Here is a 63,452-nt window from a genome sequence, read left to right on the forward strand (position 1 = left end):
GATCTGTCCTGGAGAAAGTTCTGTGTGCACTTGAGAAGAAAGTGTAATCTGCTGTTTTTGGATGGAATGTCCTATAAATATCAATTAAATCTATCTGGTCTGTTGTGTCATTTAAAGCTTGTGTTTCCTTAATAATTTTCTGTCTGGATGATCTGTCCATTGGTGTAACTGAGGTGTTAAAGTCCCCCACTATTATTGTGTTACTGTTCACTTCCTCTTTTATAGCTGTTAGCAGTTACCTTATGTATTGAAGTGCTCCTATGTTGGGTGCATATATATTTATAATTGTTATATCTTCTCCTTGGATTGGTCCCTTGATCATTATGTAGTGTACTTCCTTGTTTCTTGTAACATTCTTTATTTTAAAGTCTATTTTATCTGATACGAGTATTACTACTCCAGCTTTCTTTTGATTTCCATTTGCATGGAATATCTTTTTCCATTCCCCTCACTTTCAGTATGTATGTGTCCCTAGATCTGAAGTGGGTCTCTTGTAGACAGCGTATACATAGGTCTTGTTTTTGTGTCCATTCAGCAAGCCTGTGGCTTTTGGTTGGAGCATGTAATCCATTCATATTTAAGGTAATTATTGATATGTATGTTCCTATTACCATTTTCTTAATTGTTATGGGTTTGTTTTTGTAGGTCCTTTTCTTCTCTTGTGTTCCCCACTTAGAGAAGTTCCTTTAGCATTTGTTGTAGAGCTGGTTTGATGGTGCTGAATTCTCTTAGCTTTTGCTTGTCTGTAAAGTTTTCGACTTCTGCGTCAAATCTGAACGAGATACTTGCAGGGTAGAGTAATCTTGGTTGTAGGTTCTTCCCTTTCATCACTTTAAATTTATCATGCCACTCCCTTCTGGCTTGTAGAGTTTCTGTTGAGAAATCAGCTGTTAACCTTATGGGAGCTCCCTTGTATGTTATTTGTCATTTTTACCTTGTTGCTTTCAATAATTTTTCTTTGTCTTTAATTTTTGTCAGTTTGATTACTATGAGTCTTGGCATGTTTCTCCTTGGGTTTATCCTGCCTGGGACTCTCTGCGCTTCCTGGTGCAGGAACTTCCTGATGAGTTCCAGTGTCTTCCTGTCGATGATTGTTCAGCAGTTAGTTGTGATTCTGGTGCTCTCACAAGAAGAAGGGAGCACACGTCCTTCTACCCTGACATCTTGAACCAATCTCCTATTTTCCTTTATTTCTAAATATTCTGACTTCTCTAGTTAACTTTATTCTTTGGGACTTGGGGAAGGCCTAGGAGGTTAAAGTTTTTCTACAAACAAGAAGCGGGTGGAGGACATGGGAGGGCCTGTCCTGGGAGGGCCCCCGTGGGTCCTGCCTGGTTACATTAGTCAAACTGGAGACTGGATGCTGCTTTCTTCTCACCACTGGACACACCCCGAGGTGAAGATTTTATTTCGCTCATGACAAAGTACCACTTGTAGGGGACTGGGCTTATCACACATTTCTGGACCCAAAGTAAGTTTATGCCTAAACTGGGAACCTTGAGACCTGTCAATTCTGTCCAAGAGTCTTAGCTCTATAGTTTTCCTGAGGCCACTTAGCTGGCTTCATGCTCTTATCCCATAACTGCTCTACCTTCTGCCCTACCCTGTGGCTCCTCTCTCAGCCCTTTCCCTTGTGCCATTTGAAATTCCAAAGTAAAGAGATTGCCTGAAATCCTCTACCCCCTCACACAGGAAACTTGGCTCCTCTTCTCCCTCCCTTCTCAAGACACTGCTTTTCTTGCTCTTTCTTCAAATGCCCCTATCCCCTTATAGGACAAGAATCAAGAGAAAAAGCTTGAGGGACTTCCCTGTGGTCCACTGGCTAAGACTCCACACTCCCAGCGCAGGGGGCCCGGTTTGACCCCTGGTCAGGGAACTAGATCGCACATGCTGCAACTAAAGACCCTGCATGCCGCAACTAAATATTCTGTGTGTTGCAACTAAGAGCCGGCACAGCCAAATAAATAATTTTAAAAAAAGAGAGAGAGAGAAAGTTTGAATATTTTCCTTGTTCCTCACTGCCTTTTCCAGCCTGTTATGTTTCCACTCTCCTGCACGAAACCTTTGTGGAGATGCTGTTGTCATCTTATGTTGCATCCCCTTGGTCCATCTATGGCTTCAGCTGCAGCTGTGTGGTCACTTCTGATGCACACTGATGCCATCCCACATCAAAAACCTGCTGCTGAAGCCTTTTCTGCTTCAGTTTGCAGATGGGAACAACTTTGAATGGGTAGGAGAGGGTAGAGAGTGAATGTTCCCAGAGGCAGCCCTCTACTAATGGGAGAGGAGTTAGTGGATCATGGCCCAGCCTTCTGTCAGTCAGAGGATTCATTTCTGAAATGCATTCTACATGGTTCCTCAGAGGGCCTCCAAAGAGATTGACCCAGGTGCCCAGAGCAGTTACTCACTTAACACTGCACTCTTCACTGGCTCTCTCCTTCCCTCTCTTACTCCCCCAGCTCCCTCATTTTGGCTTGATAGGATCAATTCCCCAATAAGCTGCCAGTTCCTAGGTCCTCTCCTCTGGCTTTCTCCCCTTCTTCTTTTGAGGTTTTGTGTATGATGTAAACAAGAGATTCAATTTCATTTTTCTATATGACATTTTTTCCAAGCTCCACATTTTTAACAGTCTTTCCTTTCCTCACTCTTCTGACATGCCCCCTGTATTATATACCAAAGTTTCATATGTGTAAAGGTCTAACTAATGGGGTATGATTGTTTCACCAGTTAATTTTTCCATCCCTACATCAATACCACATCATCTTTATTTTTTTCTCTTTTTTAAAATTGAGGTATAGTTGATTTACAATATTATATAAATTTCAGGTATGCAACATAGTGATTCACAATTTTTAAAGATTTTACTCCATTTATAGTTATTATAAAATATTGGCTGGGGCTTCCCTGGTGGCGCAGTGGTTAAGAATCCGTCTGCCGATGCAGGGGAAACGGGTTCGAGCCCTGGTCCGGGAAGATCCCATATGCCGCAGAGCAACTAAGCCCATATGCCACAACTACTGAAGCCTGAATGCCACAACTACTGAAGCCTGAATGCCACAACTACTGAAGCCCATGCACCTAGAGCCTGTGCTCCGCAACAAGAGAAGCCACCGCAGTGAGAAACCTGCACACCGCAACAAAGAGTAGCTCCCGTTTGCTGCAACTAGAGAAAGCCCACGTGCAACAAAGACCCAACTCAACCAAAAATAAATAAATAAATAAATAAATAAATACATTTACAAAGAAAAAATAAAATATTGGCTATCGTCTCTTGAATTCCTTTTTTAAAAAAATATTTATTTATTTTGGTTGCTCCAGGTCTTAGTTGTGGCATGCGCGATCTTTAGTTGCGGCATCTGGACTCTTAGTTGCGGGATGCATGTGGGATCTAGGTCCCTGATCAGGAATCCAACCCAGGCCCCCTGCATTGGGAACATGGAGTCTTACCCACTGGACCACCAGGGAAGTCCCAGCTCTCCATTTATTTATTTTTAAATATCTCAATGTTTTATAATTTCCTCTATGTAGGTCACATTTTCTTTGGGTTAGATTTTTGTTGAATATACTCTGATACTATGTTAGGTGGTATCTTTTTTTTAAATTGAGATATAGTTGATTTGCAATAATATGTTAGCTTCAGGTGTACAACATAGTAATTCAATATTTTTATAGATTATACTCTAAAGTCTTTTTTAAGCTATGTTTTTAGTTAATTGTTGGGGATACAAATGTTTGTTTATTAATATTATCTGTTTATATATATATACACAGATTTTATATATATTAATATATATTTATATATATTAATCTTATATGTTTCATTGCTAAATTCTCCTATTATTCATTTTTTTTTTTTTTTTTTTTTTTGTGGTATGCGGTCTCTCACTGTTGTGGCCTCTCCCGTTGCAGAGCACAGGCTCCGGACGCACAGGCTCAGTGGCCATGGCTCACAGGCCCAGCCGCTCCGCAGCATGTGGGATCTTCCCGGACTGGGGCACGAACCTGTGTCCCCTGCATCGGCAGGCGGACTCTCAACCACTGCGCCACCGGGGAAGCCCTCTCCTATTATTCTTAATCATTTGTTTATATTCTTTTGTTATGGTATTGTGAAAAATCATGTCATCTGCCAACAATTACAGCTTTAGTTCCTCTTTTTTTCTTCTGTAATCCTCTAATTTGTTTTCCTTATTGGACTGCACTGGACAAGGCTCTGTATGATACAACATGGAATAGAAGTGGGGATATTGGGTATTCCTCTCAATTCTTAATTTGGAAATGAATCTGCTATTTCCCCATTTAGGATAATATTTGCTGAAGGATTTTAATAGTTAATATTTATCAGGTTAAAGAATTTCCTTCTAATTCCAATTTACAAAGAATTTTTATCCTAAATAGGTATGGGATTTTATTCAATGCTTTTTCTGCTTCTATTGAGTTGTTCATGTAGTTTTTCTCTGAATCTGTTTATGTGGTAAATTACATTTGTAGATTTTCTAATATTAAACCATTGTTATATAACTGGTGTTGGGCTACACCCTGCAGGCCTGAACACCTTGTAGTTGCCCAGTTAGTGACCAAAGAAAGAGCCTGGAGACAGGGACAGAGACATCAATGGTTTATTGGACAGGGGATCATCCACAAAGTGTCCTGGAGCGACACCCCACTGTGTGTGGCAGATGGCCTGGAAAGACATAGTGGCTGTTGCTCTGGGGGGCGTGGTGGTGGGAATTGATGTCAGTTGGGCTCAGTTACCAGGGGCTAATTAAGCCTTATGATTAATTGGATAGTAATGTGAGTGAAGCAGTGACTGGTTGAGCAGGAGATGTACAGAGAGCAAGAGAACAACCATCTTGAATGGCCTGACGATACAACTGGATAAATCCTGTTTGGTAGTGGTCCCTTCCATCCTCCTTCCCTCTGTATTTTCTTCCTTCCTTCCTTCCTTTCTTTCTTCCTTTCTCCCTCCTTCCTTTCTCCCTTCTTTCCTTCCTTCCTTCCTTCCTTTCTTTCCTTCTTTCTTTCTAATTTTTCCCTCTATTTTCATTAGTGAAATAGGCTTGAAATTTCTTTGTTACAGTATCTGATTTTTGTATTGGCATTATGCTGACCTCAATGAAAAAGTTAAGTAGTATTTTACTTCTTCAATACTCTGGAAGAATTTAACTTTTTCTGGTATGGTAAGTCATTTGCCACTCATTCACTGGTTTTTCAGCTTCTAAACTTTTGTTCTATTTCCTATCTGCTGTTATGTTCACATTCTCCTTATCTTTTATGGGTATATGCCATTTTAGTAGGGTTTCAGGAGTGAAAGGGGATAAATATCATGTGTGTATTCAGTTTGTCATACCAAATCTGGTATCTCTATTTCCTTTCTCATTTATGCATTTATCTGTAAAGTTGGACTAGCTGAGAGTTGATTGTATAAAGAGTAGATTCAGATCTGAGCTTGCATATTTAACTTTAAGTTATTCATTTTTTATTTATTTATTTTTTTTGCGGTACGCGGGCCTTTCACTGTTGTGGCCTCTCCCGTTGCGGAGCGCAGGCTCAGCGGCCACGGCTCACGGGCCCAGCCACTCCGCAGCATGTGGGATCTTCCCAGACTGGGGCATGAACCCATGTCCCCTGCATCGGCAGGCGGACTCTCAACCACTGTGCCACCAGGGAAGCCCTAAATTATTCATTTTAATGGAAGAACTAAGAAGCCTATGTAACATAAAACAGTACCTAGTTAAAAAAATAATTTACCAATTCAGTAGCAATGAGCACCCCCAAAGCCCAGATAAGTAGGCCTCAGATACTATTTCCCATTAAAAGTAATCAAGGAGGGCTTCCCTGGTGGTGCAGTGGTTAAGAATCCACTTGCCAATGCAGGGGAAACGGGTTCGAGTCCTGGCCCAGGAAGATCCCACATGACATGGAGCAACTAAGCCCGTGTGCCACAACTACTGAGCCTGCGCTCTAGAGTTCGCATGCCACAACTACTCGGCCCGCGTGCCACAACTGCTGAAGCCCGCATGCCTAGAGCCTATGCTCTGCAACAAGAGAAGCCACCACAATCAGAAGCCCGCGCACCGCAACGAAGAGTAGCCCCCACTCGCCACAACCAGAGAAAGCCCGTGCACAGCAACAAAGACCCAATGCAGCCCAAAATAAAAATAAAAAAAATTATTAAAAAAAAAGTAATCAAGGATACCTGAAGAATTGTGGATGATTTCAGACATGGGGCAAGAAGTAGACAAGATGAAGCTGCAACATCTTGTCACATGTGTCAAAAAGGCTGTCATGTGAGGAATTACCTTGATGTTATGATGGCCTCTTAATATACTATATAACAAACAATCCCAGAGATCACAGAGCAGAATGGTTCACAGGCAAAATTAATACCCTTGATTCATTTGGTTTATTAAATCAATTAAAACATTTAGTGATTAGCAATGGGAAAGAGATGTGGAAGGTTAATCCCTCTGGGGTAGGGTATAAACCGGTGGAAGACCCACTGGGTGTGAATCCTGTCTACGTAATGTTCATCAGCCCTACCTTTCTCTCTGCTGCAAGGACTGGGATTGTGGATGAACAGGGAGGCTCTGCAGATGATGGTGGCTGGATTGCCTCTTGCTCCCATCAAGGGGCTCAGGACACACTACCCCAAAAGATGGCACCTTGGCATATTGAATATTTTAAGCTGAAGGACTTGGAGAAAACAGCAGCAGCAGGAAGCTCACTCTCACCTTCCCCCCTTGCCCTTCTACCCTGAAACATGTAGGTCATAAATCCTCATGTGATAGGTGCCCTACCTATGCCTGGAGGAAAAGAACATTCTTATCTCCAAAGACAGAGGAACTCAGAGAAGAATCTGTCCTTGTTAAATTTCCCCCAGTGTAGTACAATGACCTCATACTCCTCAAACTATTATTCCACCACAATGGTCCACTCTTCAGCAAGCCCAGCATAAAATACTCAGGTGTGTTTCTCTGAGTCTTCATTTCCTTATGAAGTCTCCCATGTCCTGCAAAATTACATTAAATCAATGTGTAGGTTTTCCTCCTGTTAACCTTTCTTTGTCAGTTTAATTTTCAGACCCAGCCAGGGACCCTAAGAGGGTCAAGGAAGACTTTCCCCTCTCCTATACTCTGTTGTAGGAACACAAGGGCAACAATTCCAGGCTACAGCTGTAGCTTGTCAATTACTGTGATAGGCAGTTATGGGTTTTACCTGCGTATGTCAGGCAGAGTACACAGAGTGCCACAATACGTGTCACAAGCAAATGACTGATGTAAGATTTTACGAATATTGAGCGTGTCAGAAATATCTGGTGTTTCATGTGCCTTGTGTAGATTAGTATCCACCTACTTAGTCTGTCCACTGCTTCCTATATCAACAGATATCTGCTTTATTCATTAAGGCTTGCTCTACCTCACAAGCTACTCACTTCTACACTTAATTTCTTCTATCCTCTTTATTTGTTTCCTTCTCTTATTTTCCATAGCAGACCTGAATATTCTTTTTTCTTTTTTTTTGGCCGCACTGTGTAGCTTGCGGAAGCTTAGTTCCCGGGTCAGGGACTAAACCCGGGCTGGGCCCTGGCAGTGAGACAGTGAAAGCACCAAGTCCTAACCACTGGGCCACCAGGGAATTCCCAGACCTGAATATTCCTAAATAACATAGCAAACACACCTTACAAGGATTCAAGAGCCAATCTGAAGAGGCTCCCACCAGCTAATGATGGGATCATTCGAGAATCAATAAGTATATTATCTGTAATGTTTGCAATGCATCAAATATGTTTAATGCCATGAGTTTATAATGACACCACAAACAAACAAACACACAAAGAAAATCTTTAAATGGTAACAATTGGACGATACTAGTGAACCAGGTTGTTGTGTTCAAAACTAGTCTTTCCTGTATGAACTATCCCACTGGGTAACCATTTAGCAGATGAGGGAGTTTCTCTTCCTAGAAGTAGCCTAGCTAGTAAATGAAGCAGGAATGATAGAATTAGAACATCATAGTTTATAATGCTTAATGAATGAATGAATGGTTCTAGGCACTGAGCATTGAAGACTGCTAACAGAACCAAAAAAGATGACATTATGTACCTCTTGGAGGAAGAATAGGATACCACATGTGAGGTAGTCTTACAAAAAATCAACTCTGATTCTGATTGAGGCTCAGTCAGGTCTACAGCATGACTCTCAGGTGTGGTCAATCATCACCTGACAACTTGTTAGGAATGCAAAATTTCAGGACTTGCCTCGGACCAGAAACAGAAACTCTTGAAAGTGGGGCCCCGCAATCTGTTTCAACAAACCATTCAGAAGAGACTCTGATGCCCACTAAAGATTGAGAACCATTGCTCTAAATCCAATTTATAGGAAATACAGAGGAACATATTACACGACATAATAATGTAGGCAAGAAGTCCAGACTGTGGAAATATCCAGAGACAAATGACTCAGTTTCTTTAAATGTAAATTTGAAGGAAATGAAAAAGTGATGAAGAGGAAGCTATAGATTAAAAGAGACTTAGGAAACATATGGACCAATTGCAAATTTTGCACCTTATTTGGACCCTAATTCAAATATGTAAACTGTATCCTTTTGAATTATGGTTTTCTCAGGACACATGTACCCCAATGTGCACTGCAGCACTATTTATAATAGCCAAGACATGGAAACAACCTAAATGTCCAACAACAGATGAATGGATAAAGAAGATGTGGTACATATATACAACATGGCTGAATATTACTCAGCCATAAAGAGGAACGAAATTGGGTCATTTGTAGAGATGTGGATGGACTTAGAGTCTGTCACACAGAGTGAAGTAAGCCAGAAGAGAAAAACAAATATCGTATATTAACACATATACGTGGAATCTAGGAAAATGGTACAGATGAACCTATTTGTAGGGCAGGAATAGAGACGTAGACGTACAGAATGGACATGTGGGCACAGGGAGGGAAGAGGAGGGTTGGACGAATTGGGAGATTAGGTTTGACATAAATTCACTACCATGTGTAAAATACATAGCTAGTGGGAACCTGCTATTTAGCACAGGGAGCTCAGCTCAGTGCTCTGTGATGACCTAGATGGGTGGGATGGGGGGGGTGGGAGGGAGGTCCAAGAGGGAGGGGATATATGTATACATATAGCTGATTCACTTCATCGTACAGCAGAAACTAGCACAACATTGTAAAGCAACTTTACTCCAATTAAAAAAAATAAAACAATAATAAAACACAAATATGTAAACTGTAAAAAACATAACATTTATGAGATAAGTGGAAATTTTAACACTGGATAGTTGATATTTAGGAAATGTTAATTCTTTTTTTTTTGCGGTATGCGGGCCTCTCACTGTTGTGGCCTCTCCCGTTGTGGAGCACAGGCTCCAGACGCGCAGGCTCAGCGGCCATGGCTCACGGGCCTAGCTGCTCCGTGGCATGTGGGATCTTCCCGGACCGGGGCACGAACCCGTGTCCCCTGCATCGGCAGGCAGACGCTCAACCACTGCGCCACCAGGGAAGCCCTAGGAAATGTTAATTCTTTTTAGGTGTGACAATGACATTGAAGTTATATTTATGGGTGAAATGATTTTTTTCCATTTGTTCAAAATAAGATTGGATGGATAGGTGAAGGTATAAGTGGAAAAAAGTTGACCGTGAGTTGCTGATAATCGGGGCTGAGTGATAAGTCCCTAGGGGTCATTATACCATTTTGTATACTTTTGTATATGTTTGAAATTCTCTATAGTAAAATGGTAAAAAAAAAAAATTGCCTTTGACTTTGTGGGGCTTTGTGAGAACCCATGGGAAGAGCTTTGGTTTTAAATACAGAACCCCCAGAATGGGCCATAGTTCTTCCATTTATTTTGTAGTGGGAGTGAGCTGGATAGCTGGGCAAATCGCTTCGCATTATCCTCCTCATTTTCTTCATCTTTAAAAAAGAATAGTCATAATTAAAGGAGGTAATGTCTTCAAATGCTTTGCAAAGAGCTTTGCAGATGGAAGCTTCTAGTATCAAGTATCTGTGAATTCCTTAAAGCCCAATATGGCATCTTCTAATATTTCTTCAGCACAGTGTGGGGCATATATCAGTTGCTCCTTAAGTGTTTAGTCTCAGTTTTCTTATTCAATCAAATCATTATTTATTAAATAAATGAATGGATGAGTACATTCCAAATTCTAGGTTTCAGACCTCTAGGTTGAATCATCCATTCAGTAATTAAGACCTAGAATAAATGAATAAAAGTAGGAGACACATCCTGACAATTATGATTTAATACATTACATTGTACATATTCAAATAGAATCTATTATATATATTATAGATTATATTTGCTCCCCTCCTTTCATGATGGCTACTAGGCTGAAAACAGTGGAAGGTGGAAAACTCTTGTTAAGTGTAGATTTTTCAATTATGGAGAGGATCTTTACTGAGATATAAAAATAAGCAAAGTTAAAGCTGGGACTTGGTTTTAGGTCTTCACCCTTGGAGCTTTTTTGGGTTCCACCAGAGGGCACTCCATACCTCATGGCTTCGCTGAGGTGTGGGAGCCCAGCATGGAGCCCACAGGAGCCTATCTGGTAGGTATGCAGTCACTCCTTTAGCAAATGTACATTGAACCTCTACTATGTGCCTAGCATGTTTAGGTGCTGAGGACACAGAGGTGAAAAGACCTGGACACTGCCCTCAAAGGACTCAGTCTAGAGTGGAGACAGACGTGTAAACAAGTAATGATGGCATAGTGCAGCAAGGGCCATAATAAAGGTGTCACAAGGTGTAAGGAACTATTAACTCTGGCTCCAGGGCTCAGGGAAGGCTTCATAGAATGTGAGCTTAATTTTGAAAAGCAAATAAGAATTCATCAGATGGACAAAGTAGACAGAATAGCATGTACAGATATATACGTGAAGGTAAGAACACACATGTGGTTAGTTTGACATGGCCAAGAGTGAGTTTCAAGGAGCCTGGAAAACGTGGAAGTGGGGCTGGATAGTTGGTGGGGCCGGATCATGAAGGGCCTTATTCCGTGAAAAGAGAAGAGCCTCTGAGTGTTTTTTTTTCCTTCTTTCTTTTGGCCCTGCCACTCGGCATGTGGGATCCTAGTTCCCAGATCAGGGGTCAAACCCTCACCCCCTGCATTTAAAGGGTGGAGCCTTATCCACTGGACCTGCAGGGAAGCTCCCCTGTTCGTGTCTATATCCAACTCAGTAACCACAGGAGCGATCTTAAGCTCTAGGTGGGATTATCCTCTCATCATAGTTACCCACAAAAGAGTTTTTTAGTTTTTTGTCTTTGAAAGGCTCCTCAGGGAGCATGTACACACTGCACAAGATCTTCATTCTCCCGATTTTATAATCAGTGGTGTTTGGTTACTCACTTTCTCACACTTTTTGGATTTGATCTATGTGACTTTTAGATGTGTCGGAGAATCAAACTAGCTCTCAAAAGCGTGAAGATTTGTCATCGTTAAGGATCTCAAAAAAAATTTTTTTTTTGGTTCAAGATGCTAAGGCCGTTCCAGAAGAGTCATTCTAGAAACGTTTGGAATAATGTCAGCATCATTACAGTAAGAGCTTGCACTCAGGGTGACAGCTTTAAATGATCATTTTTTGCTCTGTCTTTGAAAGCCTCATTTCCTCTGCTTACTGCTAGTGTAGCCCAGCAGACACCGACACTCAGAGGGTGTATAACATGGGGGCAGGCTGGAAGAAAACAGCAACGTTGCTGAGAATTTTCCCTGTCTTCCCCTTTCAGGAGCTGGAAGCTGGGGAGGGGGAGGGGAAGCCCCCAGGGGGCTGGGCAGGAGTGCTTTCTCTATCTGGCTCTGACTCACCAGGGAAGACACATCCTGTTTGCCTGGACAAGCAGCCGGGCTGCCCTTTCCACCCAGAAATGCTTCTGAGCCGACAAGTCCAACCTGCTTGTTCCCTTGCAGGCAACAGGCCTCGATGGGAAATGGAGGGGAGTGCAGAGAGGCTGAAATGCCTTAGCTAACTCAGCACCTTTGCTGCTTCTCAGCATTCAATGGACCTGTGATGAAAAAGAGTGGTTCTGAGGCCTTGCGACATCTGAGGTTTTCTGAGTAAGACTGAATTTTGAGGATGAAGCACGTTAAATCAGAATAGTAGACTCTTCGATGGTTAAGACTAGAAGGGTCCTTAGAAGTCAGTTGGTCCAACCCCCTCACTTTATTAATGTGGAAACTGAGGACCCGAGAGTTTAAAGTAGGGTGACCCTACATCCCAGTGTCCCTGGGAAAGCCCTGTTTTATTTTTCCAGTGTAAATATCAATAATGCCACTTCCAGTCTCAAAACAGTTCCAGTTTGAAGTGAACTAAGTCAGACAGAAAAAGAAAAATATCATGATATTATTGCTTATATGCAGAATCTAAAAAAAAATGATACAAATGAACTTAATTTACAAAACAGAAACAGACTCACAGACTTAGAGAATGAATTTATGGTTGTGGGGGTTGGGGGGAGGGATGAATTGGGAGTTTGGGATTGACTTGTACACACTGCTATATTTAATATAAAATGTCTTTCCATGAAAAACAAAACCAAAACCAAAAATCAACTGTTCCGGTTTGGACAGTAAATTATATGGTCACCCACCCCCACCCTAAGAGAAAAAGAAGGCTGTGAATAGGTGGGGAGCAGTAAAGAATGTTAAAGGAAAGAAACAGTTTGAGAAAGGTATAGAGAAGAAAATAAGAATGAACTTAGGATGGTAGAACTCTTTTTCGGTGATTCTGCTAAAGTACATCTTCTTTCATAAAGGTTTTGCTTCTCAAGATAAAATAGAGAGGAATAAACATTAAAGTTTGGGTAATCTGCTCTTTATTACTAGTATCATGGTTAAATTCTCTTTGGCTGTTACAAATTACTACAAATCATTCATATAAAAATACCAAAGAAATAAACTAGATTAGGGGAAAAACTCAAAATGGTAGACTTTTTTTGGTGAAAGAACACCTTGAGTTGACTTTGGTTTTATGAAGAAGAAAGAATTTTTAGTTAAAACTTATGCTTTCCCCATTATCCCAAAAGTACTTATTTCTCAGTAGAACTCAGTTAACACTTTTTGTGAACAAGTTGGAATTGTCACGTTACCGTGTATTTGATTTGCTTTAAGATGAACGATGAATTTAATTTGAATAAAAAAGTGCTTGTTTCTGCCAACCCGAGACCAGCTTACTCAATCACCAGTGTTTACTGAACACCTACAGTGTGCTAAGTACTGTGTCTGATCAATGAGACAGAGCATTTTTTCCAAGGAACAGGTAAACTTTTTTTTTATTGAAGTGTATTTGATTTACAATATTGTTTTAGTTTTGGGTGTATAGCATAGTGATTTGTTTTTTGTTTTTGCAGATTATATTCCATTATAGGTTATTATTAACTTATTAAGATATGGGGTATAACTCCCTGTTCTATACAGTAAATCCTTGTTGCTTATCTATTTTATTTATAGTAGTTTGTGTCTGTTAATCCCATACTCCTAATTTGTCTCTCCCCACCTCCGTGTCCCATTTGGTAACCATCAGTTTGTTTTCTATGGCTGTGAGTCTGTTTCTGTTTTGTATATAGATTCATTTGTATTAACTTTTAGATTCCACATAAAAGTGATATCATATGATACTTGTCTTTCTCTGAGTTACTTCACTTAGTATGATAACCTCTAGGTCCATCCACGTTGATGCAAATGACAATAGTTGACTTTTATATAGTTGAGTAATATTCATATATATATATATATATATATATATATATATATATACACCCCACATCTTTATCCATTCATCTTTTTTTTTTTTTTTTTTTTTGCGGTATGCGGCCCTCTCACTGTTGTGGCCTCTCCCATTGCGGAGCACAGGCTCCGGATGCGCGGGCTCAGCGGCCATGGCTCATGGGCCCAGCCGCTCCGCGGCATGTGGGATCTTCCCGGACCGGGACACGAACCCGTGTCCCCTGCATCGGCAGGTGGACTCTCAACCACTGCGCCACCAGGGAAGCCCCCATCAAATCTTTTCTTTTAGGAGAGATGCAGAGAAGAGGATGCCTAATGTTTATTTCATTTACTTGTGCTTCAGAAGTCTCAGAATGGTGGCAGTGGTAGTGATGGGGAGGGAAGGAAGGCACCACTGGTCAGAGAGTGGCCTGCATATACAATGGAGGGCTGACTGTAGACATGCTTGATACATTCTTTTTTTTTTATTTTGGCCGTGCTGCGCAGCTTGCAGGATCTTGGTTCCCCAACCAGGGATTGAACCCGGGCTCTGACAGTAGAAGCGCCGAGTCCTAACCTCTGGACCACCAGGGAAGTCCCATTTGATACATTGTAATGAGAAGGGGCAACTGGTATTGTAGGAAGAGTTCAAATTGGCTCTGGAGTTGACTTGAGAGCTGGGCAGGCCTGGTTTTGAATTCTGACCATGTCACTAGGTAGGTGACCTTGGGAATGCTACTTGACTTTGGCCAATTTCTCCTCTCATTCCTGTCACCAACTGTGTCAGACCTCCTCTCCCTTTCCGACTTCTGCTCCTCTGTCTCCTTGCCTCATCCTAGGACAGTGACCTCTCTTCCCTAGTACACAAATGAAGTAGGAACCACTAGATGAGAATTCTTTCAGGAGGTGAAAAAATCTTTATAAACACACACACACACACACACACAGATGAAAACTTCAATTTTTGGTCCCAACACTTTCACTTTCAAAGTTAGCCAAGTCTGTGCGCAGCCTGGGCTTCCCCCTTATCTAGGTTGACCACATAAATTATCTTCCACACTGTCACAGTGTGAAAGGGGTACTATTTTTTAATTTTAATTTTTTATTTTTTGGATACCCTGCACGGCATGTGGGATCCTAGTTTCCCACCCAGGGAGCGAAACTGTGTCCCCTGCATTGGAAGCGTGGAGTCTTAACCACTGGACCACCAGGGAAGTCCTCCGAAAGGGGTACTATTAACGATTACAGGAGGACAACAGGTATAAAGCAGGACTGTCCTAAGTGTCCCCTGAGCATTTAAAAAAAAATATTTATTTATTTATTTTTACTTGTTTTTGGCTGCGTTGCGTCTCCGTTGTTGTGTGCAGTCTTTCTCTAGTTGCAGCGAGCAGGGGCTAGTCTTCGTTGCGATGCATAGGCTTCTCATTGTGGTGGCTTCTCTTGTTGCAGAGCACGGGCTCTAGGCACGCAGGCTTCAGTAGCTGTGGCACGAGGGCTCAGTAGTTGTGGCGCACGGGCTTAGTTGCTCCGAGGCATGTGGGATCTTCTCAGACCAGGGCTTGAACCCGTGTCCCCTGCATTGGCAGGCAGATTCTTAACTACCAGGGAGGTCTCTGAACATTCTTAAACTCTTGTTAACAATGAGGGAGGTACACTTCCTCCTGTTTGCTGGCTCATTCCAGGAAACATTTTAACATGCTAATACTTTCCTTTCTTAAAACCAACAAATGAGCCAAAAGCTAAAAAACTTCTTTCTACCACATTGCCTTCCAGCTACCGCCTCTTCTGCTCTTCTTCATAAGCTCTGACCATAAGTAAACCCCTTCCTCACTCCTATTTACCCCTCCATCGACTGCAAAACGACCTCCACCTTTACTACTTTTCAGGTGAAAGTGCTTCCACCAAGGTCACCAGTTGGGTGATCTAGTGAATACTTTCAGTCCTTATTTTACTTGACTCTCAGTAGCATTTGATATTTTGTATCAAAATACAAAATTTTTTTTGGAAACCCCCCCTTTTTTTTTTTGGAAACCCCCCTCTTCCTTTAGCTTTGGGACACCACTCCAGTTATTTTCTTCTCTCTCTCTTGCATTTACCCACTCTCTTCAGAGATTCTCCTTTTCTCTTGTTCCTTAGGTGATGTTCAGCCTGTAGATTCTGTCCTAGGACCACGTCCTTTCTCACTCTACAGTGGCCCCACAATTGCCTTCTGGAAGGGCTGGAGACCTCAGTCTGGCATCTCTAGCCCGGAGCTCTCTTTGGAGCTCAGATCCATTTATCCCATTTTGTACTGAACATCTCTGCTTGGCTGTCCCACAGGAACAGCAAACCTGACAACTCCTCATCCTCTCCATTTCAGAGAAGGGCAGCCACTGTCCACCAAGTTACCTATGCTAAAAATTTGAGAATTATCCTCCAACACTTTCCCTCACTTCCACTTCCAATCATGTACGAATCTCCATCCATTCTGCCTCCTTCATAGCTCTCAAATCCCTACTTCTCTCCATTCCCTCTGCCATTGTTTCAGTTCCTGTCAAATCATCTGCCTGTTGATTACTGTTCCCAGAAGCAGCTTCTTGTTTTCGGTCTTGTTCCTCTCCATTGTCTCTCTCCAAATTGTAGTTGCGTGATCTTTTATTTTAATTTACTGATTTATTTTTAAAACTTTGGCTGTGCTGGGTCTTCGTTGCAGCACACAGGCTCTTCGTTGTGGTGTGGGGGGCTTAGTTGCTCTGCGGCATGGGGGAATCTTAGTTTCCTGACCAGGGATCGAACCTGTGTCCCCCACATTGGAAGGCAGATTCTTAACCACTGGACCACCAGGGAAGTCCCACGTGATGTTTAAATATACAAATCTGATCAGATCACTTTCTGCTGAAGAGTTTTCAATGTCTCCCCATTGCCCTCCAGATAAAGTCCAAACTCCTTAACCCTTATCAAGGGCCTTTAGGGTCTAGCCCCTGATTAGATTTTCAGCCTCATCTCTGGTCATTCATTCTCCTTCTCCCCCTTTTCTCTCCACCCACAAGGGCTCAATAGGTATTAGAATGAATGAGTCTCTTTGTGCCTCAATTTCCTCATCTATAAAACGGAGACCTCTGCTTATCTTGCTATTACGAGGATCAGACATAATATCTGTGACATGCCTGTGGTGGTTCTGGGAACATAGTAGGCACTTGATAAATTGTAATTTTTAAATTAATGGTAATTTTTATTTGTTAAAATTGACCAATATTCTAAGGAATGATGTCTAAACTAGAATGATGTAAAATAATGACTCTCAAACATTTTATTTCTAAGTTTGGTGTTGTCGTTTACTGAATGCTAAGGAAACTTGGTAAAGGAGGAAGCAGATTTTTGCCAACATTTTATAATGAAAAGCTTCAAACATGCAGAAAAATTGAGAGGATTTTACAGTGAACACCTATATTCCCTGCTTAGGTTCTTCAGCTAACATTTTACTATATATTAATACATGATTTATATCATATAGCTATTCATTTCTCTTTTCATCCCTTTATCCACCTATCCATTAATATCTTATTTTTTGTATGCATTTTACAATTTCAGACATCAGGACACATCCTCCTACATACTTCAGCATTAATGAGAGTTCAATATTCATTTATAATTCCTTTTAAGAATACATTGAAATAAAATTTGCAGACAATGAAACACACAAGACTTAAGCACATACCATTCAAAGAACTTGGCAAATGCCTAAGCCTCTATAACCCAAACCCATGTCAAGATGCAGAACATTAATATCACTCCAGAAGTGTTCCTCATGCCTCTCCAGTCTATTCCTTCCCCCACTCACTCCCCCAAGGGCAAACACTGTTATGATTTTTTCCCACCAAACATTAGTTTTGCCTGTTCTAGAACTTCAAATAAGTGGAATCAAAGAGTAAGTACTGGGACTTCCCTGGTGACACAGTGGTTAAGAATCCACCTGCCAATGAAGGGGACGCGGGTTTGATCCCTGGTCTGGGGAGATCCCACGTGCCACGGAGCAACTAAGCCCGTGCACCACAACTACTGAGTCTGAGCTCTAGAGCCTGTGAGCCATAACTATTGAGCCCACGTGCCACAACTACTGAAGCCCACGCACCTAGAGCCCATGCTCCACAACAAGAGAAGCCACTTCAATGAGAAGTCCGTGCATCGCATCGAAGACTAGTCCCTGCTCACCGCAACTAGAGAAAGCCCACACGCAGCAACGAAGACCCAGTGTAGCGTAGCCAAAAATAAATAAATAAATTAAAATCTTCAGAAAAGTTGAAAAAAAAAAAGAGCAAGTACTACTTTATGTCTGGCTAATTTTGTTCAACATAATATATTTGAGATTCATGCCTGTGGTTGTATGTATCAGTAGTCTGTTCCTTTTTATTCCTGAGTAGTAACCCATCATATGAGTATTCTATGGAGTATTTATCTATTTTTCTGTTGATGGACCCCTGGGCTGTTTCCAATTTGGGGTATTATGAATAAAACTTCTCCAAATAGTCTCATACAAGTAATTTTGTGGATATATAACTTCATTTCTCTTGGATAAATACCTAGGAGTGAAATTGCTAAGGTGGTTAGCTTTATATGAAACTTAGCTTTACAAGAAACTGCTAGACCTTTTCCCAGTGGTCATGGGAACAGTTTTCAATATGTTAACTAAGTATAACCACAAACAACTAAATTTACTGAGTGCTTTCTATGGGCACTGCACAAAGAGCTTTTTAAATACAGCATTTCACTTGATTCTTATACTAAGTCTATGGGGCAGATAGTATTAATTAATTAATTAATTAATTAATGGCTGTGTTGGGTCTTCGTTGCTGCGCATGGGTTTTCTCTAGTTGCAGCGAGCGGGGGCTACTCTTCGTTGCATTGTGCGGGCTTTTCATTATCGTGGCTTCTCCTGTTGCAGAGCACAGGCTGTAGGCGCACAGGCTTCAGTAGTTGTGGCACGCAGGCTCAGTAGTTGTGGCTCACAGACTCCAGAGCACAGGCTCAGTAGTTGTGGTGCACGGGCTTAGTTGCTCTGCGGCATGTGAGATCTTCCCGGGCCAGGGCTCGAACCCGTGTCCCCTGCATTGGCAGGCAGATTCTTAACCACTGTGCCACCAGGGGAGACCTATGGGGCAGATATTATTCTCATTTCACGTGTAAGATAATTGAGGCACAGAGAATTAAATAACTGCCCAAGGTCACACTGCTAACTAAGTGGCCAAGCTTGGATTTGGATCTAAGCAGGTTGGACTCCAGTTCCTATGCCTCATGCTTCCTAATATTTACTAGCAAAAAAAAAAAAAAAAAAAAAAAAAAAGAAGAAGAAAAAGAAGTATAAGAAGAGGCTATTTCTTTTCTCAGGAAATGAAATAATTTCCTAAGAATGAAAATTAGTCATGGTAACCAGAAGGTACCACATTCATCAATAAGCACTATGTAAATGTAAATTCTCACCCAGTATTTAGATGTAGTGCCTATGGTAAACAGGGAGATAGACAAATGTCTCCATTAAAGTCTCTTTATCCTCCTGGGAGACTCTTCAAGTTTATCTTTAAAGACACCCTCTCTCTCCAACCCTGTGCAAATCCATCTAACTTCTCTTTAGAATATGAAAGGTTAAACTTCAGAGTCTCTTCCTTGGGTTGTTTAATAAGATTATGACGCCTCTCCTCTATAATTAAGAAAGGAGTCTGAGGCTTTACTGGAGAAGTGTACATATAAGCTGCCAAGAGGTGGGGAGGTAGAAGAGCATTCCTACCCATGGTTTTACTAAGCCATTAGAGCTCAGTCTCAGATCCAGACTTGCCCTGGACTATCTGTAGGAACCTTGAGGCAAGGAGGAGGACCCAAGGGAACACACCTCTTCCTTGGGCTGAGAACCCACCTCTCATCTGGGACTCTGACATTCTCTCTCATCTTTGAAAAGGTCTCTAAACCAGAGGGAGTTAGAAAAAAAACAAAGGAGCTATAGATTGGAATTGTTGGTTAGGGAAGGCTAGGAGTCTGAGTCTTCTGAAAACACATAATAAGTTTATATATTCATTCTGGCTCCTAGGCCAGGGGCCTTATGAGACAGTTGGTTGAGTATGTGGTGGTTGATGTCTCAAGGCCTTCCCTCCTTATTTGTTTTTATTTATTTATTTTTGGCTGCGTTGGGTCTTTGTTGCTGTGCGTGGGCTTTCTCCAGTTGCGGCGAGTGGGGGCTACTCTTCATTGTGGTGCACTGGCTTCTCATCGCGGTGGCTTCTCTTGTTGCAGCGCATGGGCTCTAGGCACATGGGTTTCAGGAGTTGTGGCACGTGGGCTCAGTAGTTGTGGCTCACAGGCTCTAGAGCGCAGGCTCAGTAGTTGTAGTGCACGGGTTTAGCTGCTCTGCGGCATGCAGGATCTTCCTGGACCAGGGCTTGAACCCATGTCCTCTGCACTGGCAGGCGGATTCTTAACCACTGCGCCACCAGGGAAGTCCCTCCTTATTTGTTTTTTAACCATTAAAAAAAAATTCAAGTATAGTTAATTTACATGTTCAAGTGTACAGCAAAGTGATTCAGTTATACCTTGTTATTTTTTATGGTTCTGGGAAATACCAAATTCTCTCCTCTGGTCACATGTTAGCTACTCCCAACGGATATATTTGTCAGGATCAAGTCCATACACCTTCAGATGGCGAATGAGGACCCTCAACAACCTCTCTCCAGTCTCCCGAACTGCCACTCCTCCCTATGCACTAGATTTGAGGAATTGTTTGCAGGTTCCTGTGGATACCACATTCCACCCATCTGTTTCTCTTCTCTCCTCTCTATTCAGCCTTTTAGGACTGGTTCAAAAGTCACAAATTCGGTAACTACTTGCTTACGTACACACCCCACCTCCCAATCCTCTTTAGACTGATTTTTCCTCCCAGGCAGAAATGTCTTATTCTACTTTTAAAAAAAAAAAAAATTTATTTATTTATTTAAGAAGTCCTTCTTATTCTACTTTTTATTTCTAGCCTAGCATATAACAAAAATTTCATAAAGCTTTTCTAGTAAGAAAGACATATGGACCAAAACTTTTGAGTAACTAAATACTTTATTTGAACCACCCCAAGAGCTGAATTATTTGTTTTCCTTGCTTCACAGAATGCTATTTTCATCTTGTGGTGAAAAAAAACATTTTTGCCTAGGATGCTAAGAAAACAATTTTTACAAATATTGATACAGGCCAGTTGTCCTCTTTGTCTTCTGAGCCCCCAGTGAGTTTCCTACTGACCAAGGTCTCAGTATCCATCAGAAATATTTTTAGGAAATGTGTAGGGGAAGGGACAGATGAGGTGCTTTCAAAACTTAGTATGCCACGAATTTTAATGACAATCAGAATTTTTCTCTGGAAAAGTTTAGAGGAAAAGTAATGTCTCTGAAAACTTCACTTTCCTTCTCTTTAAACTCCAGAACTCCTCTTCCTTTTCTCTCATTTGCCCAGATACAAACTGAACTGTAACTTAGGCCTTACCCAGATGCCTCCAGCTCTGGTCAGACTCCTGCTGATTGGCATCCTGGGGACTCTTAGGGACAAACGTCCTTTTTCTTTAGTGTTTTCTCTACTTAGCAAGTCCAGCCCTTGGCCTCTCCCCTCCCCACCCAGGGAGGAGAACCGGGTGACTCTCCTGCTAACTGGAAGGAATTGGGTGTTGCCGGGCACACAGCCAGGAACTTGAACTCTGCTGAGGAATGGGGTCTGGGCAGCGGCTGACTCCCCAGAGCAGTGCTGGCAGCCAGCTCACAGGGCTTCTGGCTACCTGGGAGGGGGGAATCTTCTCCTCCTGACAAAGGAGCAGTTTGTTCAGTCCTTCCCGCCCCGATTCCTCTCATGCTGCTGTTCACTGCATCCCTGAGCCTTTTGGTAACCCTACCTCTGACCAAAGTTTGCAATTTGTGGTAGACTTCAAAACCTCAGGCTTTACCTCTCCAGAGCTGCACTGCCCTGCAATTTGAAAGCCAACAAAGAGGCTCAAGTTTCCTTAACTCCTTTTCTTTCAGGCTCCTGGAGCTGAACTCTTTGGACCTACATACCAGAAAAGCTCTTTTATCCTATCACCATTTGAAATGTTTCCCCAGCATTTCCGACCTAGAAGCTGACAAAGGAGCTAAACATTCTGTGTTCAGAAACACTCTTCCCAGGACACTCACGCTGGGACACCGCTGATCTTCATTTGGGGAGCCCCTGTTTCCTCAGTTCTAATGGGGACTGATTTTTGCTGTTGTTTACCTTTCTTTGCTCCATCATCATGACATCTTTCTCCTGCTGCTTTTCTCTCCTCTTTTGCTTTTCTTCTTCTTCCGTAATCTGCCTCTCTCTTGGTGGAATTTTCTCTTTGCTTCCCTCTTTATGCTGTTTTATTTTTTCTAGTTAGCTTGCCCCTTCCTCCCCGTCCTGGAAACTTCTTTGTTCCAGGGTCTCACTAGGAGACTTTATGAATCACTAAAGAGTTTCTAGATTGCTAATCCAGGCATAAGGGCAATTTGTTTCTTCTGTTCTAGGTTAGATTCCTGGTCAAGCCTACTTCTTAACTGTGTGTGTAATCTTCATCCCCCTCCTACTGCTGTTTCCACGCTGCTTCATTAACCTGTAACAATTACCCATCGTCCTTCCAGACAAGGAGGCACCTTTGCTCATTTAAAGTCCTCAACTCTTTAGATTTCTCAGACAGATGGCTGCCCCCAAAATGGCAGATAAAATCAGAGGTACAAAAAAGTTATTAGGAAAAACTTTTCCTTGAGAGTCCTCTGTCTGATTGTTCACATTAGCTATTATTTTGTGGAAAGAGAACTAGATTTAAGAGTCAAAAAGGGGACTTAAGCTCTGCATTTCCATTGCAGAGGACATGGGTTGGATCCCTCCCTGGTTGGGGAACTAAGATCCCACATGCCGTGCAGCCAAAAAAAAAAAAAAAAAGTCAAAAAAGTTCCAGTTCCGCTACCTGCTGGCCGTGCAAATCACTTCTCTGGGCTCTCAGCGTCTTCACTGGCGAAATGGGAATGCCTCATGGCAGTGTTGTGTAGATAAAAGCACTTTGCAAACTGTCTTGAGATAGGGTAAATGAGCTAGGATGATGTCCTGATTCCTCTTTAAATCCTTCAAACGTAAAGGGTCATTAAACACTGAGATTTGTTTTGGTCAGTCTATTTTAGGTGGGTCTCAGGGAAAGCTAGCAGCTAGAAAAGGTACGGCAATCCTTGTGGTAACATTTGGTTAAAATTGAGGGTATAAACTGTAGGACTTCTTGAGCACAGAGGGTCCTAAGGAATTCTGATTACTTTGGATTTGGAAACCCAGTTTCCGCTGCTGTGGCCGAAGGGAGGTGCTTTGATAAGTGGAATCACTGCAGGTAGGTTCAGCATTCACTTCTCAGACGAGCCTGAAACCTGTTTTTAAAAAAACGTGTGTGTGTGGGCCAGAACCAAAGCAGCCTGGGACATTTCAGACGGGCACCACCTCCTCTGGCTGTTTTCAAGGCCATCCAGAGGCCAGGGTCCAGATAAACTGAAAAGTTAAGACAGGACTGCACAGGACTTTCTGCAGACGCGCTTGTAGCACAGAGGGTGGGAGGGAGGAAAGGAAGGAGGGAAGGAGGGCGTTGGGAGCTGAGGCCCCACCTTTCATTCCAGCACCGGCAGAGCAGGAATGACTCACAGGCACGGGTGCTCAGGTTCCCATAGGTGAGGGACTGACTCCCCTCTCCGGAAAAACGCCGTGCGCTTTCCTCCTGGAGTGGCCTTGGCGGGGTGCTGGAACGCTCTGTCTGCCCGGTCTGGTCTCTGGGGCCAGGGCTGGGTTTCCCTCATGTATGGCAAGAGCTCTATGCGTGCTGTGCTTTTTCTCCTCGGCATACAGCTCACAGGTAAGAGCTCGCGGGCTTCTCTGAGCCTACCTCCTTCACTGCCTACCCTATAAAGTTAGCTAATTGCTGAAGAAGTTGCAAGAGCTTTGGAGCTCTTTGGAGCCTGAGCCACAGTTGCATTTCATTTTAGTTTTGACTTTAGTGAAACTGAAGTGGTGGGTTGTTTTGGGGGAGTTGCTTTTGGAAAAACAGGTTTAGGTGTGTTCTCAGGTGCCAGTGATTCAGGCACAGAGAGAGTTTTCTAATCTCAGGTTACACACCATTTTTTGTGGCTACTCTCAACCTCCCACTGCTGGCAGAACTTAGCACTTCGATTTCTGTGTGTGGGTCTTGCCTGGGGCTCTCGGCAGCACTGGGAAAGCTGAGATTGTTAAGGAGAGAGACCCACTGGGGCTTTGTAACTGCCCCAACACGCACATTCTAAATGTAAATATCATGCTAAAAAAATGCCACGTGGTATAAAGGTTCCAGTGGCGCAGGCAAGCTAAACTGTCTGGGACTGATTAACTCAGTTTCTGCAGAAGACTAGGAACAGTGTGAAATTCACACAACAAGGACACTTTCTGGAAAACTTACCTGCTAGGGGACCATCAGACACATAACATACAATGCCTAATCTGAATACATGTCTAATTCATGTTCTGATTAGTTCTGATGTTTTGTTTCTGCTTTCAATTTTATTTGCCGATGTTTGTAGTTTGTTTACAGCAGTGTTGAAGTGGGTACCATGAGGCTAGGGTATCATGCTTTGGAGAAAGTGAGAGTGCTGTGTGGTACTTGTAGGTGTTTAAGGAATGGGAGGGTGAAGGTTGCATGTAGGTAGGAGTATGTAGACTCTGGGTGAAGTGAGTTTGAGTGAGAGCTGAGGCATCTCAGTTCTGTTTGATGCCCTACTCAGACCTTTATTTTGGTAGTGTCAGCAGAAATTCTCTTAATACACATCTCCTGTTAACCCTTCCTTTCCCTTTTTTTCTTTGCAGCTCTTTGGCCAATAGCAGCTGTGGAAATTTACACTCCCCGTGTGCTGGAGGCTGTCAATGGGACCGATGTTCGGTTAAAATGCACTTTCTCCAGCTTTGCCCCTGTGGGTGATGCTCTAACAGTGACCTGGAATTTCCGTCCTCGAGATGGGGGCCCTGAGCAGTTTGTAAGTAAGGGTCCCTTGGTTAGGAAAATAAGCCAGTCCATGTCTCCTTGCCCTTCCTGTATTTTTCTTAGCAACAAGCACAGGGTAAAGCTGGGAAACAAATCAACAGACAGAACTGAGAGGCTGGCGAAGGGGAAAGCAAGAGGTTCTTGCAGGAGAGCTGCAGATGGGGCAGTCAGGCTTGCTGGCATTTCTCTTCAGGTCCTGCCATCTCAGCCTCCCTTCCCAGGTACCAAATAAGACCTTTGGCCATTTCTCCTCTCTAGGTTTTCTACTACCATGTGGATCCTTTCAGACCCATGAGTGGGCGTTTCAAGGACCGGGTGGTCTGGGATGGGAACCCTGAGCGGTATGATGTCTCCATCCTCCTCTGGAAGCTACAGTTTGATGACAATGGGACATACACCTGCCAGGTGAAGAACCCACCTGATGTTGATGGGCTGATAGGGGAGATCCAGCTCAGCGTTGTGCAAACTGGTAGGTGATGCAGAGAAAAATCGTTTTGGAAAGCGTGAGAGCTTGTAGAAAAGAGAGGGGCAAACTTTTGTGATGGCTGAAAGAGTAGAGAGAAGGACCAACCCTTTGGATCTGGAAACTGCAGAGGGAGAGTGAAGAGTCCTGGGGTAAAAAAGAGGAAGGCTTTGTTTGGCTGTGGAAAGAAACAGAAAATAAAGGAACCTAAGGAATCTGTTACAAAAATGGCATTGAGATCGTGAAAGGGAGAGGAAGCAACCCTCCGATAAAAGGCTAACACAATAGGTCCATTCATTCACTCATTTATTCACAAGGTACTATTGAGTACCTACTCTACATCAGGCACTGACCAAAGTTCTTGACATGTACTATCTCATTTAATTCTCACAACCACTGTTGGAGGCAGATCCCAGTAAGGGTAGTTATTGTTTATTGAACACTTCCCATGTGCTAGGGGATTTACATATCATATCTAATCTTTACATATTGTATCATTTTATTGTGCTCTTAGTGTGCTCCTCCCCCCCCCCCCCCCATTTTACTAATGAGGAAACCGATGCTCATAGAGGTTAAGTCACTTGTCTAAAGTCATGGAGCTCATAAATAGAGTCACTCAGAACTCAAACCCAAGCATCTCTGTCTCCAAAATTGTGCTCCAAACGAAGGCACTGTATTGCCTGCAGTTCTATAAAGGACAACCTGGAAAGCTGCCAGACAACAAAAAGCAAAGACCATAAAACTTACAAGTTGTAAATTTGTGTTTGAGTCACTGCTACAGTTTACCAGCTGTAAATAACTTTTCTTTTTCTCCTGTAAAGTGAGAATAATATAGCAAAAATTATGGTGAGGATAAAATGAAGTAATGAAAATAAATCCCCCCAAACTCTTGAATTGTACTGAAAATTATAATAATTACCATATATTGAAACTTTATTATGTGCAGGCACAGCGTGGAACAATTTACATGAGCGATTTTATATTTTATAAGAACTCAAGAAGTGAATATTGTTGTCTCTATTTTATACCTTGAAGAAACTGAGGCTCAAAGAAGTTAGTTACCCCAAATCACACAGGACCTGGTACTTTTTTTTTTTAGGACCTGGTACTTTAACCTAGCTGTCTCTGCTGTATGCTCTTAACCAACACACAACATTACTACCCAAAATGTAAAAGCCTATAAAGTGGTATCATTTCCTCCTTTCATTCCTAGTATCATCCTTCAAGGCCCTATCAGTAGAGAGCTGTATGACCTTGGAGAAGTCATTTGAGTACTGAAAGAAGTAATGTAATGTCTTTGGCTCTCAGTTTCTTATCCTGCAAAATGAACAGGTAGATAAGAACACTTGGTTCTTCAACATATTGGGATCGGTACTCTTAGAGAACCTAATGAATGCCATAACCCCTGTTTACCACAAACAATGTACACACAATATGACATGGATTCTGTGGGCTTGTGCCCTGCCCGCCCCCCATCTTCCTTCATAGACTCCAGGCTGGGAACCCCTGGGCTAAATATTCTCTAATGTCTTTTCTGGCTCTGAGGGTTCATTGAAATTTAAGTCAGAAATCAAGGTAAAAATTAAGAGACCCAGGCTTCACAGACTCTAGCCTGGTTTAGGGACCCTTCCCTTTGGGTTCTCTCTTGCATCATATATCCACTAGACTATAGTTACTGATTTACTTGTCTATCTTTCCAGTGGGCATGAGTTCCTTGAAGGTAATGTCTCTTTTGGCTTTGTATTTCCATCAGAGTCCCTGGAGCATAATAGGCCCTTAATAAGCCTGAATAAATGACTGACTGCATGACAGAGGAGAGAAGGATTCGGGGAGAAATAGTTTAGACACTGGATTCGATTAGGTCAGCAATAACTTTACCCCACTAGGTAGATCAACTGGCCAAGTGGTTCTCAAACTTTTAGCGTGCATCAGAATCATCTGGAGGACAAATGAAAACAGATTGCTGGGTGCCCCCTGTAATGCATTAGGTCTGGGGTGGGGCCTGATAGAACTCGCATTTCAAAGTTTTCAAGTAATTCTGTAGCTGCTACTCCTAGAACCAAAGTTTGAGAACCGCTAAAGTAGTCTGTATGCTTTTCCTACTTTTTTTTTTTTTTGGCCACACCACACAGCATATGGGATCTTAGTTCTCCAACCAGGGATTGAAACTGCGTCCCCTGCATTGGAAACACGGAGTCGTAATCACTGGACTGCTAGGGAAATCCCTGTATGGCTTTTCTACTGCTACTAGACTTTACAAAATTAATATCGTAGAAGAAAGGAAGATTTCATTTAAAGATGAAAATACACCCCTTAAATGATTCCATTTAAGGAATAATATCTTGGGACTTCCCTGGTGGTGCAGTGGTTAAGAATCCGCCTGCCAATGCAGGGGACACTGGTTTGAGCCCTGGTCCAGGAAGATCCCACATGCCGTGGAGCAACTAAGCCCGTGCGCCACAACTACTGAGCCTGTGCTCTAGAGCCCGTGAGCCACAACTACTGAGCCCGTGTGCCACAACTACTGAAGCCCACGCACCTAGAGCCCGTGCTCCGCAACAAGAGAAGCCACCGCAATGAGAAGTCTGTGCACGGCAACAAAGAACAGGCCCTGCTTGCCGCAACTAGAGAAAGCCCGCACACAGCAACAAAGACGCAATGCAGCCAAAAATAAATAAATAAAATAAATAAATTTATTTTTTAAAAAAAGGATGAATATCTTTAGATTTCATTATAGTCTTCCTCTTTTCAGAACCCCAACTTGATCTTTTCTCCTTACAGTACGCTTCTCTGAGATCCACTTCCTGGCCCTGGCCATTGGCTCCGCCTGTGCACTGATGGTCATAATAGTAATTGTGGTGGTCCTCTTCCAGCATTTCCGGAAAAAGCGACGGGCTGAAAGAGCTCATAAAGTGGTGGAGATAAAATCGTAAGGCTGGGCAGTTCTGGGAAAGTCTTCTTTTAACACTGTTTTATGGCAACTCTTGGTATTTTATAGTGGGGCTAAATAATTGTTGGACAGATGTTCTTCCTCTCGAGTTAATCTTACATAAAAGAATTCAAACTCACAGGATGGATAAGTTAGGGCGTGAATTAGTAACTTTAGCTTTTTTAAAATTGAAGTGTAGTTGATTTACAATGTTGTGTTAGTTTAAGGTGTACAGTAAAGTGATTTATATATATATGTATTCTTTTTCAGATTCTTTTCCCTTATAGGTTAATACAAAACATTGAATATAGTTCTCTGTGCTATACAGTAGGTCCTTGTTGGTTCTCTATTTTATATATTATAGCGTGTATATGTTAATTCCAATCTCCTAATTTATCCCTCCCCACTCTTTCAAACAAACAAACCGTAAGTTTGTTTTCTATGTCTGTGGGTCTAGTAACTTTAGTTTCTTAATTTTACAGAAGATTTTATTATAAGCTTTCTTTACTATGCAGGATTTGATATTATAAAAATTTACTTATATAAAGCTTTTCTAGGATATTCCTCACTTTAAAAAAAATTAATTAATTAATTTTTGGCTGCGTTGGGTCTTCGTTGCTGCACACGGGCTTTCTCTAGTTGCGGCGAGGGGGGCTACTCTTCGTTGCGGTGCGCGGGCTTCTCACTGCGGTGGCTCCTCTTTGTTGCGGAGCACGGGCTCTAGGCGCACGGGCTTCAGTAGTTGTGTCAGGTGGGCTCAGTAGTTGTGGCTCGCGGGTTCTAGAGCGCAGGCTCAGTAGTTGTGGCACACTGGCTTAGTTGCTCTGCGGCATGTGGGATCTTCCCGGACCAGGGCTTGAACCCTTGTCCCCTGGCGGATTCTTAACCACTGCGCCACCAGGGAAGTCCTGGATATTCCTCACTTTTAATGTAAAGCATACATTTCTAAGAACCACTGGGCTGTCAGCAGGGGCTCTATGAATTAGTGCCTAGCAAAGTCAGCCATGCTGATATAAGGTGCATAATATATTTTTTTATTGAGATAAAATTTACATATAATAGAATTCATTATTTAATGTTCACAAAGTTGTGTAACCATCACCACTAATTCCAGAATATTTTCATCACCTCCACAAAAGAAACTCCATACCCTTTAGCCATCACTCCCTATTTTCCTCCCTCACCTGCCCCTGACAACTACTAATCTGCTTTCTGTCTCTATGGATTTGCCTGTTCTGGACATTTCATATAAAGGGGATCATACAATATGTGACCTTTTATGTCTGGCTTCTTATTTATTTATTTATTTATTTATGGCTGCGCTGGGTCTTCGTTGTTGCGCGCGGGCTTTCTCTAGTTGTGGCGAGCAGGGGCTACTCCTCATTGCGGTGAGCGGGCTTCTCATTGCCATGGCTCCTCCTTGTAGCAGAGCAGGGGCTCTAGGCGCACGGGCTTCAGTAGTTGTGGCTCACGGGCTCTAGAGCACAGGCTCAGTAGTTGTGGCGCACGGGCTCATTTGCTCCGCGGCATGTGGGATCTTCCCGGACCAGGGCTTGAACCCGTGTCCTCTGCATTGGCAGGCGGATTCTTAACCACTTTACCAGCAGGGAAGCCCTGTCTGGCTTCTTTGACTTAGTATAATGCTTTCAAAGTTCATCTATGTTATAGTACTTCATTCTTCCTGTGGCTGCATAACATCCCATTGTATGCATAGACCACATTTTATTTATCCATTCAGTTGATGGACATTTAGGTTTTTCCCACTTTTTGGCTATTTCGATTAATGCTACTATGAACATTCATCTACAAGTTTCATGGGCATATGTTTTCAATTCTCCCGTGTATATAACTAGGAGTGGAATTACTGGGATATGTAGTAACTCTGTGTTACCTTCTTGAGGAATTGCTAGACAGTTTTCCAAAACAGTTGCACCATTTTATATTCCCACCAACAATGTATGAGGGTTCCAGTTTGTCTACAACCTCAACAGCACTTGTATTGTCTGTCCTTTTGATTATAGTCATCTAGTGGGTGTGAAGTGGTATCTCATTGAAGTTTTCATTTGCATTTTCCTAATGATGCTGAGCATCTTTCCATGTGTTTATTGGCTATTTAAATATCTAATTTGGAGATGCACCTATTCAAATATTTTGCCCACTTTAAATTTAGGTTACTTGTCTTTTTATTGTTAAGTTTTAAGAGGTTTTTTTTTTTTTTTTGCGGTATGCGGGCCTCTCACTATTGTGGCCTCTCCCGTTGCGGAGCACAGGCTCTGGACGCGCAGGCTCAGCGGCCATGGCTCACGGGCCCAGCCACTCCGTGGCATGTGGGATCTTCCCGGACCGGGGCACGAACCCGTGTCCCCTGCATCGGCAGGCGGACTCTCAACCACTGCGCCACCAGGGAAGCCCTACGAGTTTTTAAAAATATATTTTGGAGTATACAAAAGCATCTTATTAGATATAGGATTTGCAATTATTTTCTCCCCTTATGTGGGTTGCCTTTACACTATCTTGATTAGTGTCCTTTAAATTTTGAAAAAGTCCAATTTATCTTTTTTTCTTTTGTTGCTTGTTTTGTTGGTGTCATAACTAAGAAACCACTGTCTAATCCAAGGTCAAAAAGATTTATGCCTATGTTTTCTTCTAAGAGTTTTACAGTTTAGTTCTTACATTTAGGTCTTTGATTAATTTTGAATCAATTCTTGTATATGGTGTGAAGTAGTTCAAATTTATTCTTTTGCAGTTGTCATTTTTGAGCTGTCCCAGCACCATTTGTTTCTTTTCCTCAAGAAATATTTACTATAGTAAATAGAATTGATTTTTAAGGAGACTAATGAACCCAACTCTGAGTTGGTTTGGATAGAATACGATCAATAAAGTTGACTTCTAGGTCAGTCTTTTTTTGTTTTTGTTTGTTTTATTTTTTATTTTATGCTCTTCTTTTTTGAATAGGAAGTTGAATTAGAGGTAGAATAGTAATGGTAAACTAAGGTGTCTGCTTTAAACCTGGAGTTCCAAAATAATATTCTCTTCTACAAATATTCTGTAAAGTGTCTAAGTTCAGATACCCAGGGTCATGTGGAGGTATGTGTATTATTAGATAGTGCTAATAGGTTTAGTGCTCTGTAAGCTTGGATCTACTCCCAGGTGCATACAATTCTTCCCCAAATTTGGGGGAATATATCACACCTAAACCTTTGTAGGATTTGCCTCCCTTGCTTCTTGTCTTGTTCCCCTGACATTGGTTTCTGCTTCTATGTTACAGAAAAGAAGAAGAAAAGCTCAACCAAGAAAAAAAGGTTTCTGTTTATTTAGAAGACACAGACTAACACTATTATATGGTAAGTTTCACAAAGGGGTTCATTTCTTTCCTTAGCTTTTTTTGGCTGCATTGGGTCTTCGTTGCTGTGCGCGGGCTTTCTCTAGTTGCGGTGAGCAGGGCCTATTCTTCCTCGCGGTGCGCGGGTTTCTCATTGCAGTGGCTTCTCTTATTGTGGAGCATGGGCTCTAGGGCAAGGGCTTCAGTAGTTGCAGGACGTGGGCCCTAGAGCACATGGGCTTCATACGTTGCAGCACGTGAGCTCAGTAGTTGTGGCTCTCAGGCTGTAGAGCGCAGGCTCAGTAGTTGTGGCTCACAGGCTTAGTTGCTCCGCGGCATGTGGGATCTTCTTGGACCAGGGATCAAACCCGTGTCCCCTGCATTGGCAGTCAGATTCTTAACCACTGTGCCACCAGGGGAGCCCCTCCTTAGCTTTCTTATATGGCTCATTTCTACTGTGGATCTCCCAGATTATATGGTAAGTGTTTCCTGTTTGAAATTAGAGGAGTTGGGCAGAGAGATAAAAGGCTTCTCCTGTGTTATCGATGGCTTCCCCTTTGAGTGTGTTTTGTGCAAAGGATAGGAAGCTAGACCCTACTACCAGTAAAGCTGAGAGAATTCTATGATTATTTGAGGCTTTGGGGTTATATTTACCACCATAAAGAATAATAAATTAACTTTCAACATGTAAATACATTTTTTTAATGAAAGAATTCATATCTGCTTTTATTCTTTTGTTTTATTGTAAACTAATCATGCCATTTAAGAGAGTGACCCAATAGATATGCTTGACATTTTGACAGGAGAACTTTTGTATTATCTGGAATTGATTTCTACTACTCTCATTTAGTTATTGGGACTATGAATCCAATTTTAGTGGTGTGTAGTTTTGTTTTTCCAGTTTTTAGCTTTATTAGGCTTAAAAGGTAGGATGATTTATTTTTCATATGAACACAATTTCTTCTGTTCTCTGAAGTAGGTCCACTATTATTATTTGCAAAAAGAGCCACATTTTTATAGCCTAAAGCTCCAGTGAAAGTTCTCAAGGATTTATAAAATAGAATATGGAGAAAAATTGTTCTATTGTAAACCTAGAAAAAAAAAATGGTGTCAGAGAGATTTTTACCAAGGGCTATATTTAAAATCAAGCAGATTTTCTAATAAGCCAGAGTCATGGAAAATAAAGATGGAGGCTGTTTAAGATTGAAAAAAATTTAAGGATTCCAAAAAAGAGGGGATATATGTATATATATAGCTGATTCACTTTGCTGTACAGCAGAAACTAACACAATATTGTAAAGCAATTATACCCTAATTTAAAAAAAAGAAGTTTAAGGAAGTAACACAATCAAGTGCAGTGTACAATCCCTGACTGGATGGATACTAATTTGAATAAACTAGTTATAAAAAAGATTTGGGGGGACATTGGGCAAGTCTTAATATGAAAAATTTCAATCTGGACAATAGGGAATTATTAACTTTTATTAGTTATAATAAGGGTATTGTGGTTACACAGGAAGATATCCCTATTATAAAAATGCATATTGGAGTATTTAGGGTTAAAATGTCAGTAATTTGTTTTAAAAACTTTAGCCCCCACCAATATATGTATTTATAGCAAATAAGGCAAAAAAAAAAAAACTTTAAAATTAGGTGATAGTGAATTCCATACACTGCCTTCTTTACTTTTCTGTATATTTGATTTTTTTTTGTGGTACATGGGCCTCTCACTGTTGTGGCCTCTCCCGTTGCGGAGCATAGGCTCCGGACACGCAGGCTCAGCAGCCATGGCTCACGGGCCCAGCCGAGGTGCAGGCTCAGCAGCCATGGCTCACAGGCCCAGCCGCTCCGCGGCACGTGGGATCTTCCCAGACCAGGGCACGAACTCATGTCCCCTGCACCGGCAGGCGGACTCTCAACCACTGCGCCACCAGGGAAGCCCCTGTATATTTGATTTTGTTTATAATAAAGGGGTTGGGGTGGTGGTGGGGTGGGGGGAGAGAGAGAGAGAGAGAGGAATGAATGCATGTGAGTGAGCAGCTATGGATCATCCAAGTGTCCATGCAAGGCAGAGACTATGAATTAAGGACACTGACTCAGAGAAATATGTAATAAGGATCAGGAAATTTCTTTTAAAAGTTAAGTTAGAAGAGGACAAATATACTTACGAATATTTTCCTTTACGATGGAGAATAGATCATATATATATGTATTCATAATGCCAGGTACTCCTATTGCACTCTTGCCATATACATTATCCATTTAAACTTTTGTTTTGTATTTCAGGAAGCTGAAGATTTCCAAGAACAAGAACCCTGAGATAAGTTGGTGTTAATGGAAGCTTTTCTTTGGCTTTCCCAGTTGTGACCTGTCTTCCAACCAGCTCTGCAGTATATAACCACCTAGACAAGCAACGTTCCTCTGGTGCCAGCATAGGGCCCTTCTTGAGCAGATACCAGCAGACTCACACACAGCCCTGTTACTAAGGTTTTATTTAATTTCAGAGTACAAGTATTGTATTTTTTTCAAATGCTCATTAGCTTTTATATACTAGGAAGCTACATTTTTGCCCTTAAACACTCCTTGTGGATTATGATTTGTATACATATATATTGGCATCAAATGGGATAAAAGTCAACTTGTGTGTCATAACATTTCCTTTAATATATTAGTTTCCTTAGAGCAGCATTCTTGCTACTAAAGTTAACATGTTTAGTCTTTCCTTCTCACACTCTCAATTAAAAGGTGAGCTGATTCTCCCACCTGTTTTTGATTGATTAACAGAAAATCCTAAATTCAACCTGTTAAAGAACAGTTTGATTTTTATGGCTCTCCTTAAGTATGGGGCACATCTTATTTTATTGAATTTCTTTCAGTACCCTAGATGGCAGGTTTCTGTTTTTGTTTTTGGTCAATTGATCCAAGGTTTACAGTAGTACAAGTCTAAACCACAGAGTAACTAGGGAAGGTTACAGAAATGCTAGTAGATTGACAAAGGCCACCTCAAGATGAATTGCTTGTCACCTTTTTTCTCTGCTGTGACAAGCAATCAACAGCTCAGATCTTTCATGAGCAGTGAATGACTGTTTAGCTTACTATAGCTTTTCCCCCAGTTCAATTATTTATAACAACAGAGCAAAATCTATGCTTATTTGTAGACTGGAATCATTAAGCAGTTAAATGGAGTTTCTGAAGGAGTATATTACAATTAAAAAATTTAGGGCTAGTGAAAAAAATCACCCTAAATGATAATAATTTTGTATGGTGTTATACAAAGCTCTGAGAACTGGAAGACATTAAATTTTTTTCTTTTATTTATTTTTTACTTCAGTTTCTTATTTGGGGGGAGGATTTGGTTTGGGGGCAAAGAAATACCAAAACTAACAGAATGTAACCAACTTTTTTTTTTTTCTCTTATACTAGTAGATAAAACAAACTTTATAAGTGGGTCATGGAAAGAAGAGTACTTTTCAAAAAGTGTCTAGTCTCCCAGTGTCTTTCCAAACTTAAGCTACTGCAGCACTTACTTAAAGAATAGAAAACATCTAAATGTTTAGGAACCTCTCCCCCTACCGCCTGCCCCCCATGTTTACAGCTTGATATTTTCAGTTTTCACCAACTAGGCTGAAGATGTTATTTCTTTTAAAACTGGAATTTCCAAATAGTTTATCTGTATTTAAAGATGATGAACTTTGATATTTTTTCCAATACTAAAAAAAAAAAACCTGGTATAATTTACATGTGAACCTTGATTCTGAAATGCATTCCATACCTGTCTCATTTTGCCTTTTATACTGTCTAAAAAAGTACAGTTTCAGTACCCAGTTTTGAAAGTAAAAATTAGATTTAAAGTTTATATTACCTTTCACATTTTCTATTTTTCTGTATAATTCAACCTTTGAAAATATAGTAATTGGGTATTTCTTCAAACAGATGGCCTGCGTGATGTTCCATAAGTGTAAAGAGGTAGTTAAAAACTCATGGAAGGTGTTTCCAGCAAAACTTGTAGCTTTTGTGTCTCGGCTAAATATTCAAGGGTTAATATAGCGTGGCTGTTCAGTGTCTTTTACTTGAAGAGAACTTTTGTATTGTAACTTATTTTTTATTGTGCTTTAAACACTATGTAAATAACCTTCAGTAATAAAGCATTACAATTATATAATTTGCTTTTATGCAAATCTAAAATTTTTACATAGCAGGTCACAGAAAACTGATGGGAATACATTTTATCTTCACTGAAAAATTTTCTTAGAGGCAGCCTGGAAGTCAATAATGGATAGAATTAGTTTCTACTGGATAAATAAACCTGTATGAATTTCCACATTGCTTCAAATAACTGAGAATTGGGCACAACCAACTACTTAGTTTGGGGACTCTTTTGAAGGAACAGTATCACCTCTTCCATTTGATACTCTTACATTACCTTCTTAATAGAGAAAACTACCAGCTTTCAAGTCTAGTAAAGGGAGTTGAAAAGCGGAAAGTTATTAACTTTCCCAAAAGCTGAAGCACATTTTCGTTCCTCTCTTGCTTTCATTAAATATACATAGATTCCAGGAGAATAGGTTGACTAATGATTAGAGCAGGGTACCATCCCATCTCTTTTCCAGAAGAATGTGACACCATCTCTTCATTTCACTTCAAGCACTTCCTCACTGTTCCAACCAAAAGTGGCACAACTCTCAGCTCCTTTTTGTAATGATTTCATCATTGCCACTGTCAACAGCAATTTAATAAACACCCAATTTAGGTAAGTACTGAACTGGATGCTGTTAATAGCTACACACACAATAAATGAACATGAACCAAACAGTCTTGAGGCACAAATTGACAGGAAGGCCTAATACATATTTATTCACAGACTGATCCTGTATGATCTCCTAGGTCCCTCTGAACTCTAAATTTATAGAAATCTATTCTGAGAGCATTCAAATAAAATAATCTGTAGGGAGTAAAAAGAACTTCTGGCTTAGAGTCAAGGGGATCAAGACGATTAAGTCCTGCAGAATTCCGTAAAAATAAATAGTAAGTTCTTCAAAGCCTGTCCGACTTCCTTTTCGAGCAAACGGGAATAATGAACTCCTACTTGAGAGTTAAGAATCGCTGACTTGAAGTGAGCAAGTCCAGGTGTGGCTCTGGAAAGAAGCCACGTTACTATGGCAACTTCGAATCGCCATTTTAGGTCTTCTCGCGGCCTCCCGCCCTCGCGTCACTTCCGGTGTTACCTGTGTGGTTACAGGGAGCCGTAAACAAGGTGTGCAAACTTCTGGAGAGCTGTCGGGATGCTGCAGAGCGGGGCGGCTGGAGGCCGTGGCTGTGCTCTGTGCCCACTGCTGGGCGTCCTATTCTTCCAGGGTGAGTGAGTCGGCGGCCGGCTCGGTCGCACTTCCGGCCGGGGGCTTAGGGAAGATGGTCGCTTTTCCGGTTCCGGTGGGGGGTCTCAGGAAAGACCCTACTGCGCTTCTGGGAAGGAAGGAAGCGGGAGGGCGTGGGGAGGTTGTTCTCTTCTCGTAATCAACACCCACTGAGGGGTGTCGGTAGCCCGTCCGTACTTTCCTGAGCCCCTGGCAGCTCGATCACTGTGCGTTGTATTGTGGTGATGGCACGGCTAGATAGAATCACGGAGGGCACTGGGTTTGGGGGCGTCCGGTGTTGTCTTATGAGTTATCAGTGGTTGACTCGGCTGTGGTTTTGTGGGCCGTATATCCTGATTAGGAAAGGACAATTCTAGTCTTCAGTAGTTGCAGTAATTTTGGGAAAGAAAATGATGACTGTTGGTAATTTTTTTTTTTTTTTGTAGGTGATTGTCAGGGCTTATGAAGTAAAACGTTTATGAGTCACAGAAAGGATGTGCTTTGATTTCATTGTAACAGAGATGCATGTGTTGAGGAAAAGAAACTGCTCTGGTATTTTAATAACAGTTGTTGTTTTTTTTTAATACAAGAAAGGGAATATCAATTCTGTTAAGATTTTAATCTATTAACCAATATCAGAAGTATAGTATTCACACTATCACATAATCTTAAAATTTGGATAAGTTTTGCTTTCATGCAATTTTCAAGTTGCATAAATTTCAGTCAACCTAATTACCTTCATTTAGGGTGCAATTATTCCCTGGATTTGTGTGAGTGTGTGTGTATGTGTGTGTGTGTGTGTGTGTGTGTGTGTGTGTGTGTGTCTTCCCCAGGAAATCATATGTTAGTAGAGCTAGCATAGGAGTGTATTGTTAACTTCATAAAATTTCCCTGTGGGTAATGGGAATTTCTGAAGGGGATCTTTGATATAAAGGCTTCAGGTGTGCTAAGTCTCAGCAGGTAGGGCTAGGGAGTTTTAATTTATTTGATGACTAGTATTTATGCTGCCAGCATACTCCCTGATCCCTCCCAGCTGCCTGTGTCATAACAGGTGTCCAGTTTTTCAGCTAAATTATTTTGCAATATACTATTTAGGCAGACCTACTGTCACTCCAAATAATCCTAAATTCTTTTCCAATATACCGTTTAGGCTGAACTACTGTCACTCCAAATCATCCTAGTTTCCTCTCTCTGTCTGTCTGCCTGTCTCTCTCACACACACAGAGAAATGTTCAAATATTGTCCTACTGAAAAAAAATTCTAGAAATGGTGGGTGGTTTCACAAACTTGATGTCATTTCACACTGAAAACTGCCCATCAGTTCAGCAACCAAATAATTCAAATGTTAAAAGTTGAGTCTATGATCTGTATGTATTTGTTCATTTATCTTTTGCCTAACCCCCCCCCCCCAAATCCCGGCTTTATTGAGATATAGTTCACATGCCGAACAATTTACCCATTTAAAGTGTACCATTTAGGGAATTCCCTGGTGGTCCAGTGGTTAGGACTCCTTGCTTCCACTGCAGGGGGTCATGGTTTCGATCCCTGGTTGGGGAACTAAGATCCCTCATGATGCACAGCATGGCACGGCCAAAAAAAAAAAAAGGCGTACCATTCAATAGTTTTTAGTATATTCACAGTTGTGCAATTATTATGACAATCAGTTTTAGAACATTTTCTTCATCCCAAAGAAACTCCATAGTCATTAACAGTCACTCATTCTTTCCTCCCCCCCGCCCCTGGCAAACACCAATTTACTTTCTATTGCTGTGGATTTGCCAATTCTGCACATTTCATAGAAATGGAATTGTACAATATGTGTTCTTTTGTGACTAGCTTTTTTCACTTAGCATGTTTTCAAGGTTCATCCATCTTTGAGGGGGTCTTTTGTTTTGAGTCTCTTAGGTAACAGACTTTGGTTTCATACCAGTTTATTTGCCTTTCCTCTTCATATTTAGGACCCATTAAATTATTAACTTGTTTGAATTCTTCCTAAGTTATAAGTATGGTCCTGCTATATCAGTTGTCTAAGTATGTAAAACCAGTAGATTAACAAGCCTAGGGCTCTTACACTTTTCTCTTTTCCACTTGAGTGTGCAATTTTATGAATCAGTTTGACAGATTTGTATTTTGGAAAATTGGGTGTATAAAATTGGGAGTTTTTGTCATTTTTTCCATTTCTTCCATGTATAAAATTACTTATGGTTAAATGTGATCTTCTTGTTTTCCTCCCAGATTAAATTTTTTTAAATTATTATAATTATTTCTATAGTTGGCTGTTTTTACCTGGCAAGAATGCTTTTTCCCTCTGGGGAAGAGATAAATATCCATTAGCACATTAGGCCTAGGATGAAAGTTTCTGAATGAATGTAACATTGGATTGATATTTTTTTCTTCTTATTTTACTTTTTGAGTGGAAGAGGAAAATTATTTTATATCCATTGATTTTAGAATACTTTTAATTTCAGTAAAACAGAGAAAAGTGCTTATAAGTGTACAGCTTAATGAATTTTCAGAAACTGAACACCCCTGGGCAACCAGCACCCAAATCAGCATGTAGATTGTTACTGGCATTCCAGAAACTTTCCCTGTGCCTCCTTTCAGGCATTCTTCCTTCTCCTCCAGGGGGAACCAATATCCTGATGTATAGATTAGTAGTGTAGATTTGTTTAGTTCATCCATGGATGTTATGGTTACTTTTCTGTAACTATATATTTAAGACCTGCTTATCCAGTGTTTAGATTTCAGTGAAGTGACTTTACATATTGATAACTTTGTGGCAAAATTATGTTCATGAATATGGAGTTTATATAAAGAAGGAAGAAGCTGCTAGTAGGTAGTTTGATTAAAGGTGTACTTGCTGTAATTCAGTAACCAAAATTTGCTCAAAACTTGTAATTTTTATGCAACAATTTTTGTTTTATAAAAGGAAACTCTTGGTTTGGTTCAGTTGAATAAATATTACTGAGCATCCATAATGTGCTACGTTCTATTTCAATGAGCTTAGGGTCTATCGAAGAAGACAGACAAGTCAGCAGATAATTTTAAAATCTAGTACTAAGAGAGAAATGCACTAGAAACCATGGCATCACAGAGGAAGTGCCCTTAATCTGCCAAGAGGATACAGGGAAGACTTCCTGGAGGTGTCTCCAAAGTTAAATCTGAAAGAAGGATAAGAGTTAGTTAGAGAAAGGGAATGAGGAAAATTCCAGACATAGAGAAGAGCATAAACAAGGCATGGAGGTAACTTTCCAAGAAAATTTTCTGAAACTTACTTTGATTAGATTAACTTAAATCCCGTGTTGACCCCAAATATATCTCTGTGGTCAGGAGAATGGTGTGCTGGAGCTACCTCCTACTGGCTCTCAAGAGCCAATCATGCACATGTCTTCCTAACTCAGCATTCAGAGACTTTTACCTTCATAGCTTGAAATTAGCCATGGTGGGAGTATTGGTACCACAGAAATTGTCAAAGCTACATATTTGGGTTTTCTATTTTTTAGCTGTTCACCAGCACACCTCTGGATGTAATGATTAGTTTAGGCCAATCTGAGTTACCTTCCAGAGCTGGGAGTAGGGTCTCATTATTCTTGGTTTGCTCCTCTCTCACCAGATCCATTCACTTCTCTTCTCTGTTTTGCCTACTCCCTGGAAAGCTGACCTATAAACCACATCCTCCAGGCTCCCGTCCTCTGGGTTCCAGTTAGGTTTGGTCAGTGGGAGGCATTGGCAGGAGATTGGAGGGCAGGAGGAGAAAGACATTTTTCTTCCCTGCTCCCTCTCTGTCATGGTGCCATGGTTGATAGTGGCTATGCTCCTCTGTGGCTACAGCTTCTGTCAAATGGCCCACAGATCCACCTCTTACCAGGCTTCAGTAACACCATTTCCTCCCTTTGCCCCTTCAGGCGTGGAGTGGTAAAGGCTTTGTGCCTTTGTTGGCTTCCTTGTTGCTGAGAAAAAGTCCCTTTGAAAAGTGACCCACACACTTTTCAAAGTTTTAGCTGATTTTGCCTTCTGTTTCCTGCCTGGACCCTGACAGAGGCCTCTACCCCCAAGCTCATGGGCTATGTAGGAAAGGGTGGATATCTAAAGAAAATCTGGGTATTGTCAGGAAAGGAGATGAGGGGAATGGATATTGAGCTGGTAACAAACAAGAGTTCACTACCTTCAGTTTGGGTTCCTGTGGTGGTGATAGTCAAGTGGGTATATCCAGTAATATTTGGACACTCAGAGGCAGGTCATGGCTAGCAACATAGTTCGGGGAATCATTAGCCTATTAGTGGTTGTGAAATCTATAAAAGTGGGTAGGATTGTCCAAAGAGAACATGTTGAAAGAAGGACCATGGGCTCAGGGTGGAACTCTGAGGAACACCAGTGTTTAAGGAATGGGTAGGAAAGGAGGAACCTTAGAAAGAGATTTGATAGAAACTAGCAGAGATGTCGAGTGTGTGCGTGTGTGTGTATGTAACACAATCAGTGTGGAGAATTGGTTGGAGGGAGACTAATGAGATTCTGATTTATAACTCTAATCCATAGTTCTTTTTTGCTATAAAGCAGGGTTGGCAAACTTTTGTAAAGGGCCAGATAATATTTTAGGCTTTGTGGGTCACACGATCTCTGTTGCAAGTATTCAACTTTGCTGGAGTAGCACAAAAGGAGCCCTAGACAATATATAAATGAATAAAGTTGGCTGTGTTCTAATAAAACTTTATTTATAAAAAGATGTTGTGGGCTAGATTTGGCCCATGGTCCATAGTTTGCCCATCCCTGCCCAAAACCAACTGCCCCCTTGACATTATCCCTTGAATATCTCAAAGGCACCTTAAACTTACCCCAAATCAAACTCATGTTCTTCCCTGCCAAGCCTGGTACTTTTCTAGTCTTTCCTGTGTCAGTGAATGGTATCACTAAGCCAGAAATATGGGAGTCATCCTCAATGCCTCTCTTTCCCAAACATTCCACATATGATCTAACACCAGTTCTTGCTGATTTTACCTTGTATTGTTGTCTTCCTAGTTCTCTCCATGTCCACTGCCACCAACTTAGTTCAATCTTTCCTTATTTCTCACTTGACTATTGTAGTAGCTTCCTAAGTAATCTCTTTATATATACTCTTAGTGCCTCCTAATCGTCTTCCCTAGAGTGAGGTTTTAAAAATGCAAACTTCTTCATGCCCCTTCTCACTCAGTCCCATACTTAAGTATTTTCCATGGCTTCCCATTACTCGAATAAGGACCCAAATCTCTAAGGTCCTGCCTGAACTAGTTTCTGCTTACCTCCTAGCCATGTCTCAGTCTTCTCTCTCATGCTCTTTGTGTTGCTACCATTCTGCCTTTTTTTCAGTTCCTTGACTGACTGTGCTCCTTCCTGACACAGGACCTTTGCATACGCAGTATCCTCTGCCCGGAATTCTCCCCCTCTCCTCGCCTTGTTATCCTTGCTTCAGAACTCAACTCAAAAGTAACTTTTTTCAGGCAAGCTTTCATTAACCACTCCCTGCTCCCCTATCATAAGCGCTACAGTTCTCATAACCACTCTGTCTTTTCTTCACAGTGCTTATCAGAGTTTGTAATTATACATTTGTCTTTATGACTGTTTGATTAGTGTATTGAACTTCTGCTGCATTTTAAGCTCCAAAACAGGGAGTGTATGTATTTTGCTCACATTTAATCCTGAACTTAGAGGGTGGCACAAAACAGACGCTCAATAAATCTTTGTTTGAAGAATGAGTGAATGAATGAGTGTATCATCCTGGAAGCCTTGAGACAGAGAAGGTCAAGGAGCAAACAGTTACTGCTGCAGAGGAATCCAGTAAAATCAGGAGAGAAAACTGCCTATTGGAGTTTTTGTCCCTTTGATTTTGCTGTTTTAAGACAATAATGCCTTTTACTAGAAGTGGTAGTGGAGTCCAAATTGTGCTGTAGGGGTCCAGAAGTGGATGGGAAGGGAGGAAAGGGAGACGTCAGATATAAACAACTCTTTCACAAACTTGGCTTAGGGTAGAGAGGGCAGTAGTTGGTAATGAGTAGGATTACAGGGTTAAGGAAAATTCGTTGTTGTTTTGTTTTATTGTTATATATTTGTTTTTACAGGTGGGAGAGAATTCTGTGTATTTAGAGGCTGAGGGGAGAAAGCCCCTCTTGAAAGGGAAATGTTGAAGATAGTAGAGAGGGTTTTTTTTCTTCTTCTTCTTTCTTCCTGGAGCAAGGCTTGGAAGGGAGGGATCCAGGCAGAGAAGAAGGGCTTGACCTTGCGTAGAAAAAGGGACACCACATCCTTTCAGATTGGAGGTAAGAATGGGTGCAGACGCAGGAAGATATGTGACTAAGCAGTTTGTATGGCTTCAAGTTCCTTGAAGAAGAGAGACATTTTCTTCTGAGAATGAGGGGTTTATAGGTTGCACAGAGGATAAAAGAGAATGGCAAAGTTTGAGGAGTCAGAAAGCGGAGATGACCAAGGCTGGTTAAAGAGTCATCATGCCTCATTAAGGACTTAGCTGTGGATGGAACTGATGAATTTCTTATGGTAACTATCGGTGCAGTGGTGCGATTTTTCTCCTTCAGCGCACACCAGCCATAGTCTAGAAGTGGTCATCTAGGGCTGAGCTTTTCCTGATTCTGTTTAATGGAAAGGTAGGTGTCTGGGGGATTTAAGAATGTTGAAAATACTGTAAGAATGGGGATATGAAGAGAGTGGGTGACTAATAAGCACACTTTGTTCCTACATGAGAACTTTTGGTGACCTGTCCACCTCTTTCTCTGCCTTCTCCCTTCCCTCTGACTCTTGCTCTTAAGGTACTTCAATTTAATGGAGGAAATCGTCTTTACAAATTGAGTGCAAGCAATGGTATATGTGCTTGAGTAGCATTATGTACTAAACGTTATGTGAAAATTGAAAAATAGTAACAAACTGCATCAGAGAATTTGGGAAGGCATCACAAGGGGGGTGATATTTGAGATGGGTTTTGAAGGGCGTGAGTATTGGGGATGTGGTTACCAGGCAGGATTGGTAGGGATGGGGAGAAACTTCCAGATAAAGACATATTCAAAGAAAGTCACAGTGGCATGAAGGACATAGTAAATTTGGGAAATGGCAGGACATTCTGGGCATAGTGAAGGGGATGGGATGGGTAGGTGGGCAGAGTAGCAGAAGTTGGGGGCCAGATTGGCACTATTTAGATTTTATGTTATAGCCCAGTAGAGAATTACTGAAGGTTTTTGAATATTTGTGGTGTTCATTTTAATGATAATAGTTAACATTTATTGAAAGTTTCAGTTTCAGGTACTATCCTAAGCATTTTATGTGTTACCTTCGTTAATCTTATTAGATCCTCACAGCGACACAATGAAGTAGGTCTTTTAATTATTCCCACTTACCAAGTGAGAAAATTGAATCTTGGACAGGTTAGGTAACTATGATCAAGGTCTCACAGCCAGAAAGCAGCTGGGCTAGAACTCAAGTTCAGGTCTGTCTAATTCTAAATCTAAACTTTAAAGTCTCTTTGCTATACTTATGTTTTAGGATATATAAAGAGTATATAAGGGATATATATCCTTTATATATAAAGGATATATAAAGAGTATGGGGAGTGTGAAGATTATCCATTCATTTCTGCCTTTCTTTTTTTTTTTCCTTTTTTGCGGTACGCGGGCCTCTCACTGTTATGGCCTCTCCCGTTGCGGAGCACAGGCTCCGGACGCGCAGGCTCAGCGGCCATGGCTCACGGGCCCAGCCGCTCCGCGGCACGTGGGATCTTCCCGGACCGGGGCGCGAACCCGTGTCCCCTGCATCGGCAGGCGGACTCCCAACCACTGCGCCGCCAGGGAAGCCCTCTGCCTTCCAGTTTTTAGAGCTTTATCTTAAGTCATGAGTAAGGTGGGTCAGGAGTGAGGGCTTAGGAGAGAGTAGGGATTGAGGGATGAAGGCTTTCCAGGCAGAGGAACAGCATTTGCAAAGGCATAGGAGGAATAACAAGTTTAGCATGGCAAAGTCAGAGAGGATGTCTTGGATGAACCAGAGGTAGTCCTCATCTTTGGGATGGTCATGGTCAGATTCTTAGTAGAGTTGTGAGCTCAGTCTTGGTCTCCTGCTTTTTTTTTTTTTTTTTTTGGTCTCCTGCTTCTAAGAGGAATGTGAACAGACTGGATTGTCTAGAGAGGAGCAAGAAACATGATTCAAAGCAGCAGAGGTAAAGTCAGTGCAAATGATGATTCATAAGTATGTCTCTGCCAGGAAAGTTTGAGAGACTAAGGACAGAACTAAAGAGGTGTCAGTAACAATGATGAAGCTATCTAATGTGCATTGAGCACTTACTCTGGGTTAGGTAGGCTTCTTAGTGTGGTACACGTTTTAATTCATTTATCCTTCACAGTGACCTTCTAAGGTAAATGTTATTATTATCATTCCTACCAGGATGAGAAACTGAAGAAATCAAGTAAACCTACGAAGGCCACAGAGTCAGCAGGTGATAGGGCTGGGATTTGCGTCCTTTCTCAACCAGAGGGACTGCTGTTTTCCAGGATGGTGTGTGGGTTTGCTCTCTTCTGAAACCTTGCTGCTCTGTTTGCCTTTGGCCTGCCAGGTGAATCATGGCTCATTGTAGTGGAGAAGGAAGCAGGAAAAACAAAGTGCTGGTGGCTTACTTTCCAAAAAAATGGCTCCCTAATGGAAGAGAAATTTCTACCACTGTTCTGTGAAAGCAGAGGGAATGGTCAGAAGAAAGTGCCAACTCTTTTGGGGGAGACGGGATGTCAAAGTTGGATATACGAGGGGACTTCCCTGGTGGCAAAGTGGTTAAGAATCCACCTGCCAATGCAGGCGACACGGGTTCGATACCCGGTCTGGGAAGATCCCACATGCCGCAGAGCAACTAAGCCCGCAAGCCACAACTACTTGAGCCTGCGCTCTAGAGCCTGCGCTCTAGAGCCTGCGAGCCACAACTACTGAGCCCACGTGCTACAACTACTGAGCCCACGTGCTACAACTACTGAAGCCCACGTGCTACAACTACTGAAGCCCATGTGCTACAACTACTGAAGCCCACGTGCCTAGAGCCCGTGCTCCACAACAAGAGAAGCCACCGCAATGAGAAGCCAGTGCACCACAACGAAGAGTAGCCCCCACTGGCTGCAACTAGAGAAAGCCCACGTGCAGCAACAAAGACCCAATGCAGCCAAAAATAAATAAATAAAATAAATAAATTTTTAAAAAGTTGGATATACGAAGTGGTTTTGGAAAGAGGAAGTCTCTAAAGAGTTTAAAAATGATATCTTATTTTTACATTTTAAAATGCATTAAATTGTAAATTTAATAAACTTTCCTCCCCATGATTTACTTTTAATGGATGAGTGATTCATTAACGAGCCTTAAGAAAGGGAAAAATAAAACAAAACTAGATAGAACCTTGGGGTAGATTTATAAAAATTATTTTTTCTTTGAAAAAAAATTCCTATTCTTGTTTTCTACTCTTATTTTGCTGGTGGTTGAGGCAGTGATAGCTTCAGGTTACAGTCGTGCTGTACTTGGGGTAAATCCCTCAGACCACAGCAACTGCCATATTCCTGGAGTATAAGTGTGTCAAGGGAGTGGGTGGTGTTGCCTTTTAGCCTTCTGTGTGCTGACCCGCTTGGTTGTAGTTAATTTATCCACAACTCTGTATTTGGAAAAAGTGCTGATGTGACCAGGTTTTAAATTTTTACCCAAACATTCATTCTATGATTTAATATCGTAAAATGACAAAAATACCACCCTTGATTAATGCAGATATCTGCTCCTTATCCTTTTGGGTCTGCCTGAGAAGACATTTATTGCTACAGCTTTCTGATGAGAGCCCTAAAAGTGATAAATAGTGTTTCTAGGGCTTCCCTGGTGCCGCAATGATTAAGAATCCGCCTGCCAGCGCAGGGGACACGGGTTCGAGCCCTGGTCCGGGAAGATCCCACATGCTGTGGAGCAACTAGGCCCGTGTGTCACAACTACTGAAGCCCTTGCACTCTAGAGCCCTCGAGCCACAACTACTGAGCCCACGTGCCACAACTACTGAAGCCCACGTGCCTAGAGCCCGTGCTCCGCAACAAGAGAAGCCACCACAGTGAGAAGCCCGCGCACCTGCTCGCTGCAACTAGAGAAAGCCTGCGCACAAAAACGAAGACCCAATGCAGCCAAAAATAAATAAATTAAAGAAAGAAATAAAAAAATAGAGTTTCTATATTGTTCACTCACGTCTATGTATTCCACCCAGTGTACACATTTTAAATGTTTGGGCTTGCTTTGATTAGGTGTTTACATCGTCCTTTCCCTGGAGATTAAAGCAGATGCCCATGTCCGGGGTTATGTTGGAGAAAATATCAAGTTGAAATGCACCTTCAAGTCAACCTCATCTATCAGTGACAAACTCACCATAGACTGGACATATCGACCTCCAAGCAGCAGTCGCACAGAATCAGTAAGTGTATAATTTTAAGGATATTTCTTTGAGCCTTCTGTGGTCAACAGCTCTGGAATCCTTTTATTTTAATGTCACAGGTACACCTTAGGCCTTCTCATCTTAAAATAGAAGATGAGCTTCTATTAAATAGAAGGAGATGAGCTTCTACCCTATATCACATTCATCTGGTCATATAGGGCTTTTTCTTCTTCTGTGTAAGAATCTTGCAAATAAGCTATAGGAAAAACAGTCAGAAACTCAGAGGAAATGTGGTTTAGTTTTGTTTCTCTTTTGTTGTTTCTTTTTGCTTGGCTTCATAGCTTGAGTTTCAGATTTGTTGTACTAAAAAGGGTACCTCCAGGCTGTTGGACAGAGAAATTCTATAGGTCCCAGTCTTAGACATCCTTTTGCTCAAAGCTGCTCATTTCCTGTCATGTGAAGTTGTCTCAGTGGGTGTTTCTGTTTGTATATCGGTACTTGTAGATTTATCTTGGCATCTTCTCCCAGTGTGTAAACATCTGCACTGATTTATACAGCTCCCTTTGAAGGAAATTATAGGGCACCTTATGTTGATGACAGATGCTGTTGATGACAGATGGTCTTGCAATATTAGAAGCAATATATTTTAATCACACAGATAAAACACATTTATGGCTCAAATCCCATTGCGGATGTCTAATTGAAGATGCAATGCTATTAAAAAACCCTTTTTCTGTACGCTTTCAGCAATATCCTAGGTCAGGATACTTTTTATCAAGAATGTGAATATCAGAGTGGCATGTAAGATTATATTTTTGAAAGTATCCTTGATTTGTTTATCCTGTTTCCTTCATTAGAAGTACTTTCTCTTTGATTTTAATGTATAAGCTTTGGATTTTGTTTTAGGAACCATTATGGAATGCCATGTAGCATCTCTCAGTAACTACAGTAGGTGCTCCAGTTGTCCTAGTGAAGGTGGCTCCAGTGAGCTAGGCTGTATTTGTGGTCCCTTTTTCTCCCTTCCTTCCTTTCTTCCTTCCTCCTTCCCTCCCTCCCTCCCTCCCTCTTTCTCTTTCTTTCTCTTTCTTTGTTTCTTTCTCTCTCTCTCTTCCTTCCTTCCTTCCTTCCTTTCTCTCTCTCTCTCTCTCTCTTTCTTTCTTTCTTTTTTTTCTGAGGTAAACTTTTATTTCTTGGCTGACAGAACTTGCAGACCCATGCTCCTCCCAGCACATTTTATCCTGCCCAAGCAGCGGCAGTCTAGTCCAAAAGGTGCCATGGCCAAAGGGGCTGGGGAGTCACCTCCCATTCCAGGCTGGAGGAGTGGGGGGCTTGGGGATACTCCCCCACAAACCTTTGCCAGCAAGAGGCCATGAGTCACCCCAACCCCAAATCCTGCATTCTGGTAGGAGGTGGCAGTGCCTCCTTCCAGCTCTCCAAACCTGAGAGGGGCATGCATGACCAGACAGGGCAGGACACATACCCCCACCTCCAGTAATGGCAGTCTCCAACACCGGCCTCTGCTCAGGTTACAACCCCAGCCCCCATCCCAGGGCAGCAGAGATCTCTCCTCCTCCTTGGTCCTCAGTGATGGATGGAGCCCTCCACACCAGGCAGAACAGAGGCAAAGACGGAAGTAGCGGCAGTGGCGGGGAAGGAGCAGGCACCGAGACTGGTGGCACAGGGGCCCAGGGCTCTCCCGAAGTCAGGGCAAGCTGTCTGTCCAGGCAGCTCTGGGGCTAGACACTCGGTGAGCGTAGTTGGCTGTGATACGGGTGCTTGGACACCTTTCTGTCCTGATGCTATAGCTGATACTTGTCTTTGGCTGCTGCCCGCTCCTTGGCATCAAAATACCAGACAATGACGGCGTACTTGGTGGCATGGGCTGGTTTCACCTCATGGGGGTTCCGCCGATCAGACCAGAAAATGAGCAGCCGGTCAAAGAGTGGCTCAATGTTGGCTATCACAGGACGGCCCTCAGGGAACATCTGCAGCAGGCCGCCATGCACCTTGACGTCCCAGTTCTGATTCAGGTAATAGATGCAGCACCCATCGCCATACGGATTGTTAACGTGTCTCACGTACCCCAGCCCGTTACCTGGGTAACACGCCACATGGCCTTGGTGCGCCCATTGATGATGTAGCTGCCCAGCCTCCCAGCACAGTGGCAGATTACAGCATCCACGTGGGCCACGAGGGCACCGATGCTTCGGCAGCCTGGCTCATGGCCTTCCACCCAGGCGATCTGCTCCCCACGGATGCTGCATGGCAGGATAGCCCACTGGCTCATCACGCAGGCGCCTGCCCCGCTTCAGGGCCTCCACCTCTGCCAGCACTCGGCCACCTAGTGCCGCCCCCAGGAAGCTGTCCTTGACGCAGATGCCATAGTACCGCATGCAGGGCACAATATAGCCCAGGGCCAGGCGCTCAGGTGCAGTGGGCAACACCTCCTCCCTCAGCCCGGCGCTGGCCTCACCGCTGCCACTGCTGCAGCCCTCCCCCTCTGCCTCACCTCCCAGTTCTCCTGCCCGGCCCAGGGCCGCTTGCTGGGGGCGGGGGCATCCCCACCATCCTCTGCCCATTTCCCTTTGGGGGCCTCGGCCGGGCGCCCTGGGCTGCCAGTCGCTGGCACCCCTTGGTGACCAGTGCCCCATCACCGTCACTCCGCAGCGGCCGCAGCTCGCCGTCATCCTGCCCACCGAAGCCCTCCTGCAGGGGGCTGGTTGTGGTGGAAGTAGCTGTGGCTCTGGGGGTCCCACTCCCCGCCGAGGCCTCACCAGGCGCTCCCGGACGGTGGTAGGAGGACAGCAGGGGACAGGGCAGGTAACTCTCCACCCCCATCCTGGCCCTGCTAGGCTCCAAGGGCTCTGACACCGAACCTGGCAACTGAGGGAGAGCCTGACTCAGGGGCTGCGGCTGGCGCGGGCTGTCCACGACAGCAGTGTCTTCATCCCTCGGGCGTGGAGGGCGCGGCCTAGGCCCCTGCTGCCTTCCTCCTCCTCCTCCTCCTCCTCCTCCTCCTCCTCCACTTGATGCAGCCGCGCGCCGGGCGGCTGGGCCTGGCGTGGGGCAGGATGGCGCAGGACAGGTGGCAGAGGCCTTTCTCGTGCCCTGGGGCTGCTAGCTGGTGCCCAAGTCCTCTGCTGTCCCTAGGGGCTTGGGGAAGGACCTGTCACGGTGGCGAGGTTTTTCCTCCGGCCTCGGCGCCGCCGTTTGTGCCAACCGCCCTGCAGCACAGCACGCCATTCCCCGCCCCACCACTTGCGACGCTCTGCCTGCCTTCCTTCCTTCCTTCCTTCCTCCCGCCCTCCCTCCCTCCCGCCCTTCCTTTCTTTCTTTCAACTTAAAAAAAAATTTTATATTGAAGCATAGTTGATTAACAATGTTGTGTTAGTTTCTGGTCCTTTTTTCTTTAGACTTAAAATAGGTCACTTTATTTTGAGTGGTCAGGAAACTATGGCTGGCTTCATATGGCTCTTCCTCCTTGGCCAAAAGTAGGACAGAGCAAACAGTGGGGATCTTCCTGGGGCAGAAGCCTTAAATGCAAACAGCAGTTCGCGTATGGCGCTGTTCTCTGTGAGGCTAGTCGGGAAATCGGCAAACTCATCCAAGTTGGAATTAGTGGACCCTTAAAGTTGCAACTATGTTGCAGTTACGTGTTCAGTCAGGATTCTGTCGAACTAATCAGTTAGCAGGATTGGAGTATCACTAGTTTAACTTGAAACTCACAGGTCGGATTAGCCTTGCAGATTCACAGCAGGCTTTGTTTTGTCAATAAGGAGTTTCAAACCCTTTTATACTGCTGCTGATAATCAGAGATAGGTATTCTTTAGCTCCCTCTTTGGAACATTCTACACATTTTATTATTTACTAATATCTGTATTTCCCACTAGATGGTAAATTCCACGAGAGCAGGGACTGTGCCTGATTGGCTCCCACTGTATCATTTTGCTTAATACAATGCCTAAGGGCACATAGTAGGTGTGCAGTAAATATTTGTTGAATGAATGCATGAACAAATGAACCAAGAAGTGATTCAGCATCTTCTCTGGGAAGTTGCTTTTCAAAATTCGGTGTTTGTAAGTGCCTGGGTTCTTAAGTGGGGAGGTACCAAGTAAGGAAAGAACTAGGAAAGGCTTGAATCTTGCATAAGAGAGAGAGAAAGATCATATTGTATTGTAGTGCTTGCCCAGCCTACCACCAAATATAATTAGGTGTTTTTGGTGATGAAATATATGATTACCAATCTGAAGTAGCATTGTTTTAATTCAATGTATATTCATTGAATGCCAATCATGCATCTGACTTGAGGTTTTTATTAATTGCCGAGATAGATAACTTGAGAGAGGCTTATGTTACAGCCTCCTGGTGATTTTGAGAATAAACAAAAATCTCCCCCTTCCCACTTATTAGCTGTGTGCCTTCGAGTAACTCATTTAATTTCTTGTTTTTGTCCTTGTTTCCCTTTCTGCCTGCTCCATGTATAGTTCAGTGTTGTTGTGAAGCTCAAATGAGTAAACGTATAGAAGTAGTTTGCACACTATAAAGTACCATATGGATTAGATGCCGCTTTAGCATAGGGTTTCTCAGCTTTGGCACTGCTGGCATTTTGATACAGATAATTCTTTTTTGTGGGGGCTGTCCTCTGCTTTGTATGATTTTCAGCGGTATCCCTGGCCTCTACCCACTAGAAGCCAGTAGCACTCCTCCCCGTTGAGACAACCAAAATTATCTCCAGATATTACCAAGTGTCTTGAGGGCAAAATTGCCCCTGGTTGAGAACTGCTACTTTAGGACTTGGGGGAGAATTTAAAAGGGGTTCAAGAATTAGGATCCCTGGATTCTTTCATCAGGCCTTTTTTTGGACAAGTTTTATTAGCCTGTCTTTTAATCTATAGGATGGAAGTGAACAAAACATAAAAAAAATTGTCCAACTGGGAAAACCCACTACACATTTGTATTTTATTTTGGACCTACTTAGCTTTACGTTTTCATTGCATTTTCCAAATTAACTTTTTTCTCATGGTGTTGCTTTCTTAGATTTTTCATTATCAGTCTTTCCAGTACCCAACCACAGTGGGCACGTTTCGGAATCGAATTTCCTGGGTTGGAGATGTGTACAACGGGGATGCGTCCATAAGCATAATCAACCCTACCATAAAGGACAATGGGACCTTCAGCTGTGCTGTGAAGAATCCCCCGGATGTGTACCATAATATTCCAGGGACAGAGCTAACAGTCACAGAAAGGGGTAAGCTAACTGCCACCAACCTTCTTCTGTAGTGAGTGCTCTCTGACTACTGTGGTGGTTTGTGGGGAGATCAGTGAGAAGCAAAACTACCTATCTTCATAAGCCGGTTGGTCACTGGGACATTCTGCCATTTTGAATTGTCTGAGGATGAGTTTTTTTACCTTTATTTTTTAAACTGACTTTTTTTTTCAAATATCGTCATAGTTTCTCCATTATCCTTTTAAAATTTTAATTTCAGGTGACCAGAGGTCTTGTGGAATGTATGGCAAACCCCTGAATAAATGGAGGGTTGCTGTCTGTGTGAAATAGAAGTCATTCTGGGTTCCCTAATGTGTTCATACCCTCAGTTATGAGACTGTGTTCTTGCCTGTTTCTTGAAAGGGTACCTCCTCTAAAGATGGAGGCAGCACATTTCTTTTATGTTGCAAAGAGCAACTGTTTCCTTTTAGTGTGAAACATGAGGAGAGTGGGTTAAGGGTTGACCTTTTTTTCTACACTATTCCCTGGTGACTGTTGAGTGGTCATTCTAGTCCTTATTTGAATTTGAACCAAAGATTTAGAGATTCAGAAATGACAAGGTATCTATGGTTCATTATAGATACCTTGTCATTTCTCAAATCTTTCTGTATGTCTCTCTCTCTCCCTCCCCTTCCTCTTTCTTTATTTTTTTAAGGAAACTCATAGGCTTCAAAGACATAGGAACGTTCATATTGCTGGTAGCAGTAGAAACTGGTATGGTTTTTCTGGAAGACAGTTTGGTAGTATAAATCAGATGCCTTAAAATTATATACCCTTTGATCCAGTAATTCCATTTTAAAATTTATTTTAAAAAATAGAGCTAAATATTTATATACAAGGATGATCATCATTATATAACTCATAGATTCAAAGAATTGGAAATAATTTGAATATCTAGCAATAGAAGATCGATTCAATAAATTATTTAATATGGTAGAATACTATGCAGCTTTTAAAAAAATCACACCTGGAAGGAAAACTTATGGAAAATATTTATAATATAGTATATAAAAAAGAGGCTAAAAGAAAAAAGAGGCTAGAAATAGTATGTAAACTATGATCAATACTTCTGAACACGTACTCTCCTCCCTATATTCAGACTCATACCCACATACTCCTAGAAAGAAGATTGAACGGGTAGATATTGACATATTGATCCTAGGGAGTGGGATTATGGGTAAATTTTAATTCTTCTTTGTCCTTTTGTGTATTTTCTACTGTTTCTACAATGAACTTATGCCCTTTGTAACCAGAAGAGATACAAGAGCAAATGTAAGACTATCTGGTGTCAAAGGAAGCACTTTGTGTGTCCCTCTCTTTGACCTCTTTTTCCTCCTCCAGGTTTTGGCATGATGCTGTCCTCCGTGGCCCTTCTTTCCATTCTTGTCTTCATTCCCTCAGCTGTGGTGGGTGTGCTGCTGCTGGTGAGAATGGGGAGGAAGTCTGCGGGGCTGAAGAAGAGGAACAAGTCTGGCTCTAAGAAGTCATCTATTGAGGTTTCAGCTGAGTAAGTCCAGCTGCAGTCCTGAGTAGTCAACCCTCTTCAGAGACCTGGCTTGTGGACAGTACCCAGGCTTCTGCGTCATGCCTTCCTTTCTTCCATGCTGAATTTAGTTCTGCTGAAAGGGAAATGTGTGGATGTTAATTTGGAGAGAGAGATGGAGGGATTGATAGCATAGTCCTAGTCTCTTTTTTTTTTTTTTTTGAAATGAGATTGTGTAGTGCTGTGGTTCTGAATATAAATTCTGAAGTGAATCTCTCATTCCTTCAAAAGGGACAGGAAATTCCAACAAGTCAGTTATTTTCCCCTTTTCCTTGTTTTGGCACTGAGCTGATGTCTCCTGACAGAAGTGCCTGAGCAGTGAGAGAGGCTTTAGAACAGCCAGGGAGAGCAAAACAGTTTAAATAAGTGAGAACTACCCTTGGTCAGCAGATGCTCTGAAGGGGCTAATTGGATTCTGGTTATCAAAAGCATTTGCCAGTGAGCAGGTGTGATCCAGTATTTTCCCTAAGAACAAATCCACCAAAAAGGTAACAGAAGTCTGCATAAAACCGTGTTGATTCTCCATTATCTATATCAGGGGCTCTTAACCTGGGGAGAGAAGTCTTACTTTGAGAGAGTCTAAAATCTTCTTTCTGTGTGTGTGTGTATGTGTGTGCGTGTGCACATTTATTTAATGGGAGTAACAGTGCCCTTTACAAGGAATCTGTGGCCCCACAAAAAGGCAAAGAACTCTTGGTAAAAATACTAGAACGTCTATTTCGAAGCATGGTCTAACAAGATCCTTTATGATCTAACCCTACCTAAGTCGCATTGTTTCTTGCCATTTCTTCTCATTTGCTCCACATTCCAACTACAGTGAGCCGTTGCCTTCTCCAAACATACTATACTCATTTAGACCTTTTTAAAAATTTTCAACATGCTTTCCTCTTACCTAGAATCCCCTCCCTCCTTCCCTTGTTTGCCTGGAAAACTCTTCCTTATCTTCCAAGACCCTGATGAAATGTCTGCTTCTCAAGAGTTTCCCTGACTCTTTCAGGGAAAACTGATCGCTCCCTCCTTTTTGCTGCCACAGCGGTTTGACCTTAACTCTATGAAAACATTTACCACATTGTATTCTAACAAAATGAGCTCAGGGGACCATGTTTTATTTATGTCTTTATCCCCAGCCCAGCACAATGCCTCTGTCATGGTTGGTGCTCAGTACATTTCTAAATGAACGATTGTGACTGGCTCCTATTTATTGAGCACTTACTATGTGCCAAGCACTGTGGTACCTGTTTTACATGTGCTTATTTTGCATTTACTCCTAACCATTACCCTTTAAGTGTAGCTGGCAATATCTGCATTTTGTAGATGAGGAAATAGGTTCCTGGAGCTTAAGTCATTTTCCCAGTCATCCTGCTGGTAAGTGGCAGAACTGAAATTTAAAAACAGACCTGTCTGACTTCAACGCTTGTCCTCTTGACTGCTCTACCATACTGAGGATAGTGATTGTTCACATTTGGGTTGTCCTCTTTCTACAGCGCTGACCAGGAGAAGGATGACTGCATGGCCAAGCTTTGTGTCCGTTGTGCCGAGTGCCTGGTAAGTCCATGCCATTTCTTCTGTTCACTGTTCATGCTTCATTTTCCTGCTTAATGAATGGAATCCTTCACCTTCAGAGGCAGCAGAGGATATGCAGATAGGTCTAAAGCAAAGTACGAACCAAGGTCTTTCCCCAAAGCATTTTGGTCTCAGGGGACCCCCACCAATTCTAAACATTATTTTATTTTCTGTCTTATGGGCAGAGAGTGGTGTCCTTAGGTTAGGGAAGGGGATTGCGTAGGCAGCCTCTGCTGACTGACAGGGAACATCCTGAAAGAGGAGTGTCCTATGCTGCTGAGGTCATACTAGGAGACCTGGCTGGACTGGCTGAACCTAAAACCCTGAATTGAACTTTTCTTCTGAGCCTCAGTTTTCCCCAGTGATATAAACTTTTAGGTGACTCGATGGCGTTTGTCAGTAAGAAATACCCATGTTGCAAGGCTTGAGCTTTGATTTACATTTCAGAAAACTGTCATCCCTCCCCCTTTGGGTGCTTGCTGTGACTGGTAGGCTTGTGTGCTGTTCCAGGATCCTAGGAGGGAGAGAGACTCTCTGATGTGGTACTGTTGGAAACAGGTCAAAAGCAACTCATGATCTAATACAAAGCATACCTGTCATGTCAGGGTTTAAACTTGAGCCTTCTTTGTACTTACTGCCAAACTCAGCACTTGGCCGGATGACCACAGCCCAATTACTCACCACAGTGTTCCTTTTTCTCTTTCTCTCACATACTTGAGTATTATAGGTAAGATGAGAGAAAGGTGGATAGGATCTAGTTCCAACCCTTTGGGATTTGAATATTTTTAATAACAAAAAATAAGCTAATGTCCTGAAATGAATACAACATTATTAATCAACTATACTCCAATATAAAGTAAAAATTAAAAAACAAAGAAAAAAGAATCACTTTGCTGTACACCTGAAACTAACGCAACATTGTTAATCAACTATACTCCAATATAAAATAAAAATTTTAAAAAGTAAATAAAAAACGAAATAAGCTAATGTTCATAAGATTATTGTCCACATTTCAGATATTGATTTGTTCAACAGTTATTCTTTGAGCATGTATCTGACATGCCCCAGCTGTGATTTTAGGTACTTAGAAAACAACAGTGAACAAAACTGACAAAAATCCCTGCCCTCAGAAGAAATTACATTCTTTCCATTCCTGGAAAACTCATCGTCTGAGACACAGTTGAAATGTTACCTTCTCTTAAATTGGGTACAAACAATAACAAACTAAATCTTTTAAAAATTAGTAAAATAGATAGTATGTCAGATTGTGCTTAATGCTGTAGAGAAAAAAATAAAATAGGAAAGCGAGATGGAATGGCTGGATAAGGGGGTATGATACCAAATAGGATGGTTGGGGGAGTTCCCTGGAGGTCCAGTGGTTAGGACTCTGTGCTTTCACTGCTGGAGCCCCGGTTCAATCCCTGGCCCAGAAACTAAGATCCTGCAAGCCACAAGGTGTGACCTAAATAAATAAATAGGATGGTTGGGGACACCCTCACTGAAATGATATTTGAACAAACACCTAAAAGTAGAAGCAAGCAACATGGCTATCATGGAGGAACATTTCAGGCAGAGGAAGTGGTTGGTGCAAAGTCTCTGGGGAGAGGCCATGATTGGCCTGTTCTAGGAGCAGCACAGAGGCCAGTGTGGCAGGAATGAAGCGAGCGAGGCAAAGAATAGTATTTCTTCAGAGAGATAATGTCGTATCTTATAGAACATTATAGTGATTGTAATCACCTAGAATTTTATTCTTTTTTTAAAATAAATTTACTTTATTTTATTTATTTTATTTTTGGCTGCGTTGGGTCTTTGTTGCTGCGCGTGGGCTTTCTCTGGTTGCGGCGAGCGGACTCTCCTCTTCGTCGCGGTGCACAGGCTTCTCATTGCGGTGGCTTCTCTTGTTGTGGAGCACAGCTCTAGGCGCGCGGGCTTCAGTAGTTGTGGCATGCGGGTTCAGCAGTTGTGGCTCATGAGCTCTAGAGCGCAGGCTCAGTAGTTGTGGCACACGGGCTTAGTTGCTCCGCGGCATGTGGGATCTTCCTGGACCAGGGCTCGAACCCGTGTCCCCTGCCTTGGCAGGCAGATTCTTAACCGTTGCACCACCAGGGAAGCCCTAGAATTTTATTCTTTTTTTTTTTTTTTTTTTTTTTTGCGGTACGCGGGCTTCTCACTGTTGGGGCCTCTCCCGCTGTGGAGCACAGGCTCCGGAGGCGCAGGCTCAGCGGCCATGGCTCACGGGCCCAGCCGCTCCGCGGCATGTGGGATCCTCCCGGACCGGGGCACGAACCCATGCCCCCCGCATCGGCAGGCGGACTCCCAACCACTGCGCCACCAGGGAAGCCCTAGAATTTTATTCTTAATGAAACAGAATCCACTGGAAGTTTTTGAGAAGAGAACACTTTGAACCGATGTATGTTTTAAAAGGATAATTCTGGCTTCTCTGTTGAAAACAGGTGGTGAGGGACCATGACAGAAACAGAGTGCAATTAAGAGACTTTAGCAATAATGCAAGTAAGGGAAGAGGGTGATGATTTGGACCAAGGTGGTGGTGGTGGTGGAGGTGGTGAGAAGTGGTTGTTTTCTGGTTACAGTTTGTAGGTAAAGCCAGAAGGACTTCTTGACGAGTTGCATGTGTGTGTGTGAAAGAATGAGAGGAGTTAAGGATAAATCCAAGGTTCTTGACTTGAGCAACTAGTAGAACAGAGTTGCCATTTTCTAATATGTACAAGCCTGTGAGTGGAACAAGCTTTAAGGGAGCTGAGTTTGGATATATTTAATTTGAAATACTTATTAAACATTCAAGTGGAGATGTGGAGTAAGCAATTGGTTATATGGGTGTGGAGTTCAGAAGAGAGGTCTAGAATGGAGATATAAATTTAGGAGTTATTCGTATATAGAGACTGGTAGAGATATTTCCACCGGGGAAATGAGAGTAGATAGAGGGGAACTCAAAGGACTGAGCCCTGGAGCTCTCCAAGGTTTATAGATGGGGGAGATGAGGAGAAATTATCAAAGGAGGCTGAGAAGGAATGTCCAGTGCGGTGGGAGGAAAACCTGGAGAGCGCTGTATCCTGGAAGCCAAATGAAGAAAGCGTTTCAAGGAAAAGAAAGTGATTAACTGTGTCAATTGTTCCTGAGTCAGGTCAAGTAAAATGAGAACTGAGACTTGATTACTGGATGATCTGGTAATGTGGAAGTCATTGGTGGCCTTGGCAAAAGCAGCTTCAGTGGAATAGTGGGGATGAAAGCCTGACTGAGGTAGGGTCAAGAAAGAATACAAAGAGATGTTTTGGTGAGAGTGGGTATAAATGACACTTTCACGGAGTTTTGCTGTGGAGGGATGCAGAGAAATAGGGCAGTAGGTAGAGAGAGGTGTGTGTCAAGACTTGCTCTTCTTTTTGCGATGGGAGAAATTACAGTACATTTGTATGCTGATGGGAACGAGCCAGTAGAAAATGAAAATTTGATGTTACAGGAGAGGGGGGAGGATTGCTGGAGTGACTTTAGGATCTAGTGCACCAGTGGAGATGTTGGCTTTAGATAAAAGCAGCGAGAATATACCCATACGAAGAGTAAGGAAGGCCAAGTAGGTGGGCCCAGATGCAGGTGGGTGGGTAAATATGATGGGAGCTTGCGGAAATTCCCCACTGACTGTTTCTCTGTTCCCAATGATGGGAGAAAATAAGGTCATCAGCTGAGAATGAAGTGAGCTGAAGGTGTTGGAGGTTTGGAGAAAGAGGGGAAGATATGAAAATAGTCATCTAGGAGAATAGGAGAATGAGTGGACTAGAGAAATGGGGTATGCCAGGTAGTACTAATGGCCTACTCGAGCTTAGAAATAATGAATACAAGTTTGAACAATAAAGATAAGAATAAGAATAATAGTGATAGTAGTTCATCATGAATGAGTGCTTACAAATTGCCAGGCACAGTGATGGAAACTGAGGTTTAAAGAAGTTAAATAACTTTACTCAAGGTCACATAGCCAGCAAGGGGTGGAGCTGGGATTGGAACCCAGAGGTAGACTGACTCCTAGCCTAAACTCCTAGCTACAGTCTTGCACATTTTGCTACAGACAGGCATGTTTTCATGTGTGTTGAGGTTTTAAAAAATAGTCACCAAGGAAAAGGGAACCCTTAGGGTTTCAAAGCAGAAATTAGCCCAATAGATACCAATTATAATGAAGTCCTGCGATGCTTCTTGGGAATTTAGGTGGGTTGAGTCAGTGCCATTTCACTGTTGATGTCTCCCCTAGCCAAGTTCCATTTGGGGGACCCTAACGTGTGGTCTTTGCCTGAATTCTGACTGTGCTTCATATACATGCCACAACTACTGTTCTTTCCCCTCCAGGATTCAGACTATGAAGAGACTTATTGATGAAAGTCTGCATGATAGAAGAAGAGTCACCTAATAACAGAAAATATCCCATTCCACTGTCAGCTAAAGCCTCCCAGAGAAGTGGAGCAGGCTTGGACAGTAGTGATGGAGAATTCTGGAAGCCATCAGTGAAGACTTTAGGAGCCATTTATTTATTGAAGAAATGTTCTTTTTGTATTTATAAACTGTTCAGAAACTCTCAGAAGAAACTCATAACTACCCATTTTAATAACTTATACTCTAATTGAATGAAGGAATTCTTTTCCTAAATAGAAAGATACTTTTTGTTTTGCCTTTGCTCTTGAATGTATTACATGTTTTCTTCCAATTTTTTGAGGGAGAATCCTAGATGTTGGCCACACTGCTGATGCCAAAATGTGTACGTATATTTAATGAAATGGAGCTTGGAGCTTCCTGATGTGCTCCCAGGCAAAATGTTTGTCTGGGATAGCTATTCTTTATTTTTTGCTCCATGAACATTTTCAGCTGTGAGTTAGCATACAGAATATACTCGTTGGTTTAATGATCTCATCATCAATTGTGTTTGGGAGGCTTGGAGTGCATAACCCCAGTATTTTTTTTAGAGTTGGTAGGCTCGGGAGTCAGTGGTTTACTTTGACTGGGTTTTTAAAGTGTTAAAGTGCATTCAGTTTACAATTAAGGAAAGAAATGATGAGATAGAGGGATTCCTTTTTTTTGTCTTACTAGGTGCAATTTGTTATTTTACTTTCTGACAGCTGACTGATTTATGATTTCCTTCTTGACTTTTCAGATCAGAGGCAAGAAAAACTCTTCAAAAGGTTTTTAGTGGGGCTAAGTAGACTATTTTACCAGTAATTTGCAATGAAATCATCTTTTAACCTACGCTGTTCTTCAAAAGTTGTTTGATTTCTAAAATGCAGAAAATATGAGCAAACTAATGTATTTACAAACCGTTTATGCATAATATTTGAGATAAGGAAGTGAGGGTGTGAATAACCTATACTTCCTCCTTCTGTTCTCTTGATACCTTCTATGAGCTTCCTCCATTCTACTGCAGCAACATATTTCAAATTTTAATTTACATGGGATTTTCTAGAAGCCATTAAGAAATATGTATGAGCAACAACTACTGAGCCTATGTGCCACAACTACTGAGCCTGTGCACCTAGAGCCCGTGCTCCACAATAAGAGAAGCCACCATATTGAGAAGCCTGCACACTGCAATGAAGAACAGCCCCCACTCGCTGCAACTAGAGAAAGCCCAGCAACGAAGACCCGACGCAGCCAAAAATAAAAATAAATTAAAAAAAAATTGTATGACATATCAGGAAGGGTTGACTGTGCAGTCCTCTATAATAGAGGGATGGAGTTCACTTCTTAATTATGAGAGACAAAAATTTTCCTTTCTTCCCATCTTTGATTTTTTAACAGGATAGCCCGTTTCCATGATTTTTTGCTAGGTGGCTCAGGAGGTTTCCATATTATAGCATAATACAGTGTATGCCGTGCAAAAATCACTTTTATATTTTTTTGCTAAGATCTATTTTTAAAAATTTGGGTTATTAGTTCTCATAGATTTGGCCTGGCCTCTTTTGTTAATCTAGTCCATCGATTAGAGAGTCTGATTAGTTAATAGATGTTATGATTTACCTCTGGTCATATAAAGAAGAAGAGGCAAAGACGAGATTGGCAGTCTACATTTCCAGTGGTTAAATCTCACAGTCTTGGGCTACTTGTTAAGTATGTGGATGTCTAGGGCCAATCTAGTGAGACAATCTGACACCTCAACACAGAGAGGAAAACAATTTGAGCAATGAAAGTAAATAATTTGGGCTCTAGGACATTTGAAGATAGAGATCTAGCTGTGAGGTAGAATTTTTGTGGGTCCTCATTTCTTTGAGAAAGAGATGATGTTATAGGAACCCAGGTAAAGTCACATCCCATTGAATAAAGAACGAGTTTTGGCTGAGTTTTCTTGTAATTTCTTTTCAGGCATGTTATGAGGATTAATACAGTAGGATATGTTTATCACAGCCTTAGGGCTGCTCTCAGTTTCCTTCTTCAGTCCTTATATTGAGGTCTGGGTTACAGCTTTTTTTCTTCAAAGGAGCACAAAGCAGCGTTGGGACCCATGCATTTTAAGGATGGAAGGAAGATGAAGTTTTTTCTTTTTTTAACTTACTGTTTTAATATCTTCTAATATCTTCAATATCTTCTGTTTAATATCTTCTATTTTTCTTTTTGCTGCTCCATGAGTTCTTATCACATTGTATGGAGACCAGCCTTGTCTAGAAAGGGAATTGAATTCTGAAAGCTTCAGAGAGGCTTAAAAGCCTTTAAGAATTTTTCTTTGCCTGCTGAAGTCTTTACTTGTGGTTACATTACTTTATGAGTTTTGTCCATTGAACTCTTAATTCTGTTACCAAATGTGAACTTATAAAATGCTTTGTGTTTCCCACGTGGCCTGTTAACTCAAGCTTCTTGGGGGCACATTCTCTGCAGCTCTCAAACTGGACTCTGGTGCTTCATGAGGGGATGTTGCACGTCCTTGTTTAGAAAAAATTCTGGCGGCCAAATCCTGAATCTGAATATTCTTGTGTGTCACTCAGTTATGGTTCCAAAGGGGACCTGTAAGAAGACCAGTAGGGCATTGACCAACACTCTCTTTAATTGCACAATTTAGAACTTTGCTGCAAGACGAGGCAGCTCCAACCCTTTGACTCCAGTGTTGGACTGTTAACTGCTGCATCTCACTGTGTTTTTTGTTTGTTTGTTTTTGTAGGAGGGTATGCACTATTGGGTCATGCACACAGACGTGTAACTCTTGAGATCTTTACCACGTCATAGTTAATAAACTTCTTTGCACTTTCTGGCTACTTTTTGGTGTATATCTACATATTAGATGAGAGCTGTCCTGTGAAAGAGAAGGGGGGTGGTTTGTGATTTTCAGCATCAAGTAACCATTCATGTCTGAGCCATGCCCCAGCAAGAATCTGCATAGATTCCAAGGGGTGCTGCAGCCAGCTCACACCATAAGAGCTGATTGTTAAATTTTTGGAATTTTGCAGGCCAATTGTTAAAGTGTTGGTAGCTTGAAATAGGCCATGGTGGGGGTATTTACTCAATTGTTGGCTTATCAGCACACCAGTTTTCAAGAACCATGTAGCATAGCCCTGGTAAAGAGCAAGCATTCAGCAACTTTTCAAATGATACAGGACAAGTTCCAAAAAACAAGTATGCCCACGTGTGAGGCAAGCCAGTGCAGGCAAGGTTGAAGGAGCGTACACTGAGAACACTTATTTTGAAGTGGCAACTTAAAAGCAAAAGATACCTCAACGTGAAGAAGCTTTGAGTTTTTATCTAGTCACCCACAGTATTCTCTGGGGGAATAAAATGCTTGTTGAATTCTAGAAATGCTGATATCACATGGTCAGTGGAAACTGACATGCCTAGGTGGTGAGTTGGAGGACTG

The 63,452-nt window shown here is 42.1% G+C and overlaps 2 protein-coding genes and 1 pseudogene across 3 annotated transcripts; 2 read left to right on the forward strand and 1 right to left on the reverse strand.

Annotated features, from left to right (window-relative positions):
* Nucleotides 1-23,563: 23,563 nt before the first annotated feature.
* MPZL2 (myelin protein zero like 2) lies at nucleotides 23,564-31,500 on the forward strand. The gene is made up of 5 exons (XM_065882836.1): nucleotides 23,564-23,621; nucleotides 24,602-24,768; nucleotides 25,035-25,245; nucleotides 28,021-28,168; nucleotides 31,437-31,500. Exons 1-5 carry the CDS (start codon nucleotides 23,564-23,566, stop codon nucleotides 31,498-31,500), a joined length of 648 nt encoding a protein of 215 aa, XP_065738908.1.
* Nucleotides 31,501-36,772: 5,272 nt separating this feature from the next.
* On the forward strand, nucleotides 36,773-59,998 carry MPZL3 (myelin protein zero like 3). Of its 2 annotated transcripts, none has more exons than XM_065883036.1 (6): nucleotides 36,773-36,845; nucleotides 47,122-47,288; nucleotides 52,287-52,497; nucleotides 53,857-54,022; nucleotides 55,543-55,603; nucleotides 59,972-59,998. In XM_065883036.1, exons 1-6 carry the CDS (start codon nucleotides 36,773-36,775, stop codon nucleotides 59,996-59,998), a joined length of 705 nt encoding a protein of 234 aa, XP_065739108.1. The 2 variants fall into 2 exon arrangements, with proteins under 2 accessions (XP_065739108.1, XP_065739109.1); XM_065883037.1 differs by having other exon boundaries at nucleotides 47,158-47,288.
* LOC136127432 (prolyl hydroxylase EGLN2 pseudogene) lies at nucleotides 48,831-50,492 on the reverse strand (annotated as a pseudogene).
* Nucleotides 59,999-63,452: the final 3,454 nt, after the last annotated feature.

The sequence above is a fragment of the Phocoena phocoena genome, chromosome 8, assembly GCF_963924675.1.
Source record: "Phocoena phocoena chromosome 8, mPhoPho1.1, whole genome shotgun sequence".
NCBI classification, from domain to species: Eukaryota; Metazoa; Chordata; class Mammalia; order Artiodactyla; family Phocoenidae; genus Phocoena; species Phocoena phocoena.

Coding starts and splice junctions, on each gene's coding strand:
- MPZL2 (XM_065882836.1), top strand. CDS start 23,564: ATGTATGGCAAGAGCTCTATGCGTGCTGTGCTTTTTCTCCTCGGCATA. Junction 23,622..24,601: donor CCTCGGCATACAGCTCACAG/GTAAGAGCTCGC, acceptor TTTTCTTTGCAG/CTCTTTGGCCAATAGCAGCT. Junction 24,769..25,034: donor ATGGGGGCCCTGAGCAGTTT/GTAAGTAAGGGT, acceptor TCTCCTCTCTAG/GTTTTCTACTACCATGTGGA.
- MPZL3 (XM_065883036.1), top strand. CDS start 36,773: ATGCTGCAGAGCGGGGCGGCTGGAGGCCGTGGCTGTGCTCTGTGCCCA. Junction 36,846..47,121: donor GGGCGTCCTATTCTTCCAGG/GTGAGTGAGTCG, acceptor TGCTTTGATTAG/GTGTTTACATCGTCCTTTCC. Junction 52,498..53,856: donor GCTAACAGTCACAGAAAGGG/GTAAGCTAACTG, acceptor TTCCTCCTCCAG/GTTTTGGCATGATGCTGTCC.